Raw genomic sequence first — 72,089 nt, 5'->3', positions numbered from 1 at the left:
CATCGGCCAGAAGAACGACCACAAGTAGAGCCTAAGTGATGATCTGAACAAGAACACGTGACGCAAAAAACTGTGTTTTGTAACATGAGAGCCCTGAAGCCCTCTCTATCTAGCGCTTAAACAAACTGCAATCATCGTGGGTAATTATTTAGCCGTATTAGGCCATTTGAAGCTCGGTTAATTCCTGGTTGCATTCCATCATTCACAGACACAAAGGCTCTTGTCTTTATCTGCAGTCAGTGCTGAAATATAAATTACACCGTGGAGTGCTCAGGCAAGAAAGTAAGCTTACAATGGATGGAACATAAAAGTGTATAATCACAATCACTGCCAATGGGGAGTTAAGAAAACATGTGGTCTACAAAGGCCTTAAAAAATGATAACGATATGATAATATTCTATAATAATAGCCTCAAGCAGTGCATTTTTTCAATTTGAAACAAGATTAATGGAACAATGAAAGACTTTTTATCCTTTAAAGTAGAATATATGTAATTTACAAGCTCATCAGGCATAACCAAAGTCATCAAGGGTTCTTTCTTGGACCCAAAATGAGTTTTTCTACCTCTTAAAAAAGTTCAGAGAAAAATAGAATAATGCCTCAGTGGTTCAATAAATTTCTGTTTTATTCAAGCAATTCACCTCTACCCCATTTAAGTTCGCTACAGAGTAAAATGGCTCTACAGACCTGCCCCATCATCAAATGCTGAACACACATGATCATAAACACGTTACAACCTGGCAGCTGGCACGCGCACCCTCACACCGCACACATAAAAAGGGCGTTGACACGTACACGTTCGTAAGCAGAGGTGGTTTTGTCGTGTCACCCTCCTCAACATCCTGCAGCAGTCGTCCTCATAGGAGGAGAAAATATGGTGTGATGTCACCTCTGGCATGGACCGGTGTCTGAAAACTTTTCATGCGCCGCCCAAGCGAATGGGAGGCAGACATTACTCAGAATAAGAGTGGAGACTATCTGTTCTCCTCAGTTAAAGCTGGTATTTGTTAGCGTGGACCGCTGCCAGAGCCGGGCCACTGTCTGTTGACTGCAGTTCAACACAATGCACATCAGATCATTCAGACTCCACAAAACATCCTCAGCATGTCGCTCTGCCACTCACAAGTCTTCCCCTGTCACTCTTGCTGGCAGGGTCAGGCTGCACCACCAGCACCACTGGCACTGTTAAAGCAGCCCGACGGCACCGTCTGAAAACCACCAAGTGGGGTTAGTCATAATAGAGCTTCATCTGGCCATCAATCTTCATGCTCTCCCCCTGTTAGCAGCACGGACCGCGTCTTGTGTTGCAGTTAAAAGCCTTGGCACCGCTCTACCAGGCCTGTGATAAATTGATTGCTCTATGAAGCCTGTGGAGAATGTTTGGAGATCCCGATCCATCCTCGCTGTTTGTCTCCGTGCATTAGCAGTGAATGAGTGGATTCCTTAACCCTGACTCATAAGCTCACTGGGCAAGCACCTTTCAAATGAAATTCAGCGAGAAACAGTCGACTGGAAATGTAAATTGCAGACCTATTTTGAATGCTGGATATCTTTTACCAAAGGTTTGAGTGAAAAACAAAAGCCAGAGGCGTTTTTAGGCAAACGATGTGTCAGCGTTTTAGAGCAATGGACTATTGAAGGACTAATAAAGTAACCGATTTTTGGGCAATTTATCAAACGCATGCACTCCCTGCTTTTCATCACCAGGAGAGGCAAGGGAGAACACCCACCCAAGTCCATTCTCTTGTTTCTGAAATCAGTTTTATTCTGATTACTGTTCCCACACTAAGCACATTTTTCATTTGGCAAAAATATATCCAAGTCTGTCTCACACAAAGTTCCAGTAAAGTACTGGAATAACCTGTCAGACACTGTTAGTAATTTTCATCATCACACAAGCAGCTACCCTCTGGGACATTTCCTTCTTCTTCTGAAAAACACATTGCCAGTATATTTGTAATGTATTTATTCAACAAAATTGCCACCAAGGTAACGTTTTATTGAGAACTAATTAAATCAAAACTTGCATTCAGTAAATAAAAAAAGGGAACATTAAAAGAACGAAGAATGCCTAACCGGACAGAAAAAGAGACAAATCAAATACGTCATCAGGAGAGTATTGTCATTGGTCTTTGGTCAGACGGACATAGCCCTTAGCTCACTCGTTCCAGTGTTACTGCTACGGAGGAATTTCCCCTCGAATGTTACAAAGTCTTAAGGACCGTCCACACCAAGAAATACAACTGTAACAGTAACTATAAATTAATCGTTTTTGAAAATCCCTCTAACTCTGAGACCACACCACAACTATAACGACAATGACAGTGGCAAGCAATATCGTTGGGTTGCTTCTAAAGTGACCTGGTGAACAAAAGAAACACTGACAGCCGATCAGAACACACCAGGAATTACAGGGCCGTCAATCAGCTTGATTTTGGGGACATTTTCCTACAAAATAGTGTTGAAGGAGTGCTTATAATATTGGCTTCCAGGTGTAGCCGGCCTCTTTTAGGTGAGCTAATTGATGGCATTTGGGAGTAACGTTTATATGGCCTACTTAAAGTCTTTACTTTTGTGTTTATGTGAGCTTTATCCTCGCTTCTACAGCTGAATTTTAAACCAACAGTTTCCCCATTAGCCTAAATAAATATCACAGTTCACTGTTCCATGCATGCCTTAAAATCAAGATCAGATATCATTGTTATCTCACCCGTCCTTATTGCTGTGTCAACATTACCATTCCAGCTGACAGCTCTACTGAACTGTGAAGTCAAATAACCCAGCGGAAGACTGCTCATGAGAAAGTACACTGATCCTGTGGGCAAGACAGAGTTGACACTCAGCTTTATCCATTCACTGCTTCTATTCTGGTGCGGCGTCTAGACGTAAAAACATTTTACTAGGGAACAAAAGCCACAACTGGGATCTGCAAAGCTGAGCTTGACTTAAGCCGGCCAGAAAACACCAAACTACATGCAGCGATAAAGCAATCGTCTGCTGTTGATTTCCTGCCAAGCACCTTGCAGGGTGTATATTCCAGCTCCACTGATAATATATAGATGATGAAATCATGTGTTTGCCTCCTATAATGTAGTTGTGCTGGGGAAAAGATTGTCTGCAGTCATAAAATGTTTATATTAGTGTCTTTTATGGGATGTTCCTTGTATACATAATTGTTTGCAGTATCATAAAAAACAAGGCCGACAAAGTGCAAATTAAGAGGTTTGTGGGGGTACTGACCACCTATTTTCCACACTCCAAGTCACAACATCTGTAAACAAAGTAAAAGTGTTCAGCCATCAACACACACCCATGAGTGTGACCACAGATGAGGTCATTCCAGGGTAATGAACATTTGGAGCCGAGGAACAAAAGCTGCGCATTCAATTAAAAATGGCGTTGCTTATTAACTTTCATTTCACTTTTGTCCCCTTCAAATTTATTATTGGCACATTAAGTTAAATTTGCCAAGACTCCCAAGAATAACCAAATTATAGTGATTTTCTTCAAATTGTAGTTTTTATGAAATGCCTGCAATGTTGCATAACATGTTTCAAACAAACATGTGAGGGATTTTTTGGTTAAAGAAAAAAAACAGATTGACACTATTTAAAGCTAAACCCACAGTGATGATGAAATTGTCTGGGTGCTTTTTTCAGCAGCTTTTGTGAATCATCAGTACGATTACGGCCGATGCATCACTTCCCTTTTGGGGCTTCCTCCGCTTCCTGCAGCTGCTGAGTGAATCTCAAACGTCAGCATCCTCTGATCTTCAACTGCACACTTCCCCAAATATGCATGCATTCATAAAGTGGCACCATTCATGCCTGATATCGGCCATGACGGACGGAGGGAAAGGAGAAGTCAGGGCCTCAGTAAGCTTCAGACAATTGCTTCATTTGAAGCATACTATGTAATCCAGTTTCTCCATTTGTACCATTCCTTGCATTGAGAAATCTAAGCTAGCTCTTATAGATAGATTAATCAAGGATGCAGTGTAATGTAGCCAGGAGGAGGCTACGGCAGGCTTCTGGCTCTGCCTTACAATGGTCATATGGAAGCAAAACACTTTTGAGCTTTGAAAGATGACTGACAACATATTAAAGCATATTAAAGACATATTAAAGCCCGAAATAACAGTTTGTTTTAAGCATACTGAATGCTGAAATTGGATATTTTCTAATGTGCCCTGATCACTATTGATCTAATATGAAAATAAAGACTTACACTGTGTCCAAAATCACATACAGTGTGCTACATACTTATAGTACTTATTAGTTCTTGATAAATAATTATACCAGTGTAGAGATGCATTTCACATACACTTGGTTTCATACCATGTTTCTAAGATGCTAAAAAATGTCATTGTCAATGTTTTCAGGCACTGTGAGGCTGTACTTGGGCAAAGGAATGCCTTGAGCTGAATGCTAACATTGATGTGCTAACATGGTCACAGTCACAATGCTGACATGATGATGATATCAAAACAAAAAAAGTCAGAAAAGTATCAGGGGACTTGTCGAAGGTCCCAAAATAAAGGATGAAACATCACAAAATTGTTAACAAAAATGTTAACAAGGTCTCACCAGTGAACAGGATACATCATTTGGATTTAATTCAAAATTGCTTGGGGGTTTTTGTTTTACAGTGACTAGTAGGGCCACCCATTGTTATTGTCTAAACTCAGGACCTAATAATTAAACAAAGTCTTTGCAAGTCTACTGCTGTACTCAACATCAAACACAGTATGACTGATTAATTTCCTGTACAAATTCTATTTTCATCTGATCTTAAGGAAACATATCGGTGTGAGCACTCTGGCTCAGCACAACAATGAGCACTGAAAAGCCTGCCCTGATTAAAAATAGGGCTAAATTAAGCCAGAGGAGTCTGCAGGAAGAAAGGACCTCCTTCACTGTAGCCGCTGATGATTGATATGATAGCCAAGCCCATTCAAACTGCAAATTTTACACATGATTGAGGCTCTATTGGATGTAATGAAATGGCCTTCCTGAATATTGCACTTGAGTGACTGTGTGACCACCAGCACAATAGCTGCTATTATAGTTTTGGGCCCTCAACCCATTTTTCATTGTACCAGGTCCACCGTGTTATTATTGCAGAACTTGGAGTGAACCTGCGGCTTTGGTTTCTTGCTGTTACGGATGTGACCGTTCTCTCCACCGGGAGCAATTCACAGAGTGTTAATTGACCACCGCAATCACTCAGCAGATTTATGGAAAGTCTGAGGGGTCACAGGAGACTTCCAGGGGAAGGCCGTCCAGGGAGCGGGGCTGGCCCCAGAGCTGCGGCTGGGGAATTTCTGGCCTTTGTAACAACAATACAGGTTCATAAACTCTGTCTTCCTACAATGACCTCAGAGGAAATATAGATTATATAGAAAAGTGATATTTAAATCGGCCATAGAGGGAAATGAAATCATCTTGTGGGTGCCCACATGTGAGGTTTATTAACTTGGAAGCGCACTCTAATAATTCCACGGCACTGGGCATGATGGAGAAATCTGAAAAACAAACACCACTCTTCTAAAATCTCATCTATTATCTTCAAATGCAGGCATGACCCAGATGTGTATCCTGCACTGAGGGGCGGGCTGGTGACACAGACTGGGCGTGGGCTCGGGGGTCCATCTGGCCGACTATAATCAGCTTTAAACAACAGACCTACAGACGGCAAAATGATACAAAGCGCATGTGTAAAAACAAAACATCAACTGTTAGCATCTAGCTGTCTTTATTTACTTTGCTGGTTTGTGAAGATCCAATGTGCAAATAGGATACAGTGGAAGGATTGTTTTTTTTGGTTCTGATGCGATGAGACAATGATAACGGTTTTTATCATTGTTTATCCTCCAGTGCAGTGTGTCAGCATGTTGAAGTATTAGTTTGAACGCATGTGCATGTGGCCTGCATCTGGACACTCTTAATACTGTTTAATCCCTTCCTGTCAGCGAGCCAGGCTTGTCCTCATGCCAACGCACTATCTATCCTGTGTCACTTATCTTCTAACACAGAAAGTGAGGGTGGGACAATGTCTTCCGTTTAACTGTACACTGTAATGGAATGGTGAAGATCTAGGACCTTTTAAGGTAAGAGGGGAACCATCTTTTTTAATCGTTGAGATACGGAATTGCTAACACTGGATACGTGTAGAGTGCTATGAAAATAGGAGGCAAAACAATGCGGCCAACACTCAAGAGAGAGGGGGTTAAGGCAGTGCACTGCTCCTTACAATAAGTAACAAACACTACCATTTTGGATTTATTGGATCGTTTTTTTTGTGGACAGAATGGTTAGGAAATTGCTCAGACGGTTTAACATGAAACTGTTGAGAATAATTGACTCGGGCATGCCAATAATTTTACAGTGATTATGTGATAAGCTGTATCATTTCTTTTGATTAAATGAGTAGCTGCCTTTCTGTGAGCTAACTGCCCAGACCTGATGATTTACGAGGGCTATAAGTCTGTGTTTTGCTGCATGGAGCCTGCATGGTGCATGGAGCCTGAATGCCATGCTTGCTTACGCCGAAAATGCTGCACTAATGGGTTTGTGTTACATTGCTAAATCAACTCGAGCTGTGAAGCGGCTCCCAGCAAACCTTTATGATCCATTAACCACCAGGCATGGTTTTGCCAGGGTGCCTGTGCCAGCTGGCAGAAACCGTCAGGCCTGTATCATAAGCAGCCTCCGCCAGCGATAGCTTTACTGAGGTCTGCAGAATTCCCCCCGTTCTCTCAAAACTGATTACATACATGTTGTTTTCTCATTAGCCGAGGCTCCTCGTGGTCCTGTCCTGTGGAAATGGCTGATGGAATGAAGGTGAACACAGTGTGTACAATATGTTAGACTTGATGTCTGCAGACAGCTCGGGAAGAGAGACAAGTCTGTGGAGTGGTTTGAGTTTGGGTGGAGACAGCAGCATTTACTGTAGAACTGCAGACAAATATGCATGGACCCCACCCTAGGCTAGTGATCAACTCCTCTGTCATCAGTGTCTTTATCACGCAGACAGAGATTGATATCCAAGGATCGGATTCCTCGGGATTCCTTTTTGCGAAAGAAAGTCCCATTTTTCAGACATTTGGAAACCTGGAGGATTTCTGTAGCGCTGTTTGACGGTTTTATTGTGTTATTCATGAAATCTGGCAGCGCCCCGCAATATCTACACACAGAAAAAAGCTCCCGCGTCTCAGAGCTGCCTTTCCTTTTCGGCAGTTGTCGGTGCATGGCTTATTTTCTGAAGATGCATAATTAAATTTTTATGCCTTTTGTCGCGACCACGCAGTTATGAGGCTGTTAATGTTAAATATTGCAATCATGTTTGCCAAGCTTTTCTCCTGAGCGCACTCACATCTAAGCTCTTTGTGGGTGACAAATGTTGCATGGCTCATGTTTAATGGGTGAGCGCAGACAACTGAACAGCAAACGGCATGTCTGCAGAGAACTACAAATAAACAGGATTTTCTTTACGTTGTAATTTATAATCATTTGGATTACATGTAATCCCGTTTCATGTCATTTACTATCCCCCGATCCTGCTATTTCCTCTGAAGTGAATGTGATCTACCTACACACCCATGGTCTTTCAAACTGTATTTGTTTTATGACCCTGTAGTCAGACAGATGAAGGGGAATTCGGAGTACATTTTTATCAGATTAAAAACACCAGTGAGCCAGTATGAAAGCTGTTAAATCCACATGTGTATCCATTAAGCAGTTGCTTTATTTGGGTCATAGGTAGGCGATAGGGAAATCAGAAATGTCCTCCTCCTCTAGAATATGGCACTTTCACTCAATGGGAGATACCAGGAGCAGACGAGGAGCAGAGGGTCGTGGTAGACATGAGCGATAGAAAGAAAGGGAGTTACAACAATAGTTCAAAGCCTCTCGGTTTGTATTTGATCCATTGTCCCCGCTGGTCTTTAGAGACCACCACCAACAAGGCATCGTCTTACTCAGGTTGACAGGGTTTGTATAGCTGAGATGCCCTGTGAGATTAGGTTCAGGTGAAGCCCACGGTCAGAGGAGAGTGGGAGGAATGGTATCTCCTCAATGTTTAAGGCAGTTTCTGTGAGAGCAGAACACAGTTTGGTGAGACCTCACTTGTTTAAATGATAGATTTTGAGGTTTATCTGCAGCAGAAGTTGTAATTATGCACATTGTTTTGTTACATGGTGAAAAAAAACCCAGCGTGTAATGTAAAAAGCCGCCCAGAAAGCCAGATAAGCAAATGGTTCTTTCTCTATCTGATAGGGATTGTAAATCCCTCCTCTAGGATTATCACAATGGCCCATTTTATTCCTCACCAGATTTCCCTCCTGTGTAATTACCATTTGCCTCTATCTCTCTCTCTCAGTGGCAAAATTGATGGGTGGAATATCTTGAGAAATATGTGAGTAAAAGCCAGAGAGGGAAACATCTCGGAGGCGCACCGCAATGAATGGGAATTTGGAGGATGCTAATTAAACAATGTCATGATTTACTGCCAGTAACAAAACATTTACTGTTTCGATGCTAAAGGCTTGGCTTCCTGGAAAATTTATCATTTGGTCACAGCTCTGTTAACTTCTTCACCTCAATTCAAGTTTTGACCGAGGGTTTAGAAAGTCAAGACCTCCAATATTTTACGGCTTGTGTCCGTGGACCTACGTATGTTTATTTAAGCAAAAACTATGATATAGATTATAGCCTCTAGATGTGCTTTTGACCTTTGACAAATAACCTTTATCCTTAGGCTGTTTTTGGATGTCAAAAAACTATTCAAGGTAAGAAAATCAAAAAGAAAATCAAACAGCACTCATAATGGGCCAGATTAAGCAGTCATTACAATCTATCAAGACAGATTCATTATCTTTTACAATTCCAAGCTTGTTACCATTCGTAAAAGCTTTGTCTAGGTCACATATTTAAACTGAATAGACTTCCTAGAAAGCCTCTCTGCATCAACATGTGCAGAACCCCAGCTTCAGAACACGGGCTTTTGGCCGGTTCATGAATGCACAGGACAGAGATGTTATCTGGCCTTAGGAGGATGTTTGGGGAGTGGGAGTGGGAGGGCTCTGGGCCCTCAGTGTGCTAATGCAGCTAACAGCCAGGAAGGCAGAGTGTTGACTCTGCAGATTTAAGCCTGCTACTGATGGCTACGGGGCTAAATACTGACCCCATGGACTAATAAAGAAAATCACCTCAGGCACGAGCCGCAGGGGTCAGAGGTAACGGCATGGCTGGGAAAAACACAGGCCGCGGCTTTCGATCACTGCACTGCCTAATTGAAATGACAGTTGAAGACCGGTGGGGGTAACAGTGTTTATTTACGTCTTTGTTACGCGGTGAGCAAGCACAAAGATATGCCTGGCCCGGCCAGGGATGACATCGCTCCCGTATGCTGTCTGGCTCCGGGATCTCTGCACTAGTACAATAAGGACTTCCTGTCTGCCATCAGATTCCCCTGCATTCCACCCAGGGCCGGGATGAGGCGAGGGGGCTGCTGTAGACAGGGTTTTGTGAAAGGCTATGAGTCCTAATCAAACTGACAATATGGACCTGTTCCCTTTTTTTGACCCCCAAGCTGACCCCTCAGTCTGAGCTGCCGTCTGTCAGGGGGCTGGAACAGGCTGTGAGCCTCACTGAGGCTGCACTTAAACAGATGTTTAGAGGTGGTCAACACCCTGTTTCACAGTGCTGATACCAGCTAATTTTATAAAGACTACGGAGCTATTTATGTTGCAGATTTGTTACTGTTTTGCTAATAATGCTAAAGTACATGATCATAAAAGAACAATTTAAACAGGTGTGCCCAAACTTAAAGGAACCTGAATGGTGGGCTACAGACTCAAAGTTAAAACCCCCTATTTAAACGAAAAGATGCAAAGTGGTACTATGATCACAAGTTCCCATTTCTGACTGAATTCTTACCTGCTGTATTCAGACTATGAAAAATAATTAATAATAACATATCAAAGAGCATTTCTACCTTACAAAAATAAAATGTGATTAATACTTTTATTATTTTCAATCATAAACATCTGTCTGGCCAAATTAAACCTCACAGCAGAACAACTCTGGCCCCTGGGCACTTATTATCATTAAGTGTCATCATTTATCAACATTACTGCTATTCAGTTTAATTGGAATTTAATGTCATGCGATAGTATCCTATAACAAAAATTGTGATATGAAAATATGACTGGATGGGGTGCCATTTAGCTCAGTTGGCAGAATGAGCGTCCCATGTGCAGAGGCTTTGTCTTCGCGGCAGCGGCCTTGGGTTCGAGTCCCAGCCTGGGGCCCTTTGCTGCGACCTCTTTCCTGTCATTTCTCCAGCTGTTCTATCAATAAAAACCAAAGGCCAAAAAACTAATTTAAAAAAAAAGAAAATATGATTGGATATTTGAATAATCAGTTTATGGTAAATTGTCTGCATTTTTATAGCGCTTTTCCAGTCTAACGACAGCTCAAAGCGCTGGACAATACATGCCACATTCACCCATTCACACACACTGATGACAGAGGCTGCCATGCAAGGCGCCAACTGCTCATCAGGAGCAATTTGGGGTTCAGTATCTTGCTCAAGGACACTTCGACATGCAACTAGGACACAGGATTCGAACTGGTGACCTTCCGATCACTAGACGACCCACTCTACCCACTGAGCCACAGCCGCTATATAGGCAATGTATATATATATGTGTGTATATATATATATATATATATATATATATATATATATATATATATATATATATATATATATATATATATATATATATATATACATATATATATATATATATATATATATATATATATATACACATACATACATGTGTATATATATATATACATATAGAGTGTATATATATATATTTACAGTACATATATACAGTATATATATATATATTTACAGTATAAATATACAGAGTATATATATATATTTATGTATATATATATATATATATATATATATATATATATATATATATATACACTGTATATATATATTTATACATTCTACATATGACATATATCATTTCTTTTTTAAATCTTTTGAAATATTATTCATTTGTTATTTTCTCAAGCACCAAGCAGAATTCTAGGTACCACTGAGCATGTGCTCCTTCTAGTTTCCTAATGACCCAAAAGTATCTCTGATACAACAAACAGTGGAATATAAGATGGCGGAACTGAGCAAAAGGCTTAACCCCATATTGCTCTCGATGACGACGTGGGAAAACAGAGAAAAAAGGACCAAAAAAAAGGAAAGAACAACAAACAATGGAAAATGATACCTACAGTAGCAGATATACTGTGATTATAAGTTCTGTTGAATCCACATATACCTTACTACCCTTGTGTAAAAAAGAAAACCCTGATGTTGCTATTTGAAGACATGGGGGAAGACAGTATTCAGGCTCTCCTGTTTCAGTGGGGTCAAGGTGAGAGAGCAACCTTCAGCAACCTGAGTACTAAAACAGCCTGCTGCTGTCTAGCGTGACTAGACATGCAGCATTAATGGCCTCCTGAGAGGACCTTCAGCACAGGAGGAAAAGAACACAAATACTCCCCTCTCACACCCCAGCAGCACGGACGACAAGGAAGATTATACGTCTGCGACAGCAACACGGATGCACTTGATTTAAAGGATTACAGAATGATATTAGGAAAGTGGTCTCCTGGTCAACTCATCCTCAAAGTACCTTTGTAAGCCCAGTACCCCAGTAGATCACTGGGTCAGATGCTCCATGCTTGCACTTTAGCAGATACTATCTTCAATAAGTTAGTGGAAATTACAAGAGGTAATAGTTAAAATCTTTCCCTGAAATGGGAGAACCCTTTAAAACCCTTATACATCATCAGTAGCCGTCGATGGCTTTGATATAAACAGTTGGATTGGACATTTCCAGTGTCTTCAGCTGTTGTGATTTCTACTGTCTTACTGTGGTAGTCCTGCCATTATCAAAATACCATTTGCCATTTATTTGATGGAGACAGAAAAGCAAGGACACTGCCAATTTATTTGCAATTTCATGCTATCAATCAAGTCATCAAATAAAAAAAAGAATATTGCTTTATTACCTTGTGCTAGTCTGCACTGGTGTTGGAAGAGCGGAGTTCATTTAAATTCAGGAGTGTCGTGTGTCATCAAAGAGGAGAAATGCAACATAGAAATCTGTCATGCACAAATCAGCAATAACAATGCAACATTAGCTAACTGGATAGTTAGCTACCAAGACATCAGCAAACTAGAAGTGTCATGCTTTGTATTAATAAAAAGACCAAATTACATTGACACAACAGGGAGTCACAAATCTCCAAAACTTCACCCTAACCCTCTATCTCAACAAGAATCGGGACATCCTAGCCCTGAATGTTTGAAACAGAGCTTTCGGGTTAAGTGGTAAGGGCAACGGGTGTATTGGAATTGGGCCTAAGTGTATGCAATATACATGGCTGCTGATACGAAAGATAAACCTGGATGTGATGAGTTAAGGGAATTTGTAAATGAAGAAACCGTCGGACAATACATGGATAGTAATTTCCTGTGCGAAAAGACAGGAATGTAATTTCTACAAATAGGGCCATTACAAGGTTCCGAACAGGAGCAGGACTTTGTGTCATGCAAATTCCGATAACGGCAAGAGGATGAATAAGCCTGAGGTCATTTCAAAAGTCTATTCAGTGCAGGAAATGAGCAACTATTGTGTTGCCTTTTTCTAATTTACTGCCGAGAAGGTTCGGGTTTCTGTCCACACTTCATTCTGTGAAATTAAAGTATCACTGCCCCGCTTCCTCAAATGTTGGCGATCTGCATGAACATTGGCGGTTGTCACAGGTGACTAATAAGTATACAGTACATTTGATCCCATTGTGTTTCCAGGTTTTTGTTAAAGCCATTCTCGGCGCTGAGTGATATTATGTGTGAGACTGTGCGCTCAAAGGTGGCCTTTGTGCCATCCTGCGTCAGCACGGCCAGACCATCATAAATAGATTTCAGTGAGTGATGGAGCGGGGAGAGAGAAATGAAGTGTGTGTGTGTGAGCACCTTTCTTATTCCAGTCACTTATCAAATACAGATTTTCTCCAGGCTTTTCTTTGTTTTTTTTCCACTCTTGAATGGGCTTCCCTCACTCTGAGATATATGAAGCTACCCATGCGGGCACTGCTACTAGCGGGCGCTTTATTGAATTTCTATACACATAGCATGTAACACCAATCGGACAAGTCGGTAGAGTGAAGTGGATAAACTGGCTCAAACGTCTTCTGTGTCATGGCACATTTATTTTTAGCTCTGCTCCGATAATCCCTACATGTGAACAAAACAGTTGCTCCTCTCTCATGCTGTGGCACACGCCCATATTTAATACAGTCATTTATGCTGAGATCATAAAAATTACCTGCCTAACACAAATATGAATTATTTGAATTGTCTTGTCACAACCACTGCTTCGCCGTAATGTAGGGCACTGATTTAAAGCCTTTTTTTTGGCTGTCAAATACTTAAGCTTTTTCCTTCATCCCTGACATCTGCAAACACCAATCTATGGACACATGGCAGTGCAGATTTATCACCAAATGTTGACAATAATGAGCTATGATCTGCAATAAGTATTAAATTAAAGACCAGTGCATGGGCTGCTGTTTATTTGTCAGCCACTGTTTTTGTACTCAAAGTTTTGGCCTCGTGTTAAAGACAAAGGGAGCTGTGTTGTAAAACAGCTGCGGTATGAACGATTGGAACTCACTTTAAAGTCTTTTAGATAACTTGTCAGAACCCTCTGAATCTTTCTTTACTCCATCAATAAACATTTTAGGATTCCTCACTGGTCCAATTTGTTTTATTCATGGCCATTTCAGAAAAAGTAAACACATTCCCTTCTTATTCATCCGTGGCATGAATTTAACTAGAAATCTAGTCTGTGCTCCCTCAAATGGGTCACTGCTTTTCCAAAAGATCAGATTTATGTACCCTTAAATGGAGGTAATTTATTTGTGTTAAAAAACTTGGTCGTCTTTCAAATATGGTTCTCACTCTGCTCCCATAGTGGCAGCCAGCAGACAAACTCAGACTTGCCTCCAAGTCTTTGTCTTCATAAATTTCTCCCATGAACTGTATAAACTTCAAATTAGTCATCTCATGACCCAATCAAAAACAATCACAAACCCTCATACCTTGTAAATGGTTAGAGGGTATTTCCAGTCCTTTAGATCATGATCCCTAGCATGACTGAGGATAATTTCTCCTGACCGACCTACATGCTGACATCTATAAATGTTGGTCAACCATGTCAATACTTGCTTGACATGAAATGATATGCAGAAAAGGGAGTTAAAGAACGTTAAACATATTTCCTGTACGCACAAAAGAAATCACTCTCTCCCCCAAGAATCAAACTGACAAAATGCGAGCGGACAAAGCAAATCTTTTATGGTAAGGGGATGGTGTCAGAAGGCATTTACATAAAATATTCTGATGCCTTGGACGGCTCTGTCATTTCTGTAATGCCTTTGACCTGTTGGCAAGCTTCACCTCCTAGTGCTAACACTTCAATGAAAACCTCATGAGGCCACGGTAAATTTGTCCCAAAGAAAAGATGTCCATGAAGAGTGCTGATCGCGGTGAGGCCCGTGACTATTGTTGCCATCTGCTCTCTATTTCGTCCTGCAAAGAAGATAATTGAATCTGAAATCACTTTTCTCTCTCTGTTTAAGAGTGAGGGTCGTGTCTGTCACTGAAGTCTCCACCACAATGGTTTGAGCCCTTGTTTGTGTTCTTTATAGAGCTATTTCCCCCTGGTTGTGCCTTGCAACATCTGCCCCTAACCCTCCAGATCAATATGGACCATCTAATCACCTGCCACACTTAATTAAAACCCCATCACTGCCTTTATGAGAGGCATCAAAGGGCACCGTACGAAAAGGGGGTCATGCAGATAAGACTTCACTGGCGTGCTTTGCAGGGCTTTTGCACAATAGAGGTTTGCTAAAAATCTTTAAGCTGGTTTGGTGAAAATAGGTCAGTGTTGGCAGCTGTGGGTAATGTGTCCCAGGCCTGGCCTGTGGTCCAGCATGCTGCTCGCCATATTTAACACCCTTTGTGCCATCCTATCGGCACTAATCTGCCCTTTCACTGAGTGTTAAAATTAATTTGCAGTGATTTCAATGAGGGCACAGGCATCGTTAGGAAACCTCAAAGGGGCTACAAAATGGACAAGTTGCCAATAGTCGGCCTTTGTCCTTGGTTTGCCCCTTTCTAAATACCCATGACAGCAGCTTTGAAATGCCTGCCTGATGAGGCTCAGATGCTCTGGCTGGGGACATCACAGTGACCATATTTGTCTGGCTGTGAAAAACATCTCATGACAAAGACAAACCCAGAGCAGCAAACAATACCACGGACTGGATTCCAAAACTGCCCGAGTCAGAGTCCAGGCCGCATTGCTCGGCGATGTATCACGATAATCCATGTTGGCTCTGAAATTACAGATAAAACTTAATTTGATTTCGCTTTATTTCCTCAAAGCTATCTCAACAGCACAAGTCCCAGTGGAGAACATCAGTGAGAAGAGATAACCGTATCACTTCAGAGAGCTTGGCATCTGCACAAAACGGTGTTCCCATGGGAAAATTGTAGACTCAACTGTTTAGTCGAAGCTTTCCAGTGGTGCTCATAATGCCATTAATTGTGTGCAGGGAGAGTTAGAGAAAGGGCTAGCCACGGAGAGCCCCGGAGGAAGCCACATCTTGTAAAGCAGGTTTGTGTGAGCTTGCTGCAGTCTGCTTCGCTGCACGGCGTCTGGGCTGTTGTATCCCCGCTTTCTGGCACATATCTTCTATCTTTTATTCTTTCTTGCTCTTTTATCCGTCTTTATTTAATCTTTCTCTCCGTGTTTATCTCTCTCACTCTCTCTCACTCTCTCCCCCCCACACATAACAACTGCCTCTTTCGGCCCCCCCCCCCGAACCATAAAACAAGAGGGGAGTCTTAATGACACAAACATTTCTGAAGTCTGCAGGAGTGTGGGCCCCTTTTTTTCTCTGTCAGCATCACTCTCACTCTATAAAAAAAAGATAAAGCTATAAACTAAAAGAAGAGAGACTGAAGAGTTAGAGATGCAGGGGAAAAAGAGAGCAAAAGGAATAAAAAAGTGAGAGGAGGGCACTTATGGGTGGGTCTGCCGGGAGAGTTCCTCTCATCAAATTAAACTTCAATCACTGTCAAAGTCATACTCAGATTCCAGCGAGCCAATCAGCCAATCTAAGACAAATGATTTTGTTTGAGCTTTGCTGCCACACTGGGCGTGGGAACAGCCTAGATTCTCGTAAAAAAAAAAAAAGAGCCTGTAAATTATTTCCCTCCTGCTTCAAAGTCCCGAACAACAGAAAAAGGTTTGTGTTTATGTGCGGTGTTTCTGTGTCGTCTTTGAGCCCGTTGGTCTCGGCTGGTTTCTACAGTGCACGCGCGAGTGTAAACAGTACTCGTGATCTACTGCTTTCCGCTCATGTGCAACAGTCAGGGAGACAAAATACAAAAGGATGCTGTCTCTCATTCTCGTGGATAAATAAAACTGTTCAAGGGTCATTTAAACCAGGGGGGTCCTGTTGCGTTACGCTTTTCTCCAGGCGGCGTTTTGATCAAAGCCGTTTGCAGGACCTCTTTCCTCTCCTTTCCCCCCCCACACGCCACCCTCCCAGCCTCCCACATCCCACACTCCAACCCCCCAAACCAACGTCTGCCTTGCTGCTGCTAATCATTGGTGGTCTCCTGACTGCCAACAGTAATTGATTAGGGAGCACAGGACTGGTGGGTGAGGGGAGGATGGAGGGGAAAGTTCAACCCAGAAGTTCCTCAAGGTCACTGCCCTTTCCTTCCCCCCCCGACCGAACTCCTTTTCTCATGCTATTAGGTATCAGCCACGGGGGAAACTGCAAATATTTGGCACACTTGGTCCGACTTCCAAGAGCGTCAGTGGCGGTGAGCACAAACAGGAAGACCTGTGTAAGCGAAAATGGACGCATCTGTTTGAGAGAAACTCGGCGGTGAAACGGCTCGATACGTGACGTGTTGACTTATCTGTTGAATAGGGAACTCAACATCCTCGGTTGAGTGTGCTTATTTTTGTAGACCCCCCTTGCTGCTCTAAGAATGCCGCCGTGTTGTTTGGATCTCCGCAGTTGCTCAACATCCTTGACGATATAAAGAGGGCTCTGAATGTTATTCCGAAGTAATAACTCTCCCCGATTCCTCCTCGTTTCACAGGAAGAAGTGACATTCCTTGCCTCTGGAAAGTGACTCATGCTTGCTGTCTTGTTTAGTAAATGCAATTACAGGCTGGTTGAAGCATTCTCCTCTTCTGTGAATTAGAGCAGGGAAAAAGCCCCCCCCCCCTTTTTTTTGAGTGTGTGTGCCTGAGTTCTCTGTGTGGCCCAACAGGGTCATGTTCACCACAGAGTCTACTGCTGACTATGGACCCAGAGTCTTAATGCCTATGGAAACATGACTGTCACAGGAAATGTTCAACATGTTTAACTGTGCTGCAACTGAGCAAGAGGTGAGGCTGTTTCAGAGAGGAGCCCTCCCAGAGCTGAGGGCTGGTGTTGATGTTGGCTGAACGGCTGTCTGGGGGCTGTCCAGAATCTACCACTCACTGGTGGGGAGACCAGTAAAAACACTCTCAGAGCATGCTCAGACACTCGCAGACCTATGTCCGGGCATGTAGGCTAACTCACCAAGTGCAACAAAGTCCGGTGACGTGATGAGCACGCGGAGAAAGTCAAACAAACCCAAGAGGCTAAGTTAAAGACAAATAATTAGAATAGTTTAAAATTCACATCGTCACTCGGAGAGCAGAGGCTGGTGGGTTCCCATGTCTCTCTCAGTCATCTCTCCCACAAACGGCCCCAGGCTATGGCAGCTGTGAGGCATTCATCTTTGTCTGCTCTGTCACTTACACTGTCGCTCAACATTCATCATAAGGAACTAATTTTTCATAAATCTGCCAGTAGGTCGCAGATTTTCAGCTAATTTCAAACATGTACCATATAAAGGAGACGGAACATTAATCCTACATATATCTTTTCGTTCCCCCTACCGCTTATGTATATTCAAGCAACATGTAAAAAGGATTACGACCAAACTTGATATTCTTGCAAATACCAGATCAAGATATCATGAAAGCTGGCCTCACTCGGCTGCGAATGAAAAGCACTTGTGTGGTTTAACTTTATCCAGACTTGTGAATACCGGAGGAGGTCTTTCTAAGAAGTGGTGGGTTCTGCTTTATGTCCTGTCGGTGCTGTGCAGCTGCTCTCTACTGCCCCCCTTTGTTGGCCGCGCAGTACTGTCCAGGATTATGTCACAGAACCCTTCTTTAAAAATTCCCCTTCTAACAATGTTGCACAACATTTCAGCAGTAACCACTTGTTCTCGACAATGCAGAATCATAGAATTTACATACATAGAACTGTTTTTTTTCTCTTGAAATTTAAGTTAAATAAAATGTTTTGCAGCTGTGGAGAGCTCTATATAATGCATGTCCTCTTCACATGTACTGCAGCTCTCAGCTTGACACAAAGCTGAGCTCAAACTGACCCCAAATAGTTGTATATAATATAATATCTGCTGCTAATACTCAGATATCTTCAGTTCAGATCACCTTTTCTTACAGCAGAAGTGCAGGGGATAAAAGCACTCCACTGCAAATAGCCTTCAGCCCTGCACTAAGTCTGTCAAAAGTCAGGTGGCCCCCCACTGAAATCACCTTGAGGTGCTGTAATTTTGTGCCTAGCAACAAAGTCTCTGTAGAATTTTACAACCTGAGAAGCTCAGAGTATCTAGATAAATAGAGTGAACTACTTTTACTCATATCTGCTGCCAGTGTGCAGAAATTATACTACTGCACGCCAACAAATTGTTTAGTCTAATTTGAGAATAGTTACTGTGTCTGAGGTCAGCTTTTATTTGGGAGAAAATAGTCAGCGTTGTTAAAACCCCAATTAAGGCAACCTTTGTGGTAGATTTTAATTTAAACATAGAGCCGAGTTTTCCATATGAATGTGGGTGATACAACGCATTGGCACTTACTTTTAATGCCTGAAGAAAGATATGAAAATAACTTTAAAGCCCTAGGAAGTTAATCTGGATTCAATAAACAGTAGCAGGTAAACATCCTGGCTCTTGGAAAACCGGCCTGTAAACAGAGGAGATGAATGTCTTATAGGAGAGAAACAAATGCTGATGAGGGTAGCAAATGGAAGAAACTGGGAAAAGTTATGGCAGAGTTAAAGACACAAACAGTAGCAGCTTACTTTCACTGCAAACAGACACTGCAAGGTGAGAGGTGGATTCTGCCGGAGGAGTGATTACTCCCATCATTCTACTGTCGCTCCATGGGCGTGAGAAACCACGGATATCATCTTTTCATGCAAGCCCTCGATGTGGGTGGTGTGGTAAAATGGTTTTAAGCTGAAGCTGGACGACTTATCATGTAGCAGAGGACAGGACTGGGCCTGTGGAATGAAGGAAATGTCATCTGATGCCATAGGGGTTGTATGAGCCAAGCATCCGCCAGCCCATATTCTCACCTGTTTCCAAACTCGCCCGAAAGCCTCCGACAGATGACCCGCAGAGAAATTGAACACTGAGTTGTACTAATGCAATCACATGCACGCTCATGCGAGGACGTGCACTAAACCTCACACGCAAACGCTGTTAATTCATAGAAATGCATGACTGATTTTATCTTTTTTAGGTCCACATTTTGCGTACCTTGTGCCTTTGGATCTGCCTTAATCCTTTGTGTCATGGATTTAACAAGGTGCTGGTCCATATTGACATGACGAGCATCACGCAGTCGCTGCGCATCCACGTCGTGAATCTCTTGATTTGCCACGTCCCAGATGCAGTGAGACTGGGTTCATGTTGAAGCCATTTGAGTACAGTGAACTCATTTTCATGTTCCAGAAATCAGTTTTAGATTATCTGAGTTTTGGGACATGGCACGTTATCCTGCTGAAAGTAGCCATTAGAAGATTGACTGGACCCTGGATGAAAAGGAACAGACATAGTTAGCAACAATACTTAATACACTGTGGCGTTTAAACAATGCTAAATAGGTACTAAGGGGCCAAAAGTATGCCAAGACAATATCCCCCCCACCACAACCAGCCTGAATACCCGTATTCTGACCCTGTGATTTGAATGTCCCGGCAGAGATCGAGGCTCATTCGACAAGAAAATGTTTTTCAAATCTTCCACTGTCCAATTTTGGTGAGCCCGTGCCAATTGTAGCCTTGGTTTCCTGCTCTTAGCTGACAGGAGTGGCACCCAGCGTGTAATTCTGCTTCAATGTTTGACATGTTGCGTGTTCAGAGACGCTTCCTTGTTGAAAGATGTGGTTATTTGTTGCCTTTCTATCAGCTCAATAGATGGTTACCCTGGAGATGGATGTGAAAATCCCGGTAGATCAACAGGTTATGAAAAACACTCCAACTAGCCAGTCAGCCAGCCGCATGCGTGCCATGTTCAGATTCACTTAAATCAACTTTCTCTCCAATTGTGAAACAAATCATCTTGACCATGTGTACATGCCTAAATGCACTGAGATATGTGCATTGATGAAATGTAAACCAGGTGAATCTAATGAAGTATAGTAGGGTGTATATTTTTTGGTATTATCTACATTATATATAGCCTGTGCAAAGATTTTATTATGGTAGGATACTGCTGTCTTACTAGGAGCCTTTTTAAAAGACAGCTGTATCTACAATGACGCTGCTTTACATATCAAAGCGCTACATTCATTTCAAGTATTCACCTGACCTGAAGAGCATGAATTGGCCCATTTATTTCTCTCCTAAGCAACACATGTTGCAGATGAGTGTTTGTGTTGTGTGCAGATGCTGTGGCGTCTCTCACAGGGTAGTGTTATATCTCAGAGATGTGGATAGTTGTTATCTTCTGTCTGTGGAGGATTATCTGAAAAATGGTGTGTTTCGCAGTATAGCCAGTGTAAGGTCCGGCAGCCGCTACTATGGCAAGCGCAGATGCGGGAAGACAGCGGCCTCGTTGGAGAAAGGGCACCCAGAGTCTTTCACGGGGGCTGTTCTGCTGCTCATGTTTGCGAGGGGAGGAGAAGGATTCTCTGCAGGGACAGGAAAGGAAGATTAATAGTGGCCCTCAGGATCCACACTTGGATCAGCGGGGATCAGGTGAGATGCAGGCTATCCAGATTACAGTGGAGGATCTGGGCATAGTTAACAGCAGCTTCAGCCTGTTCGAGGAGGACCTCCTGACCCCGGGGACCAGCATGGCCTGCTCAGCCAGCTCCGTGTGTGCCTGCACCAGGGCCCTGAAGAAGAAACGACTGAAGCCCCTGTCTTCCCTCCCTATCCAGGCCAAAATGGCTGCCACTTGTACCAGTGTCGAAGATGACGAAGAAGAGGAGGAAGACACGTTACTGTTTGGGAGTGGCACCAATAGCACGGCAGCTTCGGGAAGCCTCCTGACACAACCTGTCATTAATCTGATACCACCCACTCCCTCTGACGTGGCCGACGACGATCAGTTCTTTGACATTAATTCAGAGGAGAGCGTGGCGCACACATCTGGAAGTGACGGAAGCTTTGCTGCTGGCGACGAGGATAGTTACAAAGAGAAGACAGAGAGGGTGGAGACCGAGGAGTCATCAGAGGAATTCACAGTGGCTGAGAGTAAGGTCAGTGCTGATGGTGCAGCAACTGAGGAGGGCCAAAGTGATCAGTTGGGAGAAGATAAAGAGCCCATGCCAACCGAAGTGGGGGATAAAGAGAAAACAAAACCCAGGTTCTTACGTAGCATCTACCAGGTGGCTCCTCTTCCTGAGTGCTCTCAGAAAAGTGAGTCCAACTGCAATAACATCTCCAGTGCTGATTCATTAAAGCCATACTGACATTATGGGAAAAAAGTTTGCCTTCTTACAAAGAGATAGATGAGAAGATTGGTGCTGAACTATTTTCGGTAGCTCTGTGATATTTACCCTAGCTTAGCAAAAAATCTGCAAGCAGCTTGCTGAGCTTTGTCATACGTACCTGCTTACAACTCCAAAGCTTTCCTGTTGACTGGTTGCGTATGTGACTCTTGTAGAAAGATATTTTGATTTGAGAAGAAATTAAAAAAGGGACAATTTGAATTATTGTGAGTTAACACGTGTGCCAACCTACAATGACAACTCAAAATGTGTGCTCTTTGGCTGCAAACACATCTTTGAGTTGAAAATGTCCAAAAATGTTGGAGTGTCTTCGTAAAATTCAGCCAGTGTCTTGACCCGGTGTCTATCTGTCATAGGGATCTTCAACACTGGAATAAATCTCATGGCATTTACTGAGCACAACCTGGGTGAGTTTCCTTGAGGTAAATTTGCAAAAGTAACTGTATTTAAGTCCTCCTGTTTCCATTTACGCAAGCTCTAGGTGAGAGCCAAATGACCCCCAGATGATGGTTCGTTCCGTCCAGCTGCTGAGCTCATGTGTTGCCTCTTCGTTTTGATCTCGCTTCCCCATTCAGATGAAATTGCGGTCATTATGTGACATGGCTACAGTACCTCGAACGCCTCCTTTGGGAGTTGCAGAAGTTCCCCTTTGTCGGAATCCCTTTTTAGCCATTGTGTGTGTATTCCCAGTGCGTGGCTTGGCAGGCGGTTCCCAGGTTTTGGGTTCCTGTGACTCAGCATTGCTCTCCTCCCTCGGTCGTCTCTCAAAGAGCTTAATTTCTTTTCAGACCAGGGGAGGACAATAATACTGGACACGATAAGCATCACTTTTGCCTATCCATTACATAAATGTGCTGAAAAGTTTCAACTCTAAGGCTTTGCTTTGTCATTAACCCTGTGCGTGTCTGTGTGTGAATGCTTGTCAAACTTTATCACGCACCAAACCTGCATCGCTCAGTTTGCGTCTGTGTTTGCATGCGTGTGTGCAGTGTGTCTGCCTGTGCTAACCAGTCAGCGGTGAGGGAACTCGCTCATGCTTTGACTTGTCCCGACTGAGCCAAGTCAGACCAGGAATGATGTCCATCTCTCAGTTACTGCTGATTTCACCGTTTAAGGAAACGCCAGGCTGTGTCCCTGAGCCTGCCCAAAATGTCCTGTCCTTTGTTTTGATTGGGCTTTTCCTGGAAGACACAGGCTGTGTGAAGACCGAACATGGCTTGGGTAGGGTGGGTGTGCTGCTACCCTCCATTAGCGTTCTCAGACAGACAGCTCTCCATTTTGTGTCCCTTCTCCCATGCATGGTGAAAAGGAGTCACAGTGGGAGACTGGAAGTGATTTTCTCAGGATTTCAAACAGGCACAGTTGTGTCTGCGGTCAGCCTGAGGAGTGTGCTCCAACATGTCTTCGAATTCAGCCAGGACTCATCTCTTCTCTCACTTGGCTCATCTATTCAAGACAGTTGTGTTTTGATGTGCTTAGCCGTAGACCAGACTTTATGATCCTCTACAGAGTGACTCACAGGCCAGCCAGGTGATGAAGAGAGTGCCAGCTCGCTGCCCCCCTCTTTGTACTCCACTGTCTCTGCAGGATCCAGACAAGATTCCACTGCTGACACACATAAACCAATTACACTGTCTTATCTGATTCTGACTCCATCTAAACTCCCGTCCATGTCAAACCAGCCTTTCAGAAACAGGCCCCTGAAATGAAAAACATGTGTTTAAGAAATTAGGCAGATTTTTTTTTGGTGGGTAAACTATTTGAAAAGACTACTGTTCTTTGAACAGTAAAGGAGGGGGTCTTGACGCTTCAATCAGTAAAAGCACAAAACTTGGAAGTACCGCAGGCTGCAAACATTCCAGCATCTATCACTAACACATCACAGTGTTGTGTTGCCTGAGAAAGCCGGGGTCTCGCTCTGATGCCATATTCTCAGCCTCATTCGTCTTGCTTGTTATGATAGCATAAAAAAAGATATCTGCTCGCTGAACAAGTGACGTTTGGAAAATGTAAGAATATGGGCTTTCTGTGGGAAAGAACTTGGGTTGTCAGAGAAGTATGTCATCAACCAGACGGACATTAGTGTGTCTAACGGGTTACCAGGCAACCCGATCGAGCTGTGTCCAGTATCAGCACCAGTTAATGCACTGCAAACAGACCTGGTGACCTGCGCGCCAGAAAAAGGCTGAGAAGGCCTGAAGGCACGAGAATAGAGGCGCTTAAAAGAGTGAGAATAAGGACTTCATTAAATAGTTTGTTTCTCAGCGACCAACTAAAACAGGAAAAACCAGGATTAATTCTGATCAGTGTATTGACTTACTATTTCTGTTACTATGCAGATGACCTGGGCAAAAGAGATGTGAGCTGCTCTGACACGCTGACAGCTGATCTGCCTCCTCACGCCACCGACATGGACACATTCACTCACCAGCGGGTACAGTATGAACACCACGCAGTGAACATTTTCCCTGAAAGCTTTTCTCACGGCCTCCTCACACTGTAAATCACATGTTCTATATATGGCCAACAAGGCCCACACATGCACCTTTAATGTATTTAAAGGTATCTGTGGACAGTCACTACACATTCCTGGTAGACATGTGCTTTACCTGATTTAGACCCATGAGCCTGAAAATACTATCCTGCTGGTAATTGATTAGGACTGCTGAACTGAAACCTGTGTTACAGAGGCCGATAACTCGCTCCTGCAGTGTTGGGGACACACTGAACAGGAGCGCCACTTTCCACGCTTTAACTCAACCCTCACACCACCAGGATGAGGAGGGCTCGCCACGACGACGCATAACCGTTGGTGAGTCTAGTATCACAACATCGTGGAGGTTTTTTGTAGTTGATACTATTGTTACGGCTCATTTATAATACAAACTGTTTTTCATGCCTTTCCTGCAGCATCATATATGCCTCAGTCTAAGGATCAGAATGGAAACTTCCCTGAGAAGGTACTGTAAACCATCAAAGCAGGGCCTTCAGGGTGGCATCAGCACACAGCCCAGAGCTGCTGCAATTACAGAATATGCTCTGTTTATATTTCCCAGCTCCCCTTGATCTGTCAAAGCAATGACTCCGCAAATAGTCTCAGGATTTTAGTCTTTGTGTCCAGGATTTGCCAAGCAAGATTGCTCGTATCCTTAGCGATCCACGTGTTAGCTGCAACACAAAACGGAAAGATTTAAATTTTTTTCAAAGGCAAATTGCTCACTGCCAGTTTTCACTTTTCTTTGGTACTCCATCAATCAAATATGAGTAACATATGAAAACATGTATATTAAGCAGCCAAATTATTGCTGAAACTATGGATTTATTTACAAGGTTTTGAGTTAATTATCGTCCAATAAAGTTTTTACTGACAAGTCTATCTGTCTTTTAACAGTGAAAATCCTTCTACGATGCAAACCTCTTACCTCATTGTATCTAATTAGTCCACGGTTACATTGTAAAGCCTCTACTTGCAGGGGCGAACATTTAAGTTTTCTTTCCCAGGCACACCATAAACAGACAATCCAAGTCCAAGGAAACGATTACATGGAAACCTGTGTTTAGGTTCCCGTCTGAGCCAAACATTTCTTTGTCCTTTTTTAAACATTTGTTGACACTAAAACACACACATGTGTTTATGTGTTGTAACATGGATATGCAACACACTCATACTTACGCCGAGCGAATCAGTGACACAGACAATGATGCAGCGCTCTTGAGTCTAACCAGGTTTTGACTTGATTGCTTTGTTTTGCCTCACACTAAATGGGTTTTCACATGCAGCAGTTTGAATCATCTGTGCGTCACCACGTCCCCGCTCTCTTTGCAATTCCCACAATTTGCTTATTCAAAGGACTTTGAGAATTTAAAAAAAACCCATTTATATTGTGTCATACCACAAAACAATAATTTAAAAAGTACAGTATGTTGCTTCTGTGTCCAGTACTATGAGATCATGCTGAAGGACATCATACACAGGGGTTTCTGTACAGGTAGAATGTAGTATAGGCAGCAGGTATGTAAACTCCTCATCTCCCCCCCAGGACACAGACAAGCAAGTGGCCAAATCTCTCAGGGAGCTGAACACAGAGGAAGTCTGCCACTGGTTTACGAGTATTGGACTGGAGAAATGTCTCCCTTCCATCAGAGGTAAAACACATTCGTCCTCTGACTGTCTCCACTCCCAGCCCGGCGGTTGCGTAAAAAAGGCAGACGTTGCCAGTTTATCTCTACCAGAGATCAGATCAAAACAGTTGTTCTATGGAAGGCAATGAGTAAGGTGGAAAAGGAGAAGACGATAATATTAGATTAAAACTGATACCACAGCTGCATAAATAGATTTTAACCGCAATGTTCAAATGTGTCATGCAATAATAAACATACATTCTATAATGTCTCATACAGTCAGTTCTTATGGTGCATTTCACATTCCCTCAATAATAAATCTATTAGGTTTAGAAATAATTTCATTTTGTGGCATCAGGGTAAAACCAGAACATAATAAGTGGCTTAAAAAATGCACAAGGTTTACAAGCTAAGATCATTTTGTGAAGATGCTAATAGCTTCGAGTTAAAACTGTATAAGGCTGTTAAACTAACAGCAGATACATTAGAATTTTCAGATTATTTTCCCTTATGTATGAAAACAATAAAAGCAAATGTGTGTATATATATATATATATATATATATATATATATATATATATATATATATATATATATATATATATATATATATGTAGACGCACACACAGCTATATATAGTTGTCAGTTACTCAGTTATGCAAAAAAAAATCCTTTTTTATGTTTATCGGATCTTTTTCTATTGTTTGTTGTGGATTATGGATTCTTGGCTTTGGCGCATTTCTTGGTTTCTTAAAGAATGTTGGTGTATGACTAAACGTTCCCTTTACAGAAGCAAAACTGTGTGGAGCAGACATCGCTTCGGTGGATGTGAACACTCTGGACATCCTTCACATCGCAACACTGGAAGAGAGGGAGCAGCTACTGTCGGCCATTTATAATGAGCTACACCCTCCCACCAGCACCACCAAAAGAATTGACTCCCTGCTTGGTACACCTTTATCACAATAACATTTGCATGGGCGGTTTGCAAAAAACAGTAGGTCAAGGGGATGTGCATTGATGTGTCTTTTTTCTCCAGAATTTTTAGGCAATAATAACGTTGAGACATTCACTGCGACACTGGCATCAATGAGCAAGTCGAAGTCTTCTCCTCATGTGAGCTGCCTGAGCATGAATCGACGTTCCCTGAAACTCAGGTACATGCACGCATATGCACAACAGAGACAAACAAAAAAAACAAAAACAAGCTTTGTCTTGATCTCTTCGCCTTTTTCCACAACAGAAACAACAGCCAAAACTCCACTGGACAGAGGAATCCTCAGATGATAGAGATTACTATCAACGGTGAGTTGCTGAATTGGTTTAAAAGATACATTTGTAAGATATGGCCTAAAATTCAGTAGAAAACATTCCAAAAATGATCGAACATTATCAACAGAATGTGAAGAAACAGTGTTGATGTTATGTCAACAAGGTCTGTGTGCTGTGTTGCTGAGATAATGACCTAAGTTAGCATGTTAACTTGCTAGCCTCGGCCCGTCCCATCCCGTAGTATTACTCTGCACCATAAGAGGTGATGGACTGATAGTATAGCTCCTCATAGCTTCACCTGAGCTGTATGTCAGCAGCAAGTTTGCTATGTTTTACAAGCTTTCTCAGCTTTTGTGCAAAAAACTCACAAAATAAACTCACAAAATGTCAACAAAAAGGAAATAGTCTTACATTTATTTTCCTTACTAAACAGAAAAAAATACATAATACAACTGCACACCTTCTGAATTCTCACTTAATTCAAACTCTACATCAACAAAATCAAACTCCACAGACCTCAGGTTTGGTCAAAATAAATTCTCGATTCACAGAGTAAGAAGTGAAAATATTGTGGCTCTAGGTCTCAGTCCAGGAAAACTCTCAGGCCTCTGGCTCCGCAGCTGACTGAGCCATGAGCTAATTAGCGGTTGTCAATTAGTCCTGTGGTATGCTGCTTTTTGGAGCTACCTTAGAATTCTGTCCATATTTTATATGAATGTGGTGGTTGTTTTGTTATTCATAATGGACACTGATGTGCGAATAAATCAGGCCATATTACTTATGATTGTTGTGTCATGTGTTGCAGCGTCAGAGCGGATAGTTCATCTCAGAACCCCAAAGGAAACCACGGTGGGAAAAATCATGGACTCGTGCATCAAAATGTTGGGAATGACAGAGGATAAGAGTCTCTTCATACTGAAAGAAACGCAAGGTGCACAGTATATGATGTATCATGTAGTCTTTATCACAAATAGAAAAACATATACACTTGTTAATTTACCGTACATGTGCTTCGATTTGAAGAGTCATCAGAGGAGCTTCCACCAGATCAGCAGATTGGGAGTCTGCTGACATCGAAGTCAGAGAACAGACAATTGGAGCTGCATTTGTGCAAAACAGTAACACTGATCAGTTTGTTGACATTTATTTGTAAGGTACCAGGCTTTAACCTGTATGTAACATTTAACACCATACCTTCTGTTTGCTTGTGCATCATAGGAGAAGTCAACAGGGACGTCTTCTCAAAATAATCCAGAGGTCAGCTCTGATGAGAACAGCAACATCAATAAAAATGTCCAGGTGAACCAGCCAGCTAAAGAAGAGAGGATCAGGGAGCTAAACCAACAGGTGGACTCGCTACAAAATGTCATCCTTCAGGTCAATATCTCTCTTTATCCACAGCTATGAATACATAAGTGTTTGTTTTCGCTCAACATCTACTGGTGGCATAACTGTGATGAATCTATTAACAAAGAAAATGTAATAACCACTCAAAACGGATCTTTTGATCCCTAAAGGTCCAGGAGCTCCACCACGGCCTGGTAGCATTTTGCTCAGAGTTAAAGAGCATGGATGGAGACGTGAATGCAGACAGGCTTGGCTCTGCTGAGCTGAAGCTGAGGCTGGAGCTGGTTAAAAGCCAACTGAACGACAAGAGGCAGAGCCTGCAGGCCCTCAGAGACAATATCAACAACTCTGCTGCTCACAAGAAGAAGTAGGTGGACTGTCTCTGTTAATTAGTGGCTCGTTCAAAAAACTAAAAAGATTCCACCCTCAAAATACATAAAACACAGAAAATGTACTGTGAATACGAGCAACTACTTTCTTGTTGTTTGTCTCATGTAACCTAGTTGTTTTAGTGCCATCTACCCAATATACTGTAATGCTATAGTATACCTAAAAAGTGAGGATGGGTAGAAAGAGTTACTCTAATCAATAAGTGAATACATGACTCGTAGCAGCTAGTAATTCTTTGGGACTTTTAGAGTTTGTGGTTTCTGTTTAATCAAATTAAATTACTACAGATCTCCACAATGTCCAGTCCAGCAGAAGTTAAATTGCAGAGATATGTCGACTCCACTTGGTGGTAAAAGTAAAAATTCTTAAGCATTGCAATTTAAGTGAAAATAAAACAAAATCACTAAAAAAGCCATGTTTATTTACTCTTTAACTTATAAAATTCACATTCAATCTGAGAGGTCCTGTGTGTGGCAGTTAGTGGCATCTAGTGGTGAGGTTGCAGATTGCATCCAACTGAGTACCACTCGACTTACTCTCCCCCTGGGATGGCAGCTAAAAAGTGCTGAAAAAACCATAAAAGGCTCTGTCTGGAGCCAGTGTTATGTTTGTCCTTTCTGGGCTACTGTACATACATGGCAGTGCAGCTTGGCGGACTCTGTGGAAAAGGCCCTGCTCCCTCTGTAGATATAAAAGTGTCATTCTAAGGTAACACACATCCAACAATTCTTAGTTTATACACTTGTGAAAAGAATTATGTATTGATTGCCCTAATTCTACCTTCCACACAGAGGACCTTCCAAATACAACTGCACTGCATATTTCATAAGCCATGTATGTATACATGGTGTGTGACCTTTTCTGTAATGTGCTCTCTTGCGATTCAGGCCGCTGGATGTTCGTCTCTTGGAAAAGATGAAGCTGAACTGCCAAGTGTTTAAGGAGGAGATTTCCATGGTACACCTCAACCGACAGGTGGCTCACCTCCAGAACGCTTTGCAAGAAAGCTACGTCAAGGTACTATTGATCAAATGGAGATTACTAACCGCCTTCATGGATTATTGCCAATACTGCAGAATTTCAAGGGTTTGGATCTTGGTCAGCGGACCTTAATCAAGAGCATGTGAAACACAGTTACGCCAGTATGTGGGAATACATGGTCTGAGTCAGAGAATGTTTTGATTGCTAAAAATAAACAATGAGAAACTGAGATTTGCACCAAAACAAAGTTAGTTATCGAGAAAAGCACGAGTGGTATGGGATACTAAAATCAAGCTTCTGCAGGAGAGAGAACAGAGTCAAATTTGGCGTTTTCTCCCCCAGGGTCTTAAACCATGTCTGAACAGCTTGTTCCATATACGCAGGATAACGGGCCTTTTCCTCACTAATGAAAGCCACATTGTGAAGATCACCTAGAGGATAGATTAATCTAAAGAGCACGTGAAGTTCATATATTTTTCCATTTAATTGTCCAATGGTAGAATTAACACACACCGGCAAAGGTGTTAACAGCTTCCTGATGGGGCAGACCATTAGTTGACACCATTATGTCCATCATGTTTGATCTTGTCTTCACTGTTCTTCTGAGTGACAACACAATGGCCCTTTCAGTCGACTCTGTCTCGTTAAGCTGTGCAGTTGGTCCTGTCGTGAGAGTGGATATACGAGGCTGAGAGAGGTCCTTTGGATGAACGTGCGCTTTTTCAGAGAAAATGATGTTTAGTGCTGACATCCGAGAGCCTGTGACCATACCAACAATGGAATGTGTGTGACAAAAGCCACTGAGAGAGTGCAATGGAGAAATGGGCCAGCAAGTGTAAAACTATCTGCATCTATCCCCGGAGGAGCCCACTTCTTTTTTAATGTGGCTCTTTTATCCCGTTGGAGAAGCCCTAACGAGGTGCCATGAAAGGACACACGCGGCTTCGGCTTTGAAAGGTGCCCCGTGTCACGTTGCCGCCCCGGGGCCACGCTTTTTTAGGTGCTGAGTTTGTGGGAAAAGCAGCAGCGCTAATGTTTATCATATGACCTAATCAGAGTTAACACACAGGTCAGAGCTGAGGAGCAGCCTGGGAAACTGATGGAGCTGCTGCTCTAATAAGGAGCAGACTGCCCTGTGTTTGGTCTTGTAGGCTGCCCCGCATTACAGACAATAAGGAAATATTTCATCATCGGCAGTCTAATCTCCAGGATCTATTGCAACTGGAGAGCATCAATAACGCAGCCGAGAGGGAAGGAGAAAGAGAAACAGAGGGAGAGAACGGAGGGAGGAGGGGAAGGACAACAAATGGCGGAAATGATTTTAAATAAGCAACTCAATGACTTCAAACAGACTATTAAGGAGGGGAAATTGGAAGAATTATTGTTTCGTCCACTCTTTAGTCTCGCATGTTTGTTGAGGATGGATTGAGTTGTGAGAAAAAAATCTGCCACCTCTTTTTCACTTCAGTACTCGTCAGGTTAAGAAATGGATCAGATTCCTCCACTTTTCAGACATGATACAAGTTGCAGTTTATCGTTGCGGTCAGACTGTCTCCCATTACTCTGTCCTCCATTTTCCTCCTCAAGGTTGACTGGTGTTGGACCAGCCAAGGCGTCAGAACAACAGCACTGCGTTCAGAACTACTAACACCCATCATTATAGAGGAAAAGCAATCCCCTCTGCTTAGCATGTTGTCTGGCCTGTCGGAGAATCATTTCTCACACTGGATGAAACAAAGTCCTTTAAATTACTGTTTTTAATGAAATGTGAAACTAAGATTTACTTTTTTTCAAAATAGAGTAAAAAGGTGAGCCATTAATTCCTGCTTGCATGACATTTGCAGTCTTGAGTAGCAAGTGTTTTATTCGCCCACTAACAGTCCACGTGGCCTGGCCCAGGTAGGTTCCGATTTGATCAAATCTTGTGGATAAACAAGAAGAATATGAAGACAAAATTCCTTTGGCTCTTGGCGAGTGTCCAACATCTAAGCAAACTAAAAGGGAGAATGATGCACATTAGAGGGGGGTTTTCAGGGGGCTTCAGCTGCGTTTCCGTGAATATATCCTGTCTGGCCCACTTGTCTGAGGAGAGAGAGGCCTTAGCTTTGACCCCTGACCCGGGCAAGGCGGCATCTATTGCTGCAAGGCATTCACATGCCACTGGGGTGGGGGGATGGGGGGAGTATGCCAAGAGGCTGGATAAGGGAACATTGGAATTCGGTGGTCACACTCACAAGGTTTTTTTTTTATCCCTGCAAGCTACTTGTGGTGTGATCTTTTCTAAAGCTAATCATTACATCTTGGTGGTCTTCTGTCTTTGACGCAGCCTCAGACTTATCTCTAGGGGACTTCCACGTGGTGGTATCTAAAATCTTCAAGGTTATTTTCCAGTTTTATTTCAGGGAAACAACAACTAGTAAGTTCAGAAGCAGAAACACACATTTGAAAAGTTTGAAAGTTGTTTTGACTTCTTTTAAAGAATCTCCAGAAAACATTGCACTTGGTTAGTTTTAATTCTCTTGAACACTCTGCCACTTACAGCACTTTAAAGGAATCATTCACCATTTTGAAAAATGAGCACTCTGTGCCCTTGCATTTATGAGTGTGTGTTATTGCCGTTTCTGGATTCAGGAGAAATCTCGAAAAAAGACTTTGGACGTCTGCAGCCTGAGCCAACTTGTGTCCCTGCAGTCCCCGGCCATGCTGCTGGTCGTACAGGAGAGCCGAGACCCTGATGGTCATTATGGCTTCATGTGTCGCTACAAAGACGGAAGTGGACTGGTGGTGGCCAAGGTAGACAACTCTCAACTCTGTGTGGATGACAGGTAAGACTCAAGCACATACCAAAGATTTTGAAACCAAGTCATTTATCCAGACTTAATGGCAATTACTTGATTAGTGTTCACATCGGCCACCTAGTCAGTGAGAGTAGTATTCATCCAATGGATTTCTTTCATCGCTGTTATTGTTCTGTGCTTTGTAGCTATGGAGACCCGTCTGATGTTAGCTCCAGAACAAGCAAACAGTGTACTGTAACATTTGGATGCAGAATAAAGTGAAAAAAGGAGCAGATAAAGAGCTTATAATTAAGCAATTACTGCAGTGTAACAAGTACATACTTAGATACACAGCGCTCTCAAATTTAATGGGTAATCACACACAAAGTGCAGATGACATGCCTCTTTGAGACAACCCTGCCAGAGAAAGACGAGTCTGCATGACAGCGCAGAGGCAGAACCACAGAAGCTGAGAAGAGTCTTTGAGCTTCACTGTGTGTGTTCACTTATCACAGCATCTGTGCCAATGCTCTTTACACAGCTAATGAAAAAACACAAAGGGTTGCTATTTCCCTGTCAGTTCTATCCAGCTGGCTATAAATAAAAACTAATGAAGGGAATTTTTAATGAGCTCTGCGCAAAGGTGATGGTTTTAATATTTCATGCTCTGTGATTTGTGAATTCTTTGATATTATTTGTTGCTTGTTATATGAGAATTGAATCGGCCCAGCCTTTACCTGAGGGGGAAACCTCACAAATAAACTGTTTTTAAAAAAATATATATTTTGAAAGAGCTGGGAGATCATTTCCCTGCCTGCTTTTTGGTAATACATTTTAAGTTCAGTATATTCTTTATATTATTTGACTTGATCGATTACTTTGTCTGTTTGATATGTTGTATTTGTTTGTGTGTGTCTGTGTGTGTCATTGGCCTTATAGACTGGTAGAGGTGAACGGCATATCAGTGGTCAACTCTACACAGGAAGAACTGACTGACATCCTCCTGCAGGGACCAAGCGCTCAAATTGTCGTCCTTCGCCAGCCCCCACCCATCCTCACCTCCCAGCAGCGCCCCCTGCTCCCGCAGCACACAGCCCGCCCTGATCCCATTCAAACGATCTGCCCAGAGAGGGATGTGGTCACCATGGAAACCCCTCCATGTCGCAGGGTGATGGCCATCTGATGACAGGAGATTAAGACAGAGACAGAGGGAGAAACAGTGGTGATGAGGATGGATATAAGGGTTTCCACTATTTTGATGTCTGTCTATAGGCTGACCCATGATGTTAAATGCCAATGCCATCTCTCATTAGTTATTTACCTCCATCCGTCAAACTGTAATGATAAAAATGTTCTTTATGGATTGCTGCCAAATGCCTTTTTGTTAGGAATGTCAAATTGTGATGTGTTTTTGTGTTTTTAAATGTCGCCACATGTGCATAACTTTGTTCTTGGTAGATAGTAGACGTATCCACCATATTGTTTCGATGTATGTAGGCAGAACAATGACTATGGAAAACATATTTCTGGACAAAAAAAACACAAAAAAACACAAAGGCTACATTCATTTCTTTTTTTTCTAATCCTTCCTGTTTTATATCATATTTGTGGCATGAGGGAAAATGAAAAGTAAAAAAAGAAAAAGAAAGGTTGAGAGGCTGATAGAGCATTGCTCCACTGGATACGTGATAAGCATTTCTTTTTTAGCATCCAACCGAGTATTTCGGTAAGGTACAACAATATGAGCCTGATGAGGGCTCAGGATGCTTTACCTTTTTGAAGTACAGATAGAATCCAGATAGAGTCAAACAATGTCAAACTACAGTGACGTAGCGTAAAGACACGTCCGAAAGCTTTGAACCCTATCTGTCTCTCCATGCAGATTAGACACTAAGATGGTCGGGAACACTGATGAGAGCAGAACATGTCTTAAAAAATGAGTCACGTCTCCCCTTTGTATGCTGTAATGTAATCCACTGTGCTGTAGGAATAAACCCTTGGGCCCGGAAATGCCTCATTTCTCAGCCTTGTTCTCCCTCCTTAAGTGGCAGTGGATCATGCAAGTCCGACAGAAAGACAGCACAAACACTACCAAACCATGACCCAGACCCCTGGGGTCCAAAGAGCCTGAGAGGAGAAGTGATGAGACCAGTTTGGCCTGTCAGCTGATGAGAAAGGTCACAGGTCAGCCACCAATACAGTTGTGCATTAATGGTTTTGCAATCAAAGGCAAATGAGTTCCATATAATCCCGATGATGAGAGGGATGGTATTTTCTGGTTGCCAAACAGACCCACAGGGAGGGAGGAGTATGATACAGGGAGGCTGGAGATTTGAGAGACTTAGTCGCAGACATGGGAAATTGAAGTCAAGTGCCACAATGTTCATTTACCCACTGACACTGATGAATCATAATGATATATCTCAGGATACGTAACAATATAGACAGAACTGAGAGACACAGACAGGAAGAGAAGAAGAAAAAACCTGACAATGATGATGATACTAATTATCAAAATAACCATACAGCAGGGACCAAGGCCGATCCGGTCTCGTCTTTCATGCAGCAGAGAGAGGCAGGCGTAGACATTCATAGCTCAATAGAGTAAAGCCACACAGAGTGAGAAGGCAGAGGAGAGAATGTGTCATGGCTGCCTTTATGGAAATAAATTAACACTGGAGAAAATGAGACAAAATCCTATAAACACTGCCGCTGGCAAGAGTAGAAAGACACCGTGGGATTCCCAGTGACCAACACACCCCAGAACACACACTCGCAGGCTTTGATACTTCAGCTATAAACCACTTGCAAGTTGTCAATCTGAAACGCAGAAGAAATCCATCTGGGTGAGTAATTGAAGTGACACCATGAAACCTTCAAAACTTTTCAAACGAGGCAGCCAAATCGAGAGGATGAACCGCAGGACCCAAAACTCTACCGTACTCTTGTCGGAAACCATCTGCAGTGAGTTTGAACTGTACAGTGGCCTCCCTCTTACACTACCGCGGCGCCTCAGGTTGACCCGGGCTGTACCTGACACGTAGTGGCACAGAGCAACCTACGCTGCATCTGGTTTGCCTTAGCAGCCCCTCGGCAAAGCTGCATCCAGCACTCACTGATAAGCTCTGGGGCCAGCTCCGGTGTGGCTGGATTTCTCTCTTTGGCCCAGCGAGCCCCAGCTTCTCACTCCTCGATCCCCCCTCCCTCCAACCTCCTTCAACTCTCTAACCACCCCATGACATTTAAGGGTGCCTGGCATCCGTTTGAAGTGGGAGAGGGGGCATTAGCTCTGGTTTCCTGCCCAAATCCCACACAAGCCAATAAAATGCATGCAGGTCTGAAGCCAACCAAAGGAATTCCTGTCCACTAAGCATTAAACAAACAAGTTTGGTCTTTTAGACCTATATTATCCTGCATATAAATGATTAATGATTGATCATAAACTGTAGTATCCTCCTGTTTTTATAATAATTCCTCTGTGTGTTTGCTACTGTCTGTTTGCTCCACAAGACTCTAAATGAGTGTAACCCAGGTCGTTAGTTAGATACTAATCTTAAAATAATCCTTATTAGTATATACATATTGTCAGATTTTATGTAGCGCTGTGCTGTAAACCTTTAGAGTTAGCACAGCCCCACACCTTCTAGCCTCTTACATTTCAGTAATCACTCAGCAGCAGCAAAAGCCAGGAAGGTCAGACTCAAATCCCAGGGGCTTCTGATTTCATTTTGCCGAGGTGGAAACGGGACTTCTGCCTCTTCCTCTGGCAAATCTCACACTAAGTAGCTGCACAAGGCACTTGAGAAAGTCCCCCAAGATATTTATGCGCTCACCCTCTCCTGGTCAACAGTGCTGTGTTATTTGACCTTTGTCCCTGCTATACGCTCGCCGCCAGTCCGGACAAGCTGGGGTCGTACTGCCATCTACTGTCCGTCTCACAAACTTCATACCATTGTCTTAAATTTGTGCACGGATGCAACGCCTCTCGGGGGTTGATTGTGAAGTGATTGTGATTACATCCTGTCATTTGTACAGAGCAGGCGACGTGTACAATTATCTTCCATGTTTGGTTGAAAAATCACATGCTTCGAATTGTAATCAGTCGTGTAATCCTATCGCATATTTAACAGATTAATTTGCAAAACCATTTCTTTTTTGTTCCAGGTGCTGGGTCCAAAAACTGTAACTGTGATTTCTGTCTCCCTTAAACACTCTTTAAACATTTTATCCTTAAATCACTTCTTTTACACAAGGAAATGTATGTTTAAATTATCCGATTATTATGAGTTCAATCGATTTATGTGTCTAATGTGTTTATATATTTGTCTGTGTCATTATCGTCATTTAGAAACTGTATCTGATAAATTAATACATTTGTTTAAGATCGAACACCCATCAAAGTCATACAATGCAATATAACAAGCATTTTTTTAAGTTGTATTTAACATTACTGATGCCTCTAATAGTAACAGTCAGCATTTTGCATTGAGACCATTGCAATCCTGTTGTTCACATCATTACATGAATTTTGCCCCAACCCATGGCTGATATGCAAATGTGAGCCAGACCATTTTTCATTCAGCAGGTTATTTACCATGTCACACAGTCAGATTAAAAATAAAATAGGGAGCTCATGCGTGATTGATGACTGCGCCTGGAGGTTAACCTGGGTTTAACTACCACAAATGAATGTGTACAGGCTGCATCTGACATAAGGCTACACTTCAAACGCTGCTGAGAGACATCTGAACGCTCTCCACACTGCTCAATTAAAAGGCTAATGAAAAGACCATTAGGATTAAGTCTAAGGTGTGCTACGGATGAGATAAATATGTTGGTGGAATTGCTTTGCATAGCCTTGCCAGCAGGCAAGCTATTCAGAAAAGGTCAGCATAAGGTATTAGTCATTTTCCAATCCATTCTCTCAGAAGTATAGAGAGCATAATGGCCCGTGTCTCTGTCCAATAAAAGGTTTAATTAAAGCAAGATGAAAACGGCGATTAGAAAAAAATCATTGCGGAACACAATCAGCTAAGAGTGGCTGGGATATTCTGAATCGTGTGGAAGAAGCGTAGCGCAGACTACAAAGGGAGAATAATGTATAACACAGAGGGAGAAACCAAATGAAAATATTAGGTGGATAATGCTTCAAAAGGTTTTTAAGCCTCTGACGATCCCTTGGCTTTTCTCTTTTTTTCCACTGGCTGGTAGTGGGTTATTTGAAGAACAACAACAACAAAAAACAACTTCCCACACTCTGAACTACAAGTAGTTCATTTATAAGCCTTCGGGCATTTTTTTGGTACTGGGAACTGTTCTGGCATTACCTCTGTGGTGGGAGGAGTAGGCTTGTCTTGGAAGGTGGTGGAGAGGGCACTACAGAGAATGCACACGAAGGAAAATCAGATTGTCTGCTGGGGTAAATAGTGCAATCAGTAGATTTCAGACTCTGGACGGGAACTATGCAAGTCTAAACCGTGACCTATGACGTGCAGAAACACAGCAGAGCCCTTTGATTTGGTGCAGTAGACACCTTCAGAAAGCCCTTCTAACCACACAGCTCTCTCCCATGAACTGCCTGCTATTACACTCTAGATGGCAGTAGAAGTCTCAGTATTGTCGCTGTCAAAGAAACACTGAATGCTCTTTAAAGTCTGCCGGTGGAACCCAACACTTGCAGAAGAGGATGCTTCACGAGCATCCACATTTGAGAGACTGCCAGGCAAATCCTCGGCTCGGGCTGATTATTTGCTCCTCGATGGTTTGGAAAGTAGGGCAAGGCACTGCTAATTCCGTTTTAATAAAGGTTCGACACCAGCAGCCGACGTCAAATGCATCATGTAGAGGGAAACACAAGAACAACATGCGAATACTGGATAGTTCCATGTTTGAGGGAACTAAGAAAGGTTGACAATGTCACATGCAGTCTCAAGGCTCTGTATTGTCTTGAGAGCAGGTTAGAGATTGTTTCGTTTGAAGAACATATTCAGTAACACGGACATGATCCCAAGACTGTGGCTCTAGCTTACAGCACTGGACGTGGAGCTGTCACGAAAGAAATCTAGATGCTTGTTGCTTTCGAATGCATGAGGTGTGAAACGATAAATAAAACCATAACTTGCTGCTTTAACGTGGAAATAGATTTTTTTTTTATCAAGCAAAGGTTGTTTCAAACTGATATCACAACTCATTTTACCCCCACAGCGCACACTGCGGTGCACGCTTTCTCTCAGATATTATTATGTATAGTCACGCTGACAGGCAAACACACGCTTAAACAAACATTATGAAGAAGCAGGTTACATCTGACTGATACGCATGCAGCGAATATACACATACACACCGCACACTAAGTCACAAACACACGCGGACACAAATAAAAGGGTTTATGGGGAGTGGTTGATGGCGAGTGAACAGGCCAGAGGAGATGGAAGAAGCACACCGGGGGGAATGATGAGAGGAAATGATGCGCATGATGAGTGCTGAATGGTTGGCCAGTGGGACAGACCCTGTCATACTGTCTGCTAAAGGGGTGGAAGACAGAGAGAGAGAGAGAGAGAGAGAGAGAGAGAGAGAGAGAGAGAGAGAGAGAGAGAGAGAGAGAGAGAGATGGCGGCATAGAGGACAAGAAAGCGAACGAGAGCGTGAGAGAGCAGGAGAAAAATGATGATCGATGTCAAAATACTATTACCCTGTGACAACCAAGGTTTTCCCTGTCTTGTGCTTCATGAACGCTGCACTTCCCTGTGATTGTGCCCCGTCTCTGCCATGTAGCTATAGCCAACCAATGGATGATCACTGACTTGAAGGGTTCAGATAGAAAAAGCGGGCAAGCAGCATGTTTTATTCAGCTCGTATTACATAAATTCTGTGTTGCAGAGTATTTTCTGTAGCCCAGAAATGTCTAGGGCTCCCGGTGCTGTATTGAGCGTCGTTTGCTCCTCTTGTCTTCAAGCTTTTCATCTGCAGAGCGGGCCCTTCACACAGAAACAATGATGACCCAGTTCTGAGTTTGTCTCTGTCTTACAGCCAGTTCTCTTCTGTCCTAATCATAGTCCCTCAGCTCCGAGAGCTGCCGCACCACCAAGACAGGGGGGAGAGAGAGAGAGAGAGAGAGGGAGAGAGAGAGAGAGAGAGAGAGAGAGAGAGAGAGAGGGAGAGAGAGAGAGAGAGGAGAGGAGAAGACAAGGAGAGATAAAAAAGACAGAGCGAGGCGGATAGAAAGTCTGTATGAGCGGGAGGAGAGAGCTAATCTCTGAGGAGGCCGGAGAGAGAGGATGACAAAATATAAGGATGGATGGATGGATCTGTTCGGAGATGGAAATAGAGAGAGAGAGAGGGCGAGACAGAGAGAGAAAGACACAGAAGGTTAAACCACAGCACCTTCTCTGATTCGCTCCCTATGGAGCATACATCTAAAGACAGGATTGATTCCATGACAGGCTGCAGAAGAAGGGAAATGGAGGACTGATGCACCGCGCTCCTTCATCTGCACAGATGTCTCTGGGGATACAGGAAATCAGGTCATTCTGTTCATCATCAGGTGTGACTATACATTTGCTAGCAGGGTTGAGGAACCCTGTTGCGCTTATGTAATATTTGATGTAGGACCATGCATTTCCAGAAGCAAGCCTGAATATCAAATAATCACATCTAACTATGCACTCAGATAGGTATGAGTGAAAATAGAAATGAAGATGTTGGAGTCCCATAAAAGGTTGAAGCATCAAAACCCAGTAAAACCCACTGATTGAAATCAATGGATTAAGGCTTTTCTTGGAAGCAACTGGTGAAAAAAATGCATCTTCAGTGAGCTAATTTCACAGTTTTGTATCTTGATAATCTGCTCAGATGGGTGACATACTGTAGTAGGTTTTTTGCTAATTTCACTGACATTTCACGGGTTTATTTCAAAGAAGCCTGTGAGGAGCGGAATAATATGGCGTCACACGGGAACACAGAGTTCTAACCATCTGTGTTAAAATGCTGGAATGTGTTTGGCAAAAGAAAAGACGAAAGTCAAGTCAGCCAATTCCCAATTTGCGTCTCAGAACTTCAGACTCAAAACATGTTTGTAAAGTAACAGTATTCTATGCTAGCGTGCTTGGTTTTAGTGTTAAAGGACACATTTTAGGAAATACGCTTATTTTCTTTGTAGCCCAGAGTTCGATGAGAAGATTGATACCACTCTCATGCCTGTCCTTTAAATATGAAGCTGCAGCCAGGAGATGGTTCACACAGGTTAGCATAAACAATGGAAGCAGGGGGGAAAACGGCTAGCCTAGATCCGTTCAGAGCTAAAATCAATCAATCAATCACCTAGTGCAGTAATCAAAATTGCTGTTTGTAATTTCTGTTGCTATGGGGTCTCGCAATCAAAACAGTGTAAATAAAAGATGTAGTTTGATGACACAGTGACATAGTGTGGGATCATGGGAGTTGTTATTTTCATTGTGACCACCATTGCAAATGAAAATGTATCTGAAGTGACTCAGACAGAAATGTTCACAGACGAGACGATGGATGAAGTTTTATCAAGTAAGGACACCGGCTTCCAGCCGCCCCTGATATTTCCACTGAAGTTAGAGTGGCAGGCAACCAAAAGTAATTCACCATTAAATTAAGTAACATTACAGATTTTCTTTTTCTGTTTTTTTCTCTCTCAACTAACAACTAACTTAGCAAACATATTCACACTGCCAGTAGCCTTATATAATTAGCTACCTCTGTAAGCAGTAGCCAACATGAGCATCAACAGCTGTTTACATCGCAGTCTAGAGAAATGTTGCGTTCCAAGAGGCGGAAAGCAATGCCAATGTTAACTCTTGTTTTACTTCTATTTCTATCACTTCTTGTCTTTGCCACAGAACGCAGTCTCTTGCCAGGACGGGCTGAGGCTAGCTGGTTAGTACACAAACCTTACTAGTACCCTCTGCAACACATACACAGACATCTTAAACTTGAAATCAAAACTGCCATTTCTTAGCTTTCAGTTGATAATTTCAGCCCTTTTCGTAATGTTACCATCTGAAATTCTAGCATCTAGCTCCTTCAAGGTTGCAGTCAGGTTTGGGTTAGACATGTTCCGCAGCAGAGAGGGCGATGGTTAAAGTCACTCAAAGAAAAGTCCTCGTCATAGAAAGATACTGGCTGTGTACATGCTTGCTCGCTACACACGTGAAATCATGCGTACAATATGTGCAGAATCTGGGGGAGGAATTTCCAGGTTAACCTCGGAAAAAAAGCAATGGCATTCTGTGACAGTGGCTTCATGCTGATGTCACTCAGGTCTACTGTCGGTGATGCAAATGGACAGTAGAGTAAACACTGGACAAATTGTGCATCCAGCAGGAAAACGTCTCCCCTCTCCCAGACACCCTTGTCACTGGGGTTGGTGCCAGCTGGGGACTGTGGGGATGGATTTGACCTTGCCTGTTTCCCCATATCTGGCACAGAACCCGCTGAAAGGGTGAAATTAGATGATGCAAAATGTGGTTTATCGGGTAAAAAGATAAAAATGTGATTGACTCAATTTTGAGTATGTGCTTTTTAACACAAAGCCTTCTATCGACAGTAAATGTGATGGAAACAGACGGGGTGGATGAAGTAGATGTGAACCGCACACTGCCTCATTGTATCCTGTGTGTCTGGGGGAGGGGGAGGTGTGAATGAGATACAGTCAACGGTCAAGGGTGCCAAAGCTAGAGATGCACAGAGTTGGCACGGTGCAGGCAAAGAGCTGGTGGGGGGGGGGGGGCATCTTCGCCCTGGCAGAGTCTGCCTATCAGAGAACAGGGACCACATCTCAATGACTCCTAAGCTGTCTGTATTATGCTAAGACATGTATCCTTGAGGGAGCATGGCTTGGAGTTGAAAGTCACACAAGGACGGAGATTTTAGCAGGGCCAACAAAAAGATACAGGCTACCAGGCCAAGATGACATGCAGCGCTGCATCTGCATACATTTGTTTGAATAGCTATGCTTGTGAAGGTTGACTTTGTTGCTTAACCCATTTAACAAAGCAATAATACATTATACTTTTTGTAGTGATGTAGTGAATTTGCTACAAATGTATGATTTACGAGCGCAAACACAGAATTGACAGTCTTTAGATGCTCGGTTTACCAGGCTCATAAATGTCGACATCTGTGCTCTGTTTGTGTTTGCGTTATCTGGGAATTTAACTGCATGCGTTTCGATTTCTGCCGTGTGATATATGTCTCTGACACGAAGAGATGAATTACACCCTCAGCTTATTTCCTCCTCCTTGCCAACCTTTACACAAGGTGACCTTGCATGTAACATGATTTACAACTGAATGACATGTTTGCTGTTCACAGGGCTGCCAAGGCACATCAACAGTGCTACTGTTGTGACACATTGCTCAGTCGGTCTGTAGCACTAAATGATACAATTCAATACGCCGGGAATTGTCTTCGCTTCCATATGCCTTCCATCTGCTTTGCTTGCACTGATCCTTTCTTTCTGCGTTGAGACTGCAAACAGTTATGGCATGTTTGAGTGGATAAACAAAGAGCAGATGTCATTTCAGTGTGATCAACAGCCTCCAACTCATCTTCCTGTAAACTGGGAGCTGGACCGCTGCAGAAAAGAACAACTGAACTTGGATTCAGTGCTTAACTAGAAACATAGGCCCCCTTATGATACCTGCCATTTGTTTACTGCCACAACACCAAGAGTTCCTATGTAAGATGCAACCGCTAAGCCTTAAACTGGACCTCCTCAACTTCTCTTGCGGTCTGAATCAATGACAGTATGGGCCGCATCTCGTCACCCTGTCCCCCGTGCTCCACCAACCAGAGGCTGATGATGTGAAATATTGATTTGCATGTCCACCCATATCACCACGCCTTGGCTTTTGCTGTCAAGTTCATTTAGAAGAAGCCTTTTTAATGGCCCTTTGATGCCAAACGTGTGGCAGTAGCCAGACCAGAGGAGCAGGAGGAGGGGGAAGAAGTCCCTAAGGGTAGAAACACAATGCGCATGAGAAAAAGAAAAAAAAAACACAAACAAGAATGCATAATGTTGTAGAGATTCACCTAATATATTACCGGGTTTAAAATACACTGTCTTCAGTGGTGTAAGAAGCCTCACACAAATACTGCATGCAGGGCACAAACCTGCAGTTATTCATGCAAAGGGAATAAGTTGCTTGGTGCATCAAACAAGCTCGTACACTGTATTTCCCAATTAGTCATTTCAGCATGGATACACTCTTCTGCTTCATATAAACAGCCAACAGCCTTGCCTGAACTTAGACACGCACACACACAGACAGGCATGCACGCATAAATGGATACACACAGGCGCATAAGTACAGAGGGTAGGAAATGCTGGTTTATGAGTCGTTTCAGAGACAGGCTGGCCTTTGCAGAAAACGCGAGGTAAAAGGTTACCCTCCTGTTACAGAGTGAGGGTCAGTGTTACGCCCCTGGTTCAGTGGTCTATAGACAGATTTTGGGGCCGAAAACGAATGCCACACAAGACCATGTGAGAGATAACGAGGTGACCTTTTCATGTAGAGGATCTAAATGACAAATTGATGGTAATGCCACAACTCAAAACCCCTGTACTCTTCTCCCAAACAGCCGGGGTTTTTCAGTTCCATCGTCTGAACAGGAACGACTGCTGCAGCTCAGGCTCAACAGCTCCAGCCTGTGAAAGTTTCACACAAATCACTTGCTGTTGATAGTTGATGGGTTTGTTTTTCTCTCCCTCTCAGTGAATTTTAGAGGCTGCGTCAGTCAGACAGCGACAGTTCATCATGAATCGAGAGAAACCGGTGGCCTTTATTCTAGCTGCCATGGTCCCTGACATCGGCTGAAAGGCAGAGTGAGGAAGAAATCTACTAAGACAACAGGGGAGGGGGGTTAGGAGGGAGGAGTATATAGAGATGGGTAGTAAAAAGAAGACAGACAGACATGGTCTAGGGACAGAATGAAGGAGAAAGGCCACATCACTGTCAGTATGACAAAGACTCCAAAAACCACCTTGCGTCAATGTCCCAGCTCTTGAAAAAATACGCCGCCGCATGAAAGTCAAGGCATTCATTCTCTCTGCTTTCCTGGAGTGCACAGAGAGAGGTGAGTCACAATATACACTTGATCTGGGAGAGGCCAATTCAAACACAGCAATGCTTCATCAGATGGAACAGGCGGCATTGTGGGATAGAATTATTGTGGCTCGCAGAGAATAGGAGGGAATGAGTAAGATGGGACTGGTTTCCATTACGCTCTCCTTGTGAAATCCAAAGTCTTATTGTCATAATGTCATGAGTTCATCCTGTGTCCCACTTCTGAAGATTTGCATCATCCCCCCTAAACCCTGTTTACTTATTTATTTGCATGGAAAATATAGGTCATGCATTCATACAGACCATACATTTTTAATAGTTATGCAGCTTTAATTCAAATGTCTGCAAGCAGCCCCTGTAAGTCTATCTGCTACAGACGCTGAGTATGAAATAAGCACAAACACACACAAAGCGCAGTGGTGCGATGTGTCTTTTCAAAAGCCTGAGGTATTTAGAAATACCCCCCTGCTAATACATCTGTTTTATTTAAAAACATTGTCTTATCAAAGCGTTATGATATTCAAGGTGAAGAGAGGACAGAATCCTTTGCTTCTAACTGTGGCTGATTAACAAACCCAGGGTTCTTAGTCACATGGCAGACATGTTGCTCTGTGTGAGTCACGATGTATGAAAACATCAGGCAAAAGTTCAGCAGAATATAAAAATGTCTGTACAGCTGCATCCTGAAACCCTGGCAATGACGCAGTGATCACCTTTGACGAGAAGACGTGTTCATATCTAACAGACACACTTTTGGGACACAACCACAGATTATTTGGCGAGCGTTTGTGTTGATCAGTCTAGTTTCGATTCCAGGAGGCATAAGGGAGCCCAGGGGCTCCAACTGGCCTTTTCCCTCCCTCACCATGCTCTATCACTTCCACTCGTCTGTCTATCACTGATGAGAAATGGAGAAAGGGCACTTTGTCTGCGTCGTCAGTAGCAGTCACCGCCACTGTGATTATATGAGTCCAGCATGGATGCTCAGTCAAATAAGCACCCTGACACTGACAAGCTTAAGAAAAAAAAGAAAATAGAAAGATGGTGTAGAGAACATGTTAGCTCTGGATGTGACACAAATTTTTATTTGGTTATTAAATCCTAAAAGTCATGGACACATCCTCAGGCAAGGGGTCCGCTCACATTGTCTATGACTGGAGATGTAATTGCATTTTAACAAGATGCTTGCTGGAGAAGCAGCTGCCTCGTGAACATAAATGTTTACATATACAGACCGCATAGAACTAGATGTAAAACACTTTTGTTTATTCTGTGGGACACTGGTCTCTGATGATTGCTGGACCAAACATGTTGACACCACTATCCACACTCCAACATTTTCACCCACGCACGGACATGACGCTCTCGATCCTGATACTGATCTTTTGCCAGCTACTTTGTAAAGCATATTTGTCACTGTGTAGAGATGTCATTGTTGCTGCTGATGTACCCACTGACCCTTGACTCTTATGTACAGTGTTCGAACAGTAGTAGTAGGATACAGGATGCAGCCATCATGGTCATGCAAACGCTAAGCAAGGATAACTTCGGCCAATCTGAAACATAAGATATAGGCTAGGTCAACTACATAAATAACTTTCATGAGGTAGATCAGATATGGTATCAGTTAGTGTGCAGTATCAGAGCAGAATTCGGTGTAAAAAAAAAAAAAAAAAGAAACATTTTAAACAGTGCATTTTAAATCCATTCAAGTCTCGTTAGACTGATATCTGAACCCTTTTGTCTGAGAATTACAGAACGTTGTCTTGAGTTTTAAACAAGGTTTCCTTTGGGAGGCAACTAAGTGAATACTGTTTCGTGGATGATGTAACAGCAGATGAAACGACAGTGAGAGGGAGACGCTGAGAACTATTTGATTCTTCATTTATTCATTTTCTCAGATCAGCAGTTCGCCAAATGACACTGCATTTCAATTACCACCCTCTCCCCTTACGGTTAAAACCCGTTGCTTTTAAATGTCTGCCAAATTACACAGATCTGTTTGCTGCTTTTGATCTCAGTTGACTTGATTTGCATTTGTTTTAAACCTTCAGTGTGTCTATTCTAGCCATTATTGATTATATTATAACTGCAATGCATGCAGACTTTGAAGTCGGATGTAATACATAGTTATAATATATAGTGTTTACATTCACAATTCAACAGGTTCTCTCACATCTTTATGCAATGAAGGCATAGCCACTTCTTTTAGACAACCATCATCCAACTGCTGTGAAAATGCTCCAAATGAAATGTAAGCTGTTAGTTATGCTTGATAAGAGAAAGATAGACAAGTTCCTCAGCTGAGCGGAGCTGTATTATTATATCTTGAATGCATTAAATTGACAAAATCAATAAATGTCTGCACTGTCAGCCTACCAGACCGGAAAAACACATTTTTTATTTCACGCTCTGTCTAAAAATGAAATTGCCAAGAGAACAGAATTTAACCATGGTTAAGTTAAGACATTAGAAATGGTTACTTTCACCCTGCGGCCACGCTCTCTGCCCACCAATCCTCTGATTACAGCCTGCAGCTTGGGTCCAGGAATATGATCACAAAACATCAGAATTGCAAATGATTACTTAGGCCCTGTGAATTCCCACCATAATAAATTATAATTTCATCATACGGTATGGTTAAGCATTTACAGTATCTGGTATGTCCTCTAAATGTTTCTGGAACAGTAACACATTTTTGTGTCAATAGAGTGTGAATATGCCTTTAATAGAGCTAACCTACCATATTTGTGACATGATGAAATGATAACATCATCCATCCCACAGTATTTTTTAGAGATGCACCGATCACGATTTTTGGGGCCGATCACCGATCACCGGAAGCAGTATCTGCCGATCCCGATATTGCCGATCACCGATCACAGCGTCAAATCCATAAATTCTTCTATATTGTTGTCTTGTGTAACTTTCATATATTTAATTAATGATTCTTTTTACACAACATTGACATTGTATTATTGAGTATACAAATTAGGAGATGAGAAAGTATCATGAATTGACCACCGTTTTATTGCAGGCTGAGGCAATGTGCAATATTTCATACTCTAGAGACTCTTAGAGACAACTTGGCCTCAGCTTACATAGAGTAACTGTAGCTTACTAGTGGGAATGCATGCAGTCAGGGTGGGAATTTTGTCATTTTAGGGGCAAGTCCATTTGGCCTTCAGTTTTGTTTTCAGGGGCACCAAGGCCACATGACAGGGCACAAAGGCCACTGAGTAAAATGTGTTGATTAACCTTTCAGATTGATACCATAACATCCTAATTTATAATAAGACATGGATTATGTATTAACACATTTTTTAATACCAAAATCAAGTTAAAGTTACATTAGAAAGTCGTTTTTGTTAAGTAGGGTTAGGGTGAGGTGAGTTTTGTGACACCACACTGAATATTAGCGTTATTGAATATTTCTGCCAATAGAAATTCCCCAAAATTATGCCAAAAGCAAATTTTTTCCAAACCAAAAAATGTAGAATAACCAGCAGGAGACCACTGATGTGTGGAGTGATTTTGGTGACACTACACTCTGAATAATAGTGAAGTTATTGAATATTTTTTGTAGTTTCTCTTTTCAGTGTTGCACTTTGTAGGCGGTCCCTGCGCCCTCGTCTCACAGCTGGCTGACCATACAGACCAGAGTTAATGTCCAGACGCTCGTTTTGATTAACATACGGTTGTAGCTCGTTGTCTACCTTACTACGGTAGGAAAGAGCCGTCGTTTGTGTTTTAACAAGGTTTCACTTATACGTTATTGATCCGGGAAGTTCGAATCTGTGAATATATTTCCAACTTTACCGGACTAAATCCTACCACTTAAGTCAGTTACGTATCATGTCAAAACCGGCTGCGCTCGCTCGCTGTGCTGTAAGTTTCGTTCTTCTGTTTTGAGATGCTGCTGATGTTTGAGAGGCTTTCACGTGAGATCATCGTGATGATGAGACTCCACCTGCGCGAACCGCGGACTCACTGAAGTTACTGTGAGTGACTACTGTGCACTCAGGTGGCTGTAATTAAAGGCAAGCTCGCTACGCTGACCGGGCCAGGGGCACAGAGGCCACTGTGGCCATACGATGAGTTTTTTTTCACGCTGCATCAAGGCCAAAGTGCGGGGCAACAGCGGCCATGGCCGCCGTGAAATTCCCACCCTGCATGCAGTCAGTGCACTGTCTCTATATTGAAACGTCATCTGATCGGCCTGATTTGATCTATTTTGAGAACTCCGATCAAAACCGACAGGGGCATTATCGGCCGATTGCGATCGGTTGCCGATTGATCGGTGCATCTCTAGTATTTTTGACAATATTTGTACTTTTTAGCATGAAAGCCACTGAAATTATGTCTTTCTGCTGCTTTTTATCCCAACACCAGGACACAACACTGTGGTTTAAGTTATCTATAATAACTAATTCCTGTATTCCCTTTAGCCACAGCTATATGGTGAGCTTAATGCTAACATACATATGTACTAGGAGTTGGGTTAAACTAGAACAGAACTAGTTTTTAAAACTTGCTGTCCAAGCATATCAGAAGGCAAAAGTGTTAACAGATTTTCTAAGCAATCACACTCAAAAGGTTGGATGGAGATGAATGAACGAATGAATAATGAATTACATACAACGGAGGAAATTAAAATGCTAATGTTAGCTCATATCCTATCTTAAAAAGCAATGACTGCTTTTCTCATGTTACTATGGGTCATTATTCAAGATGAATCAGTGCACCTTTAAAAGTCCACTGTGTAGGAGTTAGGGGGATCTATTGGCAGAAATGAATATAATTTTCGTTAATATGGCGTATTATTGTATAATCCCCTGCAACTAGGAATCAATGGGTTGTCGTGGCTGTGATGAGTTTTATACCAACAGATGGAGCAGGTCCTCTTTCACGGGGCAACAGTGTTGCATGTTTCTACTGTAGCCCAGAACAGACCAACCAAACACCCGCACTTTAGATGACCTTTCTTGTTTTTTGCAGCCACCAAATGGCAGGGTGAGGCCATGGGTATTCTGTTGGTTGCAATATGCAACCTCACCACTAGATACCTAAATCCACTTGACCTTTTGTCCAAATTACATTTGGGGCGGCACAGAGTGTGCATGTTCTTTTAGTGCTCTCCTGGGTTTACTTTGGATCCGCCCACATTCAAAATACATGCAGCTCAATTTAGAGCTCTAAATGATCAACAAATCTGGATTTTGGGCTGCACATTCACACGTGCATTAATATGCATCACTCCAAAACTAACCCTGACCCCAAATATGATCTCAGTTATGGAGGACCGGAGCTGACTGAGTCAAAAACAAATAATAAATGGCTCGTTAATTACCAAAGAAAATATAACTTTTTATTTCTGTATTTATTTCTGTATTTTTTTCTCTTTGTATTTTCCCCACTAATTACTTTCAGAAACTCGTGTATTTCTGTATATTTTTCTTCATGCATTTTTGCTCTATCATGCAAATAAATTGAAGACGATGACAATGGGTGTGGCCTCAGCAAGGGGGCTGTCCATCTTTAAATTTGGCTGAATAAAGAGGCTTCAGCAGGCCCTTGCCCACATTCATGGCCCTGAAGACACCTACTTTTAATCTTATTTTTATCTTTTCTATCTTGGCTCAACTCACAGAAAGATAATGACATAATTGGGTCGTTTTTTTTTCTTTTGTTTTCCTGCACTGCCTCGACAGCATGACTGGGTGCCCAGTGCACGTAGAGCATCTCTTATATAAGCAAAATCAGGTTCAGCCAGCTGGGTCCACAATTTACCGGCTTACAGTATAATGTCATTCTATCGTTAGTTGGTGGGAGCATCTGCAGCAGAGGCTTCAGGAGAAAGTTAGAGAGCGATTGCACCGATGACACACAACACTGATGCATTGTTGAGTCAGTGCTCTGATTAGGTGTGCTCTCGGTCTCAAAGTAGAACAGAGCATCATCATGTAGAAGTTATTCACTGGAGAAGCTTCCTTTAAATGCCTTGCCACAAACCGCAGGTAACTGTCACACGAGACTGGAAGTGTATGAAGGGTGAATTGGAGAAAAGGTGTTGTTTGTGCGCGTTACGAAATGCCAAATTTAAAAATACGAAAAAAAGGGGAGAAATTAAAATCTATGTAAATGTAATGTAAGTGTAAAAACTAATCATTTTCATTTCATCCTGGCCTTAATACAATGTCAGTATGTCAAAATTCTGATATGATCATATTTGATCAAATATTTATAGTCATCATTTTCTGGACTGATCTGTATCAGATGATGCTTTTGAAAATGAAATGAAGTATGAAATAAATTGTCCACTGTTTCCACATGTTGTGGTCTTACACCTGGCTGTGACATCACCATCATTAGGGATTACTTCTACATTTCAAATTATACATTTAAACATCATGATTACAGATCTTATTCCAGGACAATACTGGGAAAGATAATGATGTATTACTTAATTTGTTGAATTTTGCATGTGTGGGAGCATGTGTGACACCATGTGTGAGGCAAGTGCGTATATGTTTTCGTCTCAGTGAGCGCTGCAGTAAAAAGCGGAGCTGACAAGCGCAACATCGGCCCTTGGTGGCACATCAGGGACAGCTGGATGTTGTCAGGCAGCCATAACGCTGATGGAAATGGGCTGATTGCAGCTCTCGGGCCCCTCCCTCTTATAAATCAGCTTCACAGCACTCAGGGGTGGAACACAGCAGCGACAGGCTGCACCACACCTACTGTACAGTACAAGAAACCCTGCGGCAAACACTATGTGCAAATGTTTGTTTTACTCTCCTGGCAGATGGATGCGAGTTCCTGCCTCAAAGTAGTTTCAGTGGTGTCATAAAAATAGTGATTCAAATACTAAATTGACCTTAAAATAGTTTTCTGATTTATGGTTTTTGGAATAATACATTTACATTTACAGTTAAAACATATTCTATAATCAAACCATTATATACTAATCCTCTCTGATTCCTGTACTGCATACGTTAGAGATTAAACCACTAGTAGGTCATTTTTTTCGCAAGATGCACACCCTTTAAAACTAGAAAAAGACATGGTAAGCTTATCCTAAAGGATTTAATCTATGACATCAAAAGTAACAAAGTCTTCCTTTAACGTGACAATGATGTTCTTCTCTTATAATAACCATGCGCAGTCTTTTCTCTGGGCATGTTGGATGTGAGCTGCCAGGCATTTACACCACCCACATGTGTCGCACCACTGTCAGACAAATCTGAAATTAGACAGCAAAGCTGTAGCATGCAGCTCCACGAGAAATATCATTCTAATTAGCCAGCTTTGGCTCCTCATCTGAAAGAAATGAAGATGTGAAAGGTTTGAATAGATTGTTTGGACCCATGGTGGCACTGGATTTGATTGACAAATCACACATGAGAATATGAAGGTTGTGCTTCAGGGTAATATCACTTGCTATCTGGAGTACCTAAATCTCTTTCGGAGTCAGGAGCATTAAATTGTGTTTTAATGTGCAGCAGAGCACATATCTCAGTGAGATGCATACAGCATGAGCAAACAGATCCAAACTATTTAATATTTCAGGCCAGGTAAAGAAGACGGTGAAAAGAGCTTTGCTTTTGTGTTGATCTCATTTTCAATCGCACCACAAAAAAAAGGTAATTAAAACAAGCCATAATCCATCATTCACTGCTGACCTTTTAACAAAGTTTACTCAAATTAATTGTGCTAAGAAATTACCAGATGCCCTGGGGCTTAGTGCACACAAGGAAGAAAAATTGTAGAATGTGTCACTTGGTGATCTAATTGGCACTGTTCACATGTTTGATTTGCATGCATGTAAAGGTTAGTCTCAGATTGTTCAGACTGACATCCCTGCCTCTTTTGTTCAGGCTACTGGGGTCAGATAACAATATGCAGATTGGGGTGGTGTCATGGAATATTATGACACCGGAAAAACAGCAGCCTATCATTACATTAACCCGACAGGGCCTTCTTATTGCTGTCCAGACTGACTGCTATCTTTCAGACGCTAAGGTAGAATCAGCACTGACCTCTAGATTTTCATGACTTTATAAATGACTTTTGGTGCCTGAACCCAACCCAACCTTTACCACAGAGGTGGAAGTTCAGAATACATTTGATCTCATATGTCACATGATGTCATGTGGATCTTTCTTGTAAGGATTATATGCATTTTGAAAAACAGTGACAAAAGATGTCTTCCTGAAATTCTGGTAGGCAATGACAAATGACCTATTTTAGCAATAAGTCTGGAGGAGTTGTTGGGAGACGTTCTCCATCTGGGCAGTCGGCCCTCAGGACTGTCTAAGTGTTTCTAATCCTCCTTCCAGTCCTTCACCAACTGCTCTGCTTACAGTAATTCCACTTTTTATTCTGCCTTACACTGCCATTATGACTGACAGCATACTCTTCTTTTTTAAGTTATTTCACATTCAAAAAACAAACTGGAACTGGTGTGACATTGCTCCTTGTCAATGTGTCCTTTTGTGAAACTGTCACATACAGCGTGCTACACAAGGACAAGTCCTTCTCTCTCAGGTAGCCATAAACTGTCAGCGTCAACAAACCACTGGCTGTCTTAAAGATAACACTGTCGGTGTCTGGATGGACGGACAAATCAGCACTTTACAATCAACCACAGCAATCTCTGCTTCAGGTTTAGAGCTTCACTCAAACCCAGTGAATATAAACCACTGGACAGCTGGCAAAGAAATATATTTGATGAAAAGAACCCAAACCACAAAACAAACAGAAACATGGAGCATCAAATAAATGAACCTTTATATATATATATATAGTCAGTTTGTATAGCAACAAATTGAAATGGAATGAAATCCTTTTAAAAAGGTGCCACCACACTATCCTGATTAGTGTCATTTTTGTTTGTGACGCTGATAATATAATTGGAAAAGGTCACATTTTGCCCCATGTTGTGGCTTTGCAGAAATCATGAGAAATTAGCAGTGAGAAGGTTAAACCATCCACTCCCATCTCAGCAGTCTGTAATTAGTGTGAATGAATAAATCTAGGTGGTCGTGCCATACACTAGATTCAAATTGCTGTGAAATATTTAAATGTTAATGCAGTGTCAGAGATTAAAAAGAGGGAAGGAGAAGGGAGGAGGTCTGGGGGTAGAAAAGGATTAAGAATGAGCTTTGAAGGGCTTTTCCCATGTGCTCCACAGAACCATATCTCACTTTTTTGCTTTTTTCCTCAGCTTTCTATAGGGACTGTTTTCACTCAGTTCAGAAAACCCAATCTCCTCTCTGACCTTCTCCTGCCCAGCAGTTTCTGTTGATTAACGCTCACACACACACACACACACACACACACACACACACACACACACACACACACACACACAATTTCATGTTGCAATATGTAACATTGGGGTCCCCTGACAGGAGCCACATTGCAACAACCTATATCATCTGAACTAAATCCAATGTCTTAAAGATATAATAGGCAACATTTCTGCATTGTCTTAACTGAACTGAACTTTTGTTATACATTTCTTACAATATTCAAATCCAGAGAAATCCTTAATTTCAAGGTAACATTTTATGTTTTATTTTGCTTTTCCTATATGTTGTGGTAGAGAGTCAGAATGTGAGGGATGAAGTTGGCAAACATTGCTAAATGTAACATGAATAAAACTGTATACATCAACATCCTAAAACATGTGACATTAACTGTTTAGTAATCTTCAGTCAGCCAAATAAAATTTAGATGTTTAGTTCTGTTCTCTCTCCTCTTCTTTGTATAAATTGATATGATCCAGGCTGTTGAGCACATCATTACTGTTATCCCACTGCCATTCTCCTGCTTTATTAAGACAGTAAGGAGACGTCCCCTCCTCCCTTGACAAAAGGACCCTCATTACAAACTATCTCTATATCTATTTTCCATCTGTCTGCTCCCTCTCCCTCCCTTTCCCTCTTTGTTTTCTCCGTGCCTGTATGTGCCTGGTCAGCACTTTGCTCCTCTGGGGCTCCTTTGGCGCAGCTTGAACACATAAGGAGTCTGTTTAGATGCTCATATGCATATCTATCACAATTCAAGACAGAACGAGTCCTATGCTAATATGCTTTCAAAAATGTATATGCTGAAAATACAGTAAGATGTGCATTAAGACCGGGCTTCTTGTGTAAATACAGCAGCTCTCGCATCTGCACGAGATGCAGCAGACACGATGTTACCGTAAATCACATCACAGGAGGAACCATATGGTCAGCCTTTCCAGACTCCTGCCAGCACAGAAACAGCTTCGTCAACACCTTGCTTTACATATTTTAGTTAAGCAGAGGATGGTACTCTACTGTACTGCAGGGACAGGCAACCATGTGCTGTGCAGGCTCCGAGCTCCTGAAGATCACTAACATTTTATATGAAAAGCACCTGCTGTCTGGTTGACTCCATGCTAATCAGTGAACTCATCTGCTGTGATGTTTGGTTGGCAAGAGACCCTGCAGGATTTAGACCCCTTTACTGCCTGAAAACACATTATTAGTAACATCTGAGTGATGTTGCAGGTGAGGGACTAGATGTTTGAGAAACCTGAAGCTGATCAGTTGAGATCCTAGACATCGATGGCATCAGCCGGTAAAAATGTCTATTGAATGTTCAAATTTTACCAGCCACTCAATAGATTACCTTTGTTTTTTTGGCTGATGATTGACACAAATCAACCAGATACTTGCATATTTTACCAGCATTTGGTTTTGCCAATTTTGTGCTCTGTTTGTGTCTATGTGAGAAAAAGCATATGGAGATTTTGCTTATATGCAGGAAGACATGATGGGTTTTCAGTGTTTGCATTGAAAAGATGAAAACAAGCACATTAGTGTAACCACACAGGCAGAGTGATTGCACTGATAAAAACAAATATTTTAGAGCTACAAGAGAGTTCCCTCTGTCCTAGTCTAACATCAAAACATATGTCAACAGAACATGAAGTATTTCCACTGCAGAGCTCTGTTACCGCCTCACTGGTCCACGCAAGTGAGATAAGCTGTGTCCAGACTCGATTAGTATTGCAGGACAATCAATTTTGGGTTATGTTATTTAGTACAATCCACATCAGTGATTTTAATATACAATATGGACTCAAGTAGTACTTTATTGCCCTCATAAATTAATGAAAAGCATATACTTCGAGTCAGACTCCAAGGTAGGTCTACTGCCAAAAGTGTTTGGTGAATTTATGAATCACATATTGATCTGGATGGTAGCATCACAGGGAGGATAAGACACATCCTAGTAACCGCATGTCATTATGTCATAATCACAAATAATAAGGATTTTCACAGCACTGAACTCACTGAAAATCAACGATAAAAGTCCACACTGCCGGAGTTTTTTTTTCATCGTTCAGGCACTCTATGCTACAGCACTGCTGCTTCTGAATAGAAAGCGTGTCTGTCAGAATTTGTTCAAAGTGTTCAAAGAGTACATTTTGCCTTTCAAAGATGTCCCCAGACAAATTTACAGTCTGTCAGTGGATCACAACATATCCAGAAACAATGAAGGAGTCGTGATCGGAGGTGCAACAAGTGATAGCTGTAGAGTTACAAGAGGCAGAGCAGCTGGTGGGTCAGTTATCTTTCGTAGCAAAAGGCCCAAACACTACCTGAATGAATCAGAACATAAGGTTTCCACTACACAAATTTAACACCTGTGATGATTTGGACTTGTCAGAGGTGCTTTTTGCAGAGGCTGGGCGCGGCTTCCCTTGATGTCTGGAGCTTCTGCCTCTCACACACCTGCAGCTCATTTAATCATCAAAGCCAGCTTGAATACTCCGCTGATCTCTTCATGCGCTGTTTCCACCTGTCGCCGTGGTATATATGGCACACAGCTCATGCTACTTCATGTGACTTTTTGCTCGAGCTCCACAGCCACCCTGCCGCTCAGCCTCCTGCATCTCTGCCACCAGGCAAGATCCCTCTGTGATCCTCCACATCTCACTCATATGTGCCTCGATCTAAGCCACCAGCTTCCCAATATCGTGAGCCCCAGCCACTCAATCTACAGAGGCACCAGCCTGAGCCTGAGCCTTCCTCCACTAACCTGAGCAATCTAAATCAATTCCTTTTAACCTTTCCCCTGTCTTGGTGTTCACTTTTGGGTCCAACAAACAAATACCTACAAACTGTAACAACACCAGCTTCAACAAAGATGTGAACACTGATCATCTTGTGATCGGATTGTTGGATTCACTTTTCAAATCTATGCTTCGATACTATGCTGTTTATAGTACCAGTGTCAACTCGTGAAAAAATGCATCAGTATCTGTACTCATGAGGGAAAATCTTCATTGGGTATCTGACTGAAGTTTATTCAGTCAACTTCTGTAGATAGTTCTCATCATAAGCATTGATCTGAGGCTCAATCCTGAGGCTGCTCCGTAAATAGTTTTCTAATAACTACACAATCTAGCATCTTCTGATCAACTTCAAATCAATTTCAGGTTAAATTGACAGCTTCCAGCATAAGCCCCAATTTTTCTGAGTATAGATACATATACAGATAATTTAGATAGTTGAACAGATTCAGACTAATTGTGTACTCCCTCAACCCTAATTCACTCATGGTACACCCACACTATCATACACGATGATGTTAAGCACATGTAGCACATGCACTTTTTTTTTTTTTCAGCCCTGTTGTTTTTTTCCTGATTCACTTTCATCAGCTCATTTGTTTGGCTGCTTTAATATAGATTTAAACGCCTACTCCAGGAAGGGGGATGCGATTAGCTTCACTAAATTAACTATATACATTATATCTGTTGCTTATCTGTACATACAAGTGATAGCAATGATTATCTGTATGGCCCCTGTTAATTTAAAAAATATAAATATTCATCAATAAAGGTGAATCCCCACAAAATAATGTAGTTGGCTAATTAAATGCTACTTTTCTTTGAAAAACTTGCTATATAAGGATAACTGGCTTGTTAGCTAGACATGCAAATGCTTGCAGCTAGAGCAGTCATGATATCAGAGGCCAAACAAATTCCTGATAGAAATCTGTAAAAACAAAAATGCTAGCAATCATATCTATTTAAGTTTGTTTACTGTGTGTTTTGTCTCTTTTTTGGTAAATAAATTACCCTCGGGAGGTGGAGAGAGTCTGTTACCATAACTTTAACTTTGTGTCCAGAAAGAACAATTACACTCAATCACCAGCAACATCCCTATTTGCAGGTTAGATTGAGGCAGACATAGTTAATAATGAATTCCTTACATTCATGCACCTTTTCATTTCTAAAGGGCTAAAAACAAGGAACCCAAACAATCTTTACCGGCCCATAATGCCCAAATAAAGAGGTTTAGCTGCTAATATGCAATTCTGGGGGAATGGCAAAATGAACAGTTGACAATGATGAAACTGAATGATTATCAGTTGTTTCAAGTCATGAACTTTGTGGCGTCTGAACACAGTATTCTTTATAAATCATCAAGAAAAATGGTTCTATGACATAGTTTGTTTACAGCGCCCCTCTAGCTGGATCCTCCCAGGTTTTTTTAATTGCCAATGGAAATGTTGTAATCTCTGAATATTATTGAGGTGAAATACCAATTACTCAGTATGCATATACAAAGCAAGAACAGGCTTTGATGATCCCTCCCACGCTAGATAATTTTTACACTAACCCCTCTAACACCAAAGAACTGTGATTCCTTCAGGGGGGCACTAAACTACGCTCAATAAATAAACCAAATTAACCACAGGGAGGAATGAGTGACGCATCGGCAAAGAGCACCTCATGCCGTGCGCAAATCATTTAATCACACTAAAAATAATGGCTATCAGGTTTTACATGACAGCAGAGAGAGGGCGATGAGTGAGCGATGGCAGAAAGTGTGTGGGAGTTGGCATGTGAGCATGTGGTGGGCCGGGGTTACAAGGTCTTCTCTACACTGTCATTACCGTGTCCACGCAGCCAGCAGCATATACACACAGCTGCAAAATAGATGGATTAGATACCGCATTTGTGGTGGAAGTGTGCCTATGTTAAGATGGTTGCTCTTGTGCATGTGATCAGGGGAAGTTCTAGGCTTCTGCAGCCCTCCTACAGCCTTTCGTTTTTCTGTGCTCTCCAGGCAAGTAAAATTACCCCCATACATCTTCTGACTGTGACACATTGATTGTGAGCCACGGGGAGAGGCTATCATCTTGTCGGTGGTGTTGTTGTCTCCTCTGGTCAGTTAGAATGTGTTAGGCCATTTGTAGGACGAGCTATTGTTAAAAATTCATGATGTTTTCTCCTAATCAAATGTTTATCCGAACTTCTTATTTAAATTCTAACAAGCCGATTATACAACTGAGAATTAGAAATGCTGAGACAATTGGCTATATTTACACTGTGACGGACAAGCAGAAAAGAGAAATGGAGAGAAAGTGCAGTGTCAGAAAGAGTTTGGATAAACCACAAGTTTCAAGTCACACACACATTCACATACACATTCATGCACACAACAAACACTCACACTGTTCTGGTGTGTGAGTGCCGGCTCTCTCCTCGAGCCCGCTGACTAACAGTTCTCTTTTTCAGGAGTTCTGAGCGACGTCTCTGGGCAGACGCCATCACTTCCGTCCCTTCCACCTGTCAGGTGCCCTTGCTTGCTTTAACGGTGGCGGTGGAGAGGGCAGGCGGCTGGGCGGGGGGGCGGGGGTGGACACTGGACGCAATTCTGGACCCTGTCCCTGCCTCTGTGTGCCAGGTCTGCATCACAGTTCATTTCCCAGCCTCCTCTCTCCTCCGCTGTGCTCAGCCAAGCCTCTCAGCAGGTGTCTCTCTGCAGAAGAATTCTGCCACAACACAAGGCTGCAGCTCTCTGCGCTCGGACTCAGAATGGCAAGCAGTGGTCTCCACCTTATAACTAATGACCTCAGTATTTCCAGAGTTTTTGGAGGAAACTGCCCTCGATCTTCCTACCAAACTCCAGTGAGATTGCGCCTCTTAATAAATAAACATGTTCAATATTGATACATTTTGAATAAACAGTGAACACCGCTTTGTGTAGCAGCACTCTGGCTTCATGTCTCTGCAGACTGAAGCTGGGCTTTCATGGGGAAGTAGATGTAAACAAAATGGGACTTAGCCTGGTGCAGCAACTTAATGAAGCAACACATTGCAGTCAACAAGGGTTTTCTACTCTTGAGCAAGAACTGGAGGTGATATTTTATGTCTCTGTCAATAGTAGTCAATGCTAGCCAATGTTAGCCTCAAGGGCTATAATGTGTAGCATTGCTCCAGGATGCCCCTCTCATTAGTTTTTGTGGTCTGACTCAGACATCACCAATGTAATAATCTAGATTTTACATAAAAATATCAAACATGCTTTATATTATCAGGGTGGCCCTGATGAGTCCCTGAGCAGTTTGGAGGCTTAAAACTGGATCTGTAAACCCCTTACATTACAAGATAATCTGTGCCACTGCCCCACAGCATGTTTTGAACGGGAACTGCTCTGGTTTACATCAATCTTAAAATAGGATGTGTAAGCTTTTTGGACACAATAATGACTTCATGGAAACAGACCATAAACTGATAAAAAACTAGCATATGCTGGAGGGAACAACAGCAAAAATACAGAGTAGCATTTTAGGTGCCTGGCTACATCTACTTTTTCCACCTTTTTCAGGTTTGCATGTATTCCACATCGGCTTCAGTTACCCCTTAAAAGATGAAGGCATCCCAGTATAACAACTTTGAAGATAAAGGTGGTGCACTGAATAGTGTCATCAAGAAGCAATCAACAAAGGCACAGCTGGACTTCGGCTGCTTTTTAACTTCACCGTTTGAAGTTAATACACGGAGGCTGGAGCGGTGCCGAGCACCAGGGAAATATTTAAACTGTGTACTTGCACCAGAAAATAAAATGTAAATCTAATATCGCAGAACTCAAAATTGTAAAAGAAAAACCTATGAGATGTGTTGAGAATTATCTTGAAATGGTTTGTATAAATGTGTTTGTTTCTACATTATTGTGTTATCAACGGACTTTCTCGCGGATTGCCGCACTACTACCGCTGTGCTAATGTTTTTCCTGTTCCGTGAAAATGTGTGATTATGTGATGACAAAGTGTGAGACAAAGGTGATGTTGACGCTGTGACAACACCATCATTACTTCCTCCTCGCACTCCTACCTCTAAATGTGTGAATAACACGATTGCATTTTCTGCTGATGAATGGGGAGAAAATGCAATTAAAGAAACCAGGAAAGCCATTCAGCATGATGTATAATGACATCCTATTTATCATATAGGCTGCTGCAGCCCGATGCCAGATAAATCACAAAACTGTTGGTTTAACATGTGTATTCTGTCACCGGTTATCACGGTTGCTTCTTGAACATTACAATTTTAATCTGGCAGTTAGCAATGATGCTGTGTTGTTGTGGAGGAAAAGCAAACATTTATATCTAAATGAAGGTGTCTTGCTAATGTTAACATGTAGAATTACAGTGGGACTTTTCCTTTAATTTCATCATTGTTTTTATGTCTGTGTACACTATACTTCTGTCCTGCTGTTGCTAGTGGATGTGGTAACCAAGGTAACATCTCTAGTGGCCTGCAATTTGAGAGTATGGTGCCCTGTAATGTTGTCTCCATGTTACCATAGAAAATGTTCTCTGTTCCACAGCACACGCTGTATAAGGGTGCTTAGGGGGCTGACGCTCCTCGGCAGAGCAAATACTAAGGCAGTTAATTAGGGTTTATGGAAAAATCAATATTGTGACAGTGGTTCAAGGAAGACATTTTCAATTAAATGTATTCACCTCATCCTGTTCTTTTTGTCAGTTGGATTTTCAGTCACATAAATATGAGATGATATAATTTGCAAATGAACTGCCATTAAGTGATAGTGCTATTACACATAATAGGAGCAATAATATAACAAAAGCGCCATTAAATAAAAGAAATAAAACACCCAATAATTATTACATCAGTTATGACAGCATTTCTTAACATAAACTTCAACCCACCACCATGAAATAGCTAAATCATCCCAGCACTTTAACTAGAATACCCCACTGTGCACAGGCCTAAGTAGACAAGAAGAGCAAGGAAACTGTATGCATTATACATTGTGCATTACATTTATAGCCCGGTGTACTCTCCTGAAGAGATGACTTAACAAGAAAGCTTGAACACAAGCACCTCGTCTTGGTTGGAATTGGAAGATACTGGCTTTTTCAGAAGAAAGGCCAGCAGTTTTGCAAGCCTAAAACGCAATAACTGGAAGTCCAATCAAATCTAAACTGTTTAAAGATACAGGTATTTAGGTATTTTTTTTAGCATTTAAGTGTTACCCTACAATATTGGAAATGCACCCAGTTGTTGAGATGTTTTTAGGTTTTTAAACAAAGTCAACAAAGCAGACACATAATGAGAGAGAGAAACAGAAAGGCCAATGTGTGTTGATTAATTGGACAATCAAAACAACACTATGTAGGCACACTTTAGAACAACCCCTTTTAAAGGTCCAGTTTGTAGGAAAGTTGTCTCATTCCCAACTCCTCAAACACTGAAGATTGGTCGGCTGCCATCCCAAAGCATCTGTATTTGAATGAAAATCTACTCTGTAACAAAGCTTTTAAGCTCCTATAAAAGTTTGCAAAGATCGTGTTGTTTTAATTGACGACCTTGATGCACACATACTGGCTTGCTTTACCTTTCTGTTTGAAGCAAGTATGCTCCATTACAAATGTGTATAAAAATGGTTGGTCATTTTTTTACATTAATGTTTTGTTTATAATAAAACATATGTGAACTATACTGTACTGGTAAATATTACTTAGAGGTCCGCTCAAAGCTGCAAAGACCAATGAAATGCAATTTCAAACTGTTTGTATACATTTCTGAAAGGCTCAAGTATAACTGTCAGAAGATGCATGAATTAAGCAAATTCTGCCCTTAAAAAGAGCTTGTACTGTACATTTGCATTGCCCTTTTGAATTATAACGCAGAGTCTATATTTATTGATGTGCACACGGAATGCTGTGGCTCCAGGTAAAGCAAACACAGGAAGCAAAACTGTAGATGAATATATCATTCTTATGGGGCATGGCTGTCACTTTAATTGAGACGTTGACTATTGCATATTCAAGTATGTGCTGCACTCGGCTGCGTTAGCCAATCACGAATGCAGTGTGCTGCCATTGGCTGAGCTGCGGAGAGAGCCGTGCACTGTGCTGTGAGGGGCAGGCGGAGGGGGGCTCTCTATCTCCTCTGCGCTCTCCCATTCAACCTCTGTAGTCAGCAGAACGGGTGGCTGAGCGGAGCAGCACAGCATCCACGGCTACAGCATCCTGCAGATGACTCTGCTTCACAGAGGAGAGGGAGGGGAAAAAAAGAACAAGTGCTGCCAGAGAGAAAAGGATAGATCTACGGATGAGGAGAGACTGAAAGGGGAGGAAAAGCACAGGAGTAAGAGCAGGAAATGAGAGGAGTAAACACCGCTGCCTGCCTGAGGACCACTGCAGCTGTACTAAATCTGGGGCTGTCAGGCCAACCCTCAGCAAAGCAGTGAGTGAGAGCGGTGAGGGAGCAGACGAGGAAAAGATTTGAGAGCTGATCTCATCACTCTGGACTAGCAGGGATGGGAACCCAGGGAGCTTTTCTGGCAGCAGATCAAACTTCACACAGAAAAAGTGCCTTCGGATCCCCAGTCTGAACCTGACCCGTCAGAGGAGTGAGGAAAACAGGCAAAACAAGAGAGTTACCCTGTTGGTTCCTGAAAGGTGAGACCTCATACGGAAACTCTGACGACTGCACTGCTGAGTACAGCCCAGCTGCTGTCCTCTTCCCAAGTCCCCCCTCGGTCCTCCCTCACACCTGCCTGCTCCCGGTGAATGTCTTCTCTGCATGCGCTCCCACTGCTCGGCAGTTGAACACACTCATGGTCGATGCCAAGGGAAGGAACATGAAATGTCTGACTTTCTTCTTAATGCTTCCTGAGTCAGTGAAAAGCAAGTCAAGTAAGAGCTCCAAGAAAGGGAATGCCAGTGGTGGCTCCAAGCTGCCCCCAGTCTGTTATGAGATAATCACTCTGAGGAGCAAGAAAAAGAAGAAGATGGCAGCGGACATTTTTCCCACCAAAAAGCCGGCATCCACCACCACAGTGCAACAGTACCAGCAGCAGAACCTAAACAATAACAACACCATACAGAACTGTAACTGGCAAGGACTCTACTCCACTATAAGAGAAAGGTAGGAACAGACAGCAAGTTTTTTTTCTTTCTGAACTGGGAACCATTTCTGCTGTCAAAACAGTTTTCATTACCATTATATGTAGGGGAGATGAATTTGGCTTTTTTATTAGAAAATGTCAAAAAGTTTAGTATGAAAGAAAATGTATGTTCCACTACATTTGAATTGCCTGTTTTCTGAACAGAATCTCCCTTAAATCTAAACTGTTTCACAAAACATTTATATAGGTAATCACTCTTGTATATTTAGGTATATTTTAGGTATATTTGTGTGTGTGTGTATGTGTGTGTGAGAGTGTGGGTGGGTGTTCCCTGTGCCCTGCCCTCAATCTGCTGGGGGGTATCTCTGTTTACACCCTCTCCTGCTCGTCCAGACTTTGCCGCTCTGACATAACAGAGGGCGGACAGGCACTGGGTGCGTTTGATATGCACAACAGGCAGAGGCTGCTCCGTGCTAAAAGCAAAATATTTACCTTGGCCTATCAGTAAAAGACCCCAGCTGTCCGGAGCAAAATGCGTACTTTCCGACCTGGCTTTGTTGTCTCTCCAGAACATCATGGGGCTGTTTACCCACCCCTGTGACATGTTCCACTACTCAATAATATATGAACACAGCTTTATTGTTGGTCCCATTCTTTCACAGTGGGGATTTTCCATTCAGTTCATTGTCTTGTTTGCCAGTATGTCATGTAGACATAAAGAGCTGAAAAATGATAGACTTTTGAAAATGTTTTTGTGTCTAAGTGTGCTGTGTAAGATTTTCAAATCAATAAAAGGTCTTAAATATCGCCTGAAACCGTTGGGACACTCGACATAATCATATAACTCTTGCTTTTAGAGTTGCAGAGAAAATAAACATAAATGTATGCAACTTTTTTCGCTTTGACATCAGCTAAATTGGCCATTGATTGGTAGTTTTATTATTCATTTACATAATAGGCCTAAGTGCACTATTCTTCTTTAATTCTGATGCAAATGACTCCAAGTTGAGCTTTTTTCTTCTCTTCTCAAGAAAATGAACAGAATACAACATACACAATAAATGTCTCCTTTTGTTTCTTTCCCTTTCTAGAAATTCAGTAATGTTCAACAATGAGCTGATGGCAGATGTTCACTTTGTGGTGGGTCAGACTGGAAGGACCCAGCGGCTGCCGGGACACAGGGTAAGAAATCTCATCAACCAGTAAGATCACGGCAGCATGGAGGAAATTAACAAACCAGCAATCAGGCCCAGTGTTGTTCATATCATATCAGCATAAAAATAATCTTCCTCACTGCCAGCTGTAATAGAACTAAAATCCTTTGTGCTCGGCTCTCACTTCCGCACCATGTGTCTTTTTCGAGACAGTCCTCAATTATTTATGCAAATGAGGCTGAAGGATGGAGGCACAGAGTGAGCGAAGGAGGAAGGGATATCCTCTTCGGCAGTCATCTCACACAGAATGGATCGCCTTTGTCTCTGCTTTAGCTCAGTTTTCTCACAGGCAGCTCTGCAATTATGCAACTTTTAATCAAACACATCCAGCGGCACACAGTTGCAATAATAAGGCATATAGACAAACATGCATTCAACTCCGCATTTCACTTCCAGGAAATACTTATGTGCGCATTTACTTAATCATATTTTTGAATTTTGGAAAGACAGAACAATGACTACTATACATGGTCAAATTGGGCCCATATTAATCTTGTTTATTCTAGTTATAACCAGCAGGTCAGCTTGACCTCTTTGTTAAATTCACTCCCTGACCTCTTTTCAAGATGTTCACATAAATGATTGATTGAGGTTTATAGTTGCCTAGACCATGTGCCTCATCTTAGAGCACATCATTCCCTCTACTCTTTTTGAATATGATTATAACATTCACATTAAATCTGCTAAGTGATTTTGCAGCCCTTACTTTGGCCCTACTATCCACTCCAGATCTACCCTGTCAGATGAGCATGGCCTGGGTCATCTTTTTTGCTCTTTCTATGGGACTCAAATGTATTATCTATGATTGGTAGCTGCAGTGCACTTTGTGCATTTGTAGAAAGCAGTTATGGAAGAACATTGTGGAAGACTTGACTGCACTTTATGCTGAGACATTATGCCAATGGGATATAATGACGCTCAGGGCAGCAATCTTTATTGTGTTCTTTTGGCAGGAGTTCAGTCTTGCGTCATGATTTAATTTACAAAGTTATATATCCTTAGTGGATGGAGGATGCAGCAGGGAGCTAATAGCAGTAATTTATGTGAACATCTGTAAAATACAAAATGGGTCAAGAGGTGGGACCCATCTTATTCCAATATGCTGTATTTATATACTTGTCTCTAAATCCACATAAAAAACAACTAAGCCAAACTGGAAACAGAAACATGGATTTCAGTGTGTAGCGACAACAACAACAACAACAGTATTGTTTTTATAAACCCTTGTTTGCACGGTTTATTTTAGACAGGGTTCACAGCAATTTACTTGCCTGTGTGCCTTTTTTGAGAGAATTTATACCACCCACAGACCCACCTACACATACTTGTGCTGCACACACAGACATAAAACATGAATGTGCTTGTAGTGTAATTACAGAATTCATAACATTGTATACAGTGCCTATTACTGAAATAATTAGTCGCATTGTGTTGCATCTGATTTCATCAGTGAGTTCAGACTCATTAATTTGAGTAAATTGAACTTAAGCTGCAATCTGTTCAGTTGTGTTATTAGGATTTCCTATTTTTCTATTGTTTTGTTTTTTATCAGAGGAAATCTTGCTCATTAGAAATCTGCCTCCCCGTCCTCAGGGGAAATAGCAAACTGACTGAGAACTGCTCATTATGTGAGAATCTCAACAGGTTCAATTCCTCCAGTGATTAGAATGGAGGCACTGTTCAAAATTCATATATAGATGTGCTCTTTTGTAAAAAGTAAGACCTACATGTGAATGAATTGCATTGAGTACAGTTCCCATCTCAAGTAATCTGTCTCTTTTCCTGAATGTTACTACACATCATGTGGCTGCAAATTAAATCACAGACAAACTTAAGCATGTTTTCGTTTCTCTGTTCACTCTGTTCACTCTGTCACCGTGTTTTCTCTTCTTCTTCCAATAGTATGTCTTGGCTGTGGGCAGCTCAGTATTCCACGCAATGTTTTATGGTGAACTGGCTGAGAACAAGGATGAAATCCATATTCCAGATGTGGAACCGGCAGCGTTTCTGGCAATGCTGAAGTAAGGATTCTCCTCTTTCTTAACCCTATAACATAGAGCATTTACTTCAGCTGGCCCCATTTTGTGATCTTATGATACCACAATTTCAACAAATAATATCGTCTTTAGCAGCTATTTCAATTTGATGTATGGTAGAGCAGATATCTGGCACCTGTTTAGTTCTTAGCTTGCCAGACAAATTAAATGACAGTTTTTTTCCTCTATCTTTTAGTAGAATCTGTATCTATTAATTTCATGTCATAATTTTTTCTTCACGCTGAATCACTTCTTTTCAACCTCCTCCTGGCTGCTCTATCACTTTCTCAGTTTCATTTTCTGTGTCCTTGTAAGAGAGCTAGAGTTGGTGGTGGACTGTAGTGTAGGAGGAATACTACTGTGTTGTTCGATTAGTCTGCACAGTGATTTCATTCTGTTTAGATTGTTGTTAAATTGTAGACATGATTTTGACTGATGTAGCAATGCTGTTGCTTACAACGCAACAAATCATATCAGTAAGCTCTTAACCACAACCAACTGAAGTGTCAAATGAAAATAGTTTTGTTATATTTATCATACCATATGGTCTGATTTTGCAGTACAATTATCATCTTAACAAAAATGTCTATTGCATTTAATTTCTGTGGCACTCAATCTGTTGTCTTTTAACCAAGAATGTCAATTTTTTTTTGTCAACAGGTACATTTACTGTGATGAGATTGACCTGTGTGCTGACACAGTTTTGGCAACTCTTTATGCTGCCAAGAAGTACATTGTCCCTCACCTGGCACGTGCCTGCGTCAACTTCCTGGAGACCAGCCTGAGTGCCAAGAATGCCTGTGTGTTACTCTCTCAGAGCTGCCTGTTCGAGGAGCCAGAGCTGACACAGCGCTGCTGGGAGGTGATTGATGCGCAGGCCGAGCTGGCGCTACGCTCGGAGGGCTTCTGCGACATCGACTCCCAGACCCTGGAGAGTATCCTACAGCGAGAGACACTCAATGCTAAAGAGATAGTGGTATTTGAGGCAGCACTCAACTGGGCTGAGGCTGAGTGCCAAAGACAGGAGCTCACCTCGTCAACTGATAACAAGCGTAAGGTTTTGGGCAAGGCCATGTTCCTGATACGTATCCCTACGATGGCTCTGGATGATTTTGCCAACGGAGCAGCCCAGTCGGGTGTGTTGACACTGACTGAGACCAATGACATATTCCTGTGGTACACAGCAGCAAAGAAGCCTGAGCTGGAGTTTGTCAGCCAGCCTAGGAAGGGCCTGACACCCCAGCGCTGCCACAGATTCCAGTCCTGTGCCTACCGAAGCAATCAGTGGCGCTATCGGGGCCGCTGTGACAGTATACAGTTTGCAGTGGATAAAAGAGTTTTCATTGCTGGTTTTGGACTGTATGGATCCAGCTGTGGCTCAGCAGAGTACAGTGCCAAGATTGAGTTGAAACGTCAAGGTGTACTTCTGGGACAAAATCTCAGTAAATATTTCTCTGACGGTTCCAGCAACACCTTTCCTGTTTGGTTCGAGTATCCAGTCCAGATCGAGCCTGATACCTTCTACACTGCCAGTGTGGTTCTGGATGGGAACGAGCTGAGCTACTTTGGACAAGAAGGGATGACAGAGGTGCAGTGTGGGAAAGTGACATTTCAGTTCCAGTGCTCCTCGGACAGCACTAACGGCACAGGGGTGCAGGGGGGACAGATTCCTGAGCTCATCTTCTACGCTTGACAGCCCCTGTACATACATTCAACAGATCTTCAGTGCACTTATGGAAAATAGAAAAATATCACTCTGTGCATAGTGTCACTTTCTGTTATTTATTTTCATCACTATTGTTAAAGAAATCTCAGACCTGCGAAGGGGTCTTGTGTGGTTTTCATTTCAGTAATTGGTCCATTTGAGTAGGACCAGATATATGTTTCAAGATGTTGAATCGTCCAAATACACAGATGAAAAAAAGTCCTAAAGATAAAAAAAATATGTTGCACTAAACGTGCATGTACATATAAATATATGTAAATTCCAAAATGTATATGATGCCACGACTGTGGCCAATGCTGCCCACAAAGATATCTTATATGATGAATATGCTACAGTATGTTTATTATTTCTATGCTTGCATAGAATGCACATATATAGCAGCAATACTTCACATTCTATATTCTGAAACAAGCATTTCATGCCATGACTCAGTCTGGACCATCAGCATTATACATGAAGTGAAAAAGGCTGTATGATACCTAATATCATTCTAAAATTTCATGAGGCATCTATATTTGAGTGGTTTTAATTGAATCTGCAGCTTTTTGATACTTCGAATCTAGTAACGGGGCACTTAGAGAGGGCTTGAGGGGTCTTAGATTAGGGAGCACTAGATATAATGAGACACATAAGCCCTACAGTATCTCTCTGTAGCATGTTGCTCTGCACCTACACTCATCTCAGTCACTCCAGTGGGGATTCATTTAGATCAGTCTCATTATGTTAACAGTAAAACTTTACTTAAAGTTGTCACCATTCACCACTGCGTGGTAGAGTGAAAGATTTCTTTGGTTTTCTATGTAAATCTGTCTGCATTGCAGTACTTACAGCATGGGCAGAACTGTTCCATTTCATCTACAGTGTAATACTAATTGTTCTGGCGCCTTTGTTTTGTTTACAGCAAAAAGATCAATGATTGATTCAGTGTTAGAGGCTGTTTATCTTATGGACTTTTACTTCTCTTTGTTAAAAAAAAAACAAAACAAAACTCTGTACACGCTGAACTGCTGAGCACTCCCTCCCAATGTGATCATACAGTATCAGTACTTGCAGAAGCATACTGTTTATGCTACAGAATTGCACTGATGTAGGTTTGTAATTGAAATGGTTAGTTTGTTTTATTTGTTCTTTTTAATAAGGCAGGTTTTTTTATTTATTTTTTTTATTTACTGTGATTCTTATTTTTTTTGTTTCTGGCATAGGATAAACATCCACAGGCTCGTCTGCTGACGACAACTGATGGACAAACTGGCATTCATGTCCTGTGTTTACGTGCTACAGTGCTGGGAGACCAACGAATGTGTATGATTGTTGATGATGCAAATAAACAAAACAAGTGGTACATATAGGTTGTACATCCCATCTGTGAAAGCGATAACGCTACATACCTTGCCTGAAATTAGGAGATGGGGACAGATGATGCCCTTCAGCACTGCAGTGGTTTACAATGCCAAGGAGAGCAGCTGTCTGCAGATTGATGATCCCTATCTTCATGCCACTTACACACCCCGCTTTTTGTTTGTCAAACTCTATGCTGCATCCCACTGAAATCCACAACACAATACCACGCTTTCCTTGATATGAATTTTGATAAGTATGGCTTTTTGATGTGCCATCACTTCTATACAGACATGAAGATCAGGCCTGAAAAAGTGTGTACTTTAATCACACTGTCCAAATTGCTTTGACACCAGCGAGTATTAAAGTAACGCCTTGTCATTCAGAGACAAGACATCATGCCCAGAGACAAGGTCCATAGTTTATTGCACAGACAACTACTGTAAGTGAACTTTGTGCTGCTTGTGAGCTAGCCAGCACAGCTAACCTGTATCTGCTCATAGGTGAGTCCCATCACCACATCATCAGCTAAGATGGTCCCTGTGCATCCTCTTAAGTAATTTCTTTTCATGTTGCTTACTTGCTAGTCCAATACTGCATAAATATTCCAACAGTTTCTTTATTCAAGTTAAGCTATCCAGGTTGAATAAAGTCAGCAGAGTAAAACAATTTCTCTAGCTGCTTCCAGGTCTTGGAGTAAAGTATAATGTGATTTTCGTTGTTTCATTCAGGAACTGCTATCAAAGTCCATATATTGATACTGGCATCAGAATTTTTTTAACAATATCCAGCCCTAGTGATGACCACACGGCATACAATACTGAATTTTTATGGGTTGCACTTAAAAAGACTGGCTCCTTGACATGGCCATCACATGTTTTCAAGTATAAAGAGATAAAGGGAGAACGATATTTCAATCCTAAACGTCTAAAAGAAACCTAAACTGATGAATTCCCAGTATACCACACTGGCTGTTTGACTCAAGGTCGATCTCGATGTGTCTGTCTGCTGATAGAAAAAGACAAAAATCGATGAGAGGGTTTCTACTCTGGTTCATATCTTTGGCTTAGACACACTTTTTTCATAAGTGCTTCACTTGTGTTTAAGATGAAGTTGAAATTCCAATCACAGATAAAGTTGCTCAAGCACTGGCAAAACAAAGGATTAATAAAGACACTTCATGGATTTTTTTTTTTTTTTTTTACTTTCTCCACCTGCCTGATTTGCTGTAAAAGTTAAAAAACATAAGATGAGTCATTTACTAAATCTCGAGACAAATTATATCTCTTTCATGAACTGTATGCTCATTATACCTCTAGGGAGCCTATGGCAGGTACTTGATTACCAAAGCATTCAATAATGCTGAGACCAACTTTGACATCGCCAATGAGCATGAAGCCCTTGATGAATTGAACTCAATATGTTGGGGGACTCTGCGCTTCAGCACAATTTTTCATGATTGTGGCACTAATGTTGTAAGCAAGATCATTAATTGCACTGGAGGCAGCAGGGGACTAGAATGTGCCAGGAGTCAGGAGCAAGCGTGCTTTCATCAGACACAGAGAAACACACCTATTTTCATTTTGCT

At 42.0% G+C, this 72,089-nt stretch overlaps 2 protein-coding genes and 1 long non-coding RNA gene across 3 annotated transcripts; all 3 read left to right on the top strand.

The window, feature by feature from the left end:
* Nucleotides 1–20,931: 20,931 nt before the first annotated feature.
* Nucleotides 20,932–34,418, top strand: LOC115596549 (uncharacterized). The gene is made up of 16 exons (XM_030441738.1): nt 20,932–21,897; nt 22,346–22,396; nt 24,329–24,423; nt 24,678–24,801; nt 24,900–24,949; nt 26,030–26,135; nt 26,902–27,060; nt 27,151–27,268; nt 27,355–27,416; nt 28,189–28,314; nt 28,407–28,501; nt 28,602–28,760; nt 28,901–29,097; nt 30,008–30,137; nt 32,733–32,926; nt 33,818–34,418. The coding sequence occupies exons 1-16, from the start codon at nt 21,054–21,056 to the stop codon at nt 34,059–34,061; spliced, it is 2,754 nt and encodes a 917-aa protein (XP_030297598.1). The 5' UTR covers nt 20,932–21,053; the 3' UTR covers nt 34,062–34,418.
* Nucleotides 34,419–40,086: 5,668 nt separating this feature from the next.
* On the top strand, nt 40,087–59,624 carry LOC115596554 (uncharacterized). The gene is made up of 3 exons (XR_003986921.1): nt 40,087–40,401; nt 41,746–41,782; nt 59,543–59,624. It is a non-coding gene; the product is annotated as an uncharacterized LOC115596554 (long non-coding RNA).
* Nucleotides 59,625–63,199: 3,575 nt separating this feature from the next.
* Nucleotides 63,200–70,509, top strand: btbd3b (BTB (POZ) domain containing 3b). The gene is made up of 4 exons (XM_030441742.1): nt 63,200–64,207; nt 65,279–65,369; nt 67,304–67,422; nt 68,098–70,509. The coding sequence occupies exons 1-4, from the start codon at nt 63,897–63,899 to the stop codon at nt 69,128–69,130; spliced, it is 1,554 nt and encodes a 517-aa protein (XP_030297602.1). The 5' UTR covers nt 63,200–63,896; the 3' UTR covers nt 69,131–70,509.
* Nucleotides 70,510–72,089: the final 1,580 nt, after the last annotated feature.

Source organism: Sparus aurata, chromosome 15 (genome assembly GCF_900880675.1).
Source record: "Sparus aurata chromosome 15, fSpaAur1.1, whole genome shotgun sequence".
NCBI lineage: Eukaryota > Metazoa > Chordata > Actinopteri > Spariformes > Sparidae > Sparus > Sparus aurata.
This window is presented reverse-complemented; position numbering and strand designations above follow the sequence as displayed.

Coding starts and splice junctions, on each gene's coding strand:
- LOC115596549 (XM_030441738.1), top strand. CDS start 21,054: ATGGCAAGCGCAGATGCGGGAAGACAGCGGCCTCGTTGGAGAAAGGGC. Junction 22,397..24,328: donor ATTTACTGAGCACAACCTGG/GTGAGTTTCCTT, acceptor GTTACTATGCAG/ATGACCTGGGCAAAAGAGAT. Junction 28,761..28,900: donor TACAAAATGTCATCCTTCAG/GTCAATATCTCT, acceptor TGATCCCTAAAG/GTCCAGGAGCTCCACCACGG.
- btbd3b (XM_030441742.1), top strand. CDS start 63,897: ATGGTCGATGCCAAGGGAAGGAACATGAAATGTCTGACTTTCTTCTTA. Junction 64,208..65,278: donor TACTCCACTATAAGAGAAAG/GTAGGAACAGAC, acceptor TTCCCTTTCTAG/AAATTCAGTAATGTTCAACA. Junction 67,423..68,097: donor GCGTTTCTGGCAATGCTGAA/GTAAGGATTCTC, acceptor TTTTGTCAACAG/GTACATTTACTGTGATGAGA.